At 43.8% G+C, this 69,635-nt stretch overlaps 7 protein-coding genes and 1 pseudogene across 9 annotated transcripts in view; 5 read left to right on the top strand and 3 right to left on the bottom strand.

Moving 5' to 3' along the window:
* The first annotated feature begins 780 nt into the window (after nt 1–780).
* On the top strand, nt 781–5,520 carry LOC133915225 (vesicle-associated membrane protein 721-like). Its single transcript, XM_062358304.1, has 5 exons — nt 781–1,148; nt 3,736–3,877; nt 3,955–4,075; nt 4,195–4,257; nt 4,912–5,520. Exons 1-5 carry the CDS (start codon nt 959–961, stop codon nt 5,056–5,058), a joined length of 663 nt encoding a protein of 220 aa, XP_062214288.1. The 5' UTR covers nt 781–958; the 3' UTR covers nt 5,059–5,520.
* A 1,575-nt stretch (nt 5,521–7,095) lies between these two features.
* On the bottom strand, nt 7,096–7,552 carry LOC133914074 (glycine-rich cell wall structural protein-like; annotated as a pseudogene).
* An 11,710-nt stretch (nt 7,553–19,262) lies between these two features.
* Nucleotides 19,263–21,800, bottom strand: LOC133915224 (probable prolyl 4-hydroxylase 6). Its single transcript, XM_062358302.1, has 7 exons — nt 21,405–21,800; nt 21,251–21,308; nt 21,040–21,144; nt 20,274–20,331; nt 20,023–20,198; nt 19,859–19,919; nt 19,263–19,685 (listed from the first exon to the last, which is right to left on the bottom strand). The coding sequence occupies exons 1-7, from the start codon at nt 21,521–21,523 to the stop codon at nt 19,378–19,380; spliced, it is 885 nt and encodes a 294-aa protein (XP_062214286.1). The 5' UTR covers nt 21,524–21,800; the 3' UTR covers nt 19,263–19,377.
* A 10,155-nt stretch (nt 21,801–31,955) lies between these two features.
* On the bottom strand, nt 31,956–36,501 carry LOC133915223 (hydroxyproline O-galactosyltransferase GALT6-like). The gene is made up of 7 exons (XM_062358301.1): nt 35,455–36,501; nt 35,129–35,361; nt 34,724–35,011; nt 34,515–34,643; nt 34,253–34,426; nt 32,969–33,076; nt 31,956–32,724 (listed from the first exon to the last, which is right to left on the bottom strand). Exons 1-7 carry the CDS (start codon nt 36,284–36,286, stop codon nt 32,518–32,520), a joined length of 1,971 nt encoding a protein of 656 aa, XP_062214285.1. The 5' UTR covers nt 36,287–36,501; the 3' UTR covers nt 31,956–32,517.
* Nucleotides 36,502–41,401: 4,900 nt separating this feature from the next.
* On the top strand, nt 41,402–43,648 carry LOC133915222 (uncharacterized). The gene is made up of 5 exons (XM_062358300.1): nt 41,402–41,575; nt 41,657–41,807; nt 41,902–42,024; nt 42,101–42,185; nt 43,229–43,648. Exons 1-5 carry the CDS (start codon nt 41,481–41,483, stop codon nt 43,396–43,398), a joined length of 624 nt encoding a protein of 207 aa, XP_062214284.1. The 5' UTR covers nt 41,402–41,480; the 3' UTR covers nt 43,399–43,648.
* A 6,220-nt stretch (nt 43,649–49,868) lies between these two features.
* LOC133915220 (non-specific lipid transfer protein GPI-anchored 14-like) lies at nt 49,869–52,185 on the top strand. Its single transcript, XM_062358299.1, has 3 exons — nt 49,869–50,342; nt 50,873–50,977; nt 51,676–52,185. The coding sequence occupies exons 1-3, from the start codon at nt 49,985–49,987 to the stop codon at nt 51,804–51,806; spliced, it is 594 nt and encodes a 197-aa protein (XP_062214283.1). The 5' UTR covers nt 49,869–49,984; the 3' UTR covers nt 51,807–52,185.
* A 1,337-nt stretch (nt 52,186–53,522) lies between these two features.
* Nucleotides 53,523–58,725, top strand: LOC133915219 (exocyst complex component EXO84B-like). Its single transcript, XM_062358298.1, has 7 exons — nt 53,523–53,898; nt 55,225–55,322; nt 55,830–56,871; nt 57,178–57,690; nt 57,815–58,003; nt 58,080–58,213; nt 58,402–58,725. Exons 1-7 carry the CDS (start codon nt 53,710–53,712, stop codon nt 58,562–58,564), a joined length of 2,328 nt encoding a protein of 775 aa, XP_062214282.1. The 5' UTR covers nt 53,523–53,709; the 3' UTR covers nt 58,565–58,725.
* Nucleotides 58,726–64,570: 5,845 nt separating this feature from the next.
* The window catches only part of LOC133915218 (squalene synthase 1-like), a 7,435-nt gene continuing 2,370 nt past the window's right edge, over nt 64,571–69,635 (top strand). For 2 of the 3 annotated variants that reach the window (XR_009909307.1, XM_062358296.1), the window contains exons 1-9: nt 64,573–64,944; nt 65,139–65,181; nt 65,325–65,414; nt 65,495–65,570; nt 66,115–66,184; nt 67,575–67,718; nt 67,830–67,934; nt 68,200–68,346; nt 69,350–69,425. Coding sequence is in view for 2 of the 3 variants with exons in the window: in XM_062358296.1 (XP_062214280.1) it covers nt 64,744–64,944; nt 65,139–65,181; nt 65,325–65,414; nt 65,495–65,570; nt 66,115–66,184; nt 67,575–67,718; nt 67,830–67,934; nt 68,200–68,346; nt 69,350–69,425 (952 nt within the window). In the remaining variant the exon portion in view is untranslated. Of the gene's footprint in view, nt 64,945–65,138; nt 65,210–65,324; nt 65,415–65,494; nt 65,571–66,114; nt 66,185–67,574; nt 67,719–67,829; nt 67,935–68,199; nt 68,347–69,349; nt 69,426–69,635 lie in introns of all 3 variants that reach the window. The other variant, XM_062358297.1, reaches the window with a different exon arrangement.

Raw genomic sequence — 69,635 nt, 5'->3', positions numbered from 1 at the left:
TCCAGCCAAATATTGCAACTATGGGATTTTAAGTGTTCAACAAAGAAGTCAATGTTTTTTCTCCAATCTGTTGCAAATGTTGTTTTCGACTACTGCATACACCATTTCAAATTGTTGCAAAACTATAGCATGGTAGATTTTCTTGTTTGGAACTTTTTATGTTAGTTTTTTAGGTGCATGTTTGCATACACGCTCAATTTATAATTTCTAGCAAACTTTTCTTCAGAGTTTGATTTATTTTCCCCCATGAGTGCAAATCACATTTGTTGTATACATTGGAACTCTTTTATTGCATACATTCATCAGAAATGCCGCACCTCTTTGGGTAAGAACATCCCCTCAAAAAGGAAGATTCTTCACATGGAGGGAACCAGGGTGGGGTGCTTGCCTGAGGATGGATTGAAAGGTGAGTGTTTGTGTTGCAGCGGTAGGCGGATGGTCCATGTTTTGGCTAATTAATCGTACGGCGGGAACCCTCTGCTTAACGAGAACAAGTGACGATAAAGCGTCTAGGAAATGGTGATCATATCAGATGTCCAGGCGCTAGCAGCTCCAAGAAAAGAAAAGAAGAAGCTCACAATTGAAACCATTTCCTCTTCATTAGCTCCCAAACATTAACTTCACTATTTTGTTCAACACAAACAAGTGTGACTGAGATAAAAAGCAAAAGACATTGTGAACTAAGTAACAAGCAATGTTGAACAAGCAAGCCATGATCTTACTGTTAATATAAAATTCTTGTGGGTTTATCTGCAAAACTCCACCAACCAAATTTGATTTCCTTTCATTTTCCACCGCAACCATTTCCCCTCCTTCTACTCCATCAAGGACGAGCGAAACTGACCTTTCCCCCTCCCCCGCATCCCACCTCGCCGAGATCTAGCCCTAGGGTTTCGCCAGCGGCGAGCTAAGCTACACTACCGGGGGAAGAGGCGTGTGAGAGAGGGAGGAGGCCGCCATGGGGCAGCAGTCGCTGATCTACGCGTTCGTGGCCCGCGGCACGGTCATACTGGCCGAGTACACGGAGTTCACCGGCAACTTCACCACCATCGCCTCCCAGTGCCTCATGAAGCTCCCCGCCAGCAACAACAAGTTCACCTACAACTGCGACGGACACACGTTCAACTACCTTGTGGAAGATGGATTCAGTGAGTTCCTCGCCCATCCTGTTCGGTCCTTGCTTTTACCCGTGCGATTCGTTGCGGATTTGATCCGATCTGTGTGGAACCGATATGGTGCGTGCTCGATTTGTCTGCCAGGATGCAGATCTTGTGGATTTCTTAGATATGCGATTAGGTCGTTTTGATTGGAATCTATGATCGGGTTGTTTGGTGACGTGTTGTACTGTGCAGTTCGTGTTGTGTGTGAAATATGCTCGCAGTTGCGCGCTACTTAGTTACTTAGTTAAGCTCTTAGCTGCAGGGCATTGTTTGAGACTTGAGTTTGACCATACTTCACGAGATGTGGGGGTAATGTGGTATGTGGTGAATCCTTGCTTGTTTTGCCTCGCGTTTTGCGAGTTATGTATGCCATAGAGGGTTTTAGTGTTGTTTTTTTAGGTATGCAGGCTACTTGCACTAGCCGATGGCAGCAGTAAAAAAATACCAGTCCACGGTGCTGCCTGTAGATATGCCAACTATTTTTAGTACATATATTTGGTGGTGACCGCTGTGTGCTTGGCTCCTTGCTACTGATGCTTGGATGCACATTTTTGTCACGTGGCTATAGGCTGATGTTTCTGTGTAAGTAATTCATCCTGATCTAAGAAGTAACATAAATGCATGTGAATGATGATTACTTTGTTACTCTAGTATGATGTAATGCTAAGTTTCCATGGTTGAAATGCTTTATTGTGATTTACTTTGTTTAGAGAAGTTGTTGTCATCAGTGACGACTTCAACAGATGCCTAGGATTCAGTTAAAATTTTAGCTAATCCTAAAAAAATCTGAGGTGGGGGGGGGGGCAATAAAACAAGGGGTAAGTGATTTTGCTATGGTGTGAAACATGAAGGCAGTCTATTATGCTAAACATTGATTGTTCGTTGTGTGGGTACCCCTGTATTTTTGTCTTTCCATTTGTCTTTTGATGAGCATTTCCCCCTGACAACTCATACTTTAGCCACGTAACCTTCAGGTCTGAGGGTCAGGTCGTGAGCAGTTTCAATGTGAATTGAATGGGGTAGATGATTCCCTCTGAGTGCATTGAATGGAGTGGTTGATCATTTCTAATCTTCAAAGCAACCTCATCTTTTTCTGTTGAACAATGCTATTTGTTATAATGGAATAACAGCTTAGATTTATGCTAATTGTTATAACAGAATCATGGTTTGTTAAGGTGTCGCTTAAGCGTCGAGGCAGTGTAGGGGTGACACCAAGCCTCGCCTCGACTTGCGAGAGGGAGAAGGCCGCAAAATTGAGAGAATAAGCCGCCACAATCCCCATCCCCGTAGTCGTGGATCCCATGTTGTTGGCGCTAAAGCCCAGGCAGCTGCCGGCGGATCTGCTAGATCACTACACGGTGTGCCAATCTGCCCTAGGTGGCGCTGGGAAGGACGTCAGGCGTCGTTGGGACGGAGGTGAGGTGGTGTAGTGGCGCATGGGAAGAAGCAGAGTCAAGCCATCTCTCAGTCCATTGAGCAGGAAGCATCGGCGGTGGCACTACACTGCGGAACTTGCTATTCTGTTCGGCTAGTAAATTTCAGGCTTTAGGTTTACTTCAATGTCTTGGGCCAAGTGGACTGATGGCAAGGCCCAGAACTCTAGGAGACTTAGGCACTACAGCCAACATGCAGTCACACCCAACAGCAGCCAATTAGGCTCTCGTACCCCCTCGTACAGCAGCAGTATGGCGTCGCTTAGGCGTCCGCCACATCGCATAGGCGTCCAAGCAATGCCCAAGTGCCATGCCTCACCTTACCGCCTTAACAACCATGAATGGTATACATGATAGGTGATGTGGAGTAAAAAGTTTTGAACCATTATATGTTGCTTGATACTTTCTTCATAAGCTAGTATCGTTGTTGCTTCATATGCTCAAATAATGTATCTTCTACTTTTCCTGTTTTGCATGACTCAAAACAGTGAGAAATAAAAAAGGTGCATGAAAAACTTTCCAATAAGGTCTGATGCCAGATTTTTACCAAGTAGCTGATTTTTGTACACAGTCTTCACTTCTGCAAACATGGTGCCATTAGCATTTTCTTTTCTGAAAATGTAGAAAGTTCTTGTGTGCCGCCTTGTTACACAGTCTTCACTTCCGCAAACACTCTTTACCCAAGAGAAGTCAATTATGTCACAATTTCTCGTCATTTCTCTACTATATAAAACACGAGTTGCTTCCCGCGTCACCTCTTCCTCTGCTCTCCTCCCATCTAATAAAAACCCCAAAAATTCGAATAATTTATCCACTTTTGCTATCCACTCTCGTCCTCCAGCCTCTCCACCTCGTTACCGGCTATAGATTTGGTATCCGTTTTACTAATAAAAATAAATGAAGAAATTAGGAGGAAAATTAGCGGATAGTCTCATCCTCTTTCTCGGATACCATATGAAATCAAACTACAGCATCGCTCTGCACATATTCGTTTGGCGGCGCTCCCATGGCGTATCCATATCTCCATACCGTGAGTTTGTGTTTGATGTTACCGCATCTAATGTTTGTGTTTTCGTTGCAATGCATGGGCACTTGGCTATTTAAATTGAAAAGCTAGTCTAATGTCATACTTTGTTCCGCAGCATATTGTGTGGTTGCTGTTGAATCAGTGGGGCGACAAGTTCCCATTGCTTTCTTGGATAGGGTTAAGGATGATTTCACAAAAAGATATGGTGGTGGAAAAGCTGCTACTGCTGCAGCTAACAGCCTCAACCGAGAGTTCGGGTATGTATTGCGGAGGTCTGAATCTCAGTACATACATTATGCTTCATCGGACTAATAACCTTTTCTACTTTCCGTAGATCAAAACTTAAGGAGCACATGCAGTATTGTGTGGACCACCCTGAAGAGATCAGCAAGCTGGCCAAAGTGAAGGCACAAGTTTCAGAAGTCAAGGGTGTTATGATGGAAAACATTGAAAAGGTACACCTTTTTCTTTGCAGATTAGCTCTAGCTGTATGAAGTACACCATTTTATATTGGGGGCCATCGTTGAAATCTTGAAGAATGTTCTGATTGCTTTTCTCTTCTTGTGTAATTCAGGTCCTCGATCGTGGAGAGAAGATTGAGCTGCTTGTCGACAAGACTGAGAATCTGCGCTCACAGGTCTTCATTCATTCCTTTATCTTACCCTGCACTGGTCTACTGGATATTGTATTGTCTTCCTTTTCGGAGCTGTTAACGTACATGTTACCTGGGAAGGCAGCGGATTTCCTTACTAGACTGCAAAATATCTCTAAGCAGCAAGTGTGTTGATAGGTCACTGCTGTTGCTATCCAGATATGCTTTGCTATGACACAAGTTTCATTGTAGGTCTATCGTTAGCACTCTGGATAAATTTACTAGCATAGACACTCCTGATATGCTCAAGTGATTAAATCATGAGCTTGTGGATTATTGTTTACATTAGGTAGCAAAATGCCACATAATATGTCAGTTTATAGACTGCTGCTCATGGGCTACTAGACACTTCTAAGGCTATGTCAAAGTACTGAAATGAATCTGTCAATGTACCGGATACCATCTTTTGCTACTTGCTAAGGTGATATGCAAGTGTAAATACAAAGTGCTGAAATAATCTGTCATCTTCCTAACGGTTAGGATGTGTAGTTCTATTATTGATACACTTTTTCTGTGTAGTTCTATTATTGATCAAGTGTAAATACAAAGTACCAAGTTTAAGCAGAAAGTTCCACAAACGTTCAATTTTGCTGCTATCTGATATGTCTATCCGATACTTCCAATTGTGTCGGTATGCAGGCACAAGATTTCAGGCAGCAAGGAACGAAGGTAAGGAGAAAGATGTGGCTACAGAACATGAAGATAAAGCTCATCGTGCTGGGCATCATCGTCGCGCTAATTCTGATCATAATCCTGTCCGTCTGCCACGGTTTTAAATGCAAGTAAGCGTGGGCCAGAAAGTCGAGACTGATATACATTCAACTGCCCCTAAAATACTGCTGCTTTGAGCTGAAGAAACATATGGTCTTTTGTTCTTTCTCTAGTGTGCTCTGGCCCGGTCATTGTGCACAAGTGTTTCACGTTGTCTTATTCTTGGATGGTGACTGCCTGACTGGGTTAAGCGGGTTGAACTGTCGTGTATTCTTGGTAGTAATTTCAGAATATAACACCCAATTCGTGTCTCGGCTCAAGATCACAATGACAGGTGGAGCCGTCCAGAGTCTACATATGAGTCAGGGTGTCAAATCCTGAAAGGCATGTTAATTTGGGTGTTATATTCCGAAATCTAGTATTCTCGGACGCTATGTATGTATAGCCTGGATATGAGTAGATTTACTGAACTGCCCCCGGAATGTTGTGCTTCATTGTTTGCTTTGCTGGATAAGGATGTGTCTGCATTTCGGGCGACCTCAGTTAGCGCAAAAATTCGTCTTGACAAACATGGATGTGGGATCAGATTTAACTGCCCAACAGTTTCAGGGTCTTGGCGTTTGGCTATATGGTTGTGTTACTGAACACATGTGCATTACCGAGGAGTATTTTTTTAAACGATTCAAGTTGCTATTCGACTCCAACCCAAGACTGCGATTAGAGCGACTACATCTGCGAGTAACAAATCGAAATTGCGCAGTAGGGTTTGCTTGTTGCATGGTTTTATCCGACGTCGTATGAGCAAGAAACGGAAGTCGTGAGGTCTGCGCTTAGTAAGGGTATTCTTAAGCGATTCTTTTCGTGGATGAGAACTTTTTTACAAAGAAATATTTGTTCCTTTTAACGTTTCAACGGTTTTATTTTACAGTTTTTGTTACGAATAGATTTTAAGGTTGTTCCTTTTGAGATGATATTATCTTTTCTTCTACTTTACAAATTTCTTTGAAAAAAAAACTGTTGAAAATAAAAAAATAAAGAGAATAAAAATAGGGAGGAAAATTAAGAATGGAACAAAATAAATGGAATATGGTTGAGGCGGTTTAACTCGAACGAACTCACTGGCTTGTTAGTTGAGCAGTTGCGTGGTGGTGCCAGCTTCTCGCAGAACAGCTAGAGGCTTTGAAGCCTTCAATAGCTGCAGCCTTGCGCCTGCAGGCAGCTGCTGCACCTCAGCCCATGCAGGCATGGGAGTAATAGCAGCATCCCGGCCGATGTGCGGGAGCGGGCCAGCGAATCTCGTCCTCCTCCCAGGCCAGAGGCACGGAATGAATGATGGCTCCGGGCGGTGGGCATGCGGTTCACCGCCTGGTCACGGCCAGCGCCGTGGCAGCTTTCTTCGCCGAGGTGAGCCGTGCCGTGCGCGCTGCTGCCGGAGCACAGCAAACGGCTCACTCACGCCATCCGGTTCCACACCGCCCGCCGGGGCGCCGGGCGCCGGCCGGTGGTCCGCTAACACCTGGCGCGGCGCAAGTGGCCACCGAGGATGCTGGAGCTCACTTGCAGCCGCATTTACATTACCCCCTCTCGCTGGTCGTTCTGCTGCTGCATCTGCGGCAAATTTATGACGAGGTCTCTTATCAGAGATAAGATAGTCTCTCTGTCAGAGCAGCAGTCATACTCCACTCAGCTCACAGCCTGCTGCAGCGTCGCCGTGTCCATGGCGCAAGAGCGTGATCCGTGACGGCCGCCGTTGTTTCGTTCAAGTTTTTCAATTAGAGGTGCGAACACGACGGGCGCGGGGCCTTTGACCATGGTCGCATGGAAGGATCATCCGGCGACCCACCGGGAAAATGTACGTACGCCCCGAACCGAAGCGATGAATGGCGATGAATGTGTAGCTCAGTGACTGAGGTGTCCGCGCTCGTACACACTCACACCAGTATATATATCCACACAACGTCTATCAAAAATTAGATACGCGGAGGTTAAAGGTTAACAAAATCACCGTATCTAGGCCAGGTCATGAACGTGACGCATGCAAATGCCATGCATGCATGCACCACGCGTGCGTACGTGCACTGCCCGACGTCCGACACACCGACTTGATGCAGCTCAAGGCGTGACGCCACCAGCACCCCCACCGCCGAAACCACCGGCGCCACCTCCGAGCCCACAGGCACCGCCACCGCCGCCGCCGCCGAAGCCGCCGAGGGGCCCGAACCCACCAACGCCGCCGAGCGGGCCGGCGCACCCGATGCCACCCCCGACGCCGTCGAGCGGGCCGGTGACGCCGCTGAAGACGCGGCCGCCGTTGTTGCCGAAGCCACCACCGTACCAGGCGCCGACGGCCGGGAAGCCCGGGAGGTCGCCCATGCCGCCCACGCCCACGAAGAGGTTCTTCTTGTCCGCCACGCCGGCGCCCGCGCCCGTGGCACCACCGTCGTTCTTGGTGGCCGACGCGGCCGGCGGTGGAGGAACCAGCGCCACCGGGCACGGTCCTGGCCGCCGCCACGGCATGCGCCAGCGCGACCCAGAGCACCACCACGAAAGCAATGCAGCGCTTGGCCATGTCTCACCGATCTATGCGACGTGTGTTGGCGAGAAGCGGAGTAGTGTTGTGGAGTAGAGCGGGATCATGGCGTGCTCGTTTAAATAGAGACGGAAGTGGAACCAGGAGGGAGATGGACAGGCGGGGGTGGTAAATGGGAGTAAGTGAGGGGTGTAAATGCGTGGAGTAAAATTTTTTCTGAGAAGTGGAGGCAGCTGGAAGGGGTGCAAACGGGATGAATATTTTTTTACCTTCGGATCATTTGAAAGGGTTCGAAATAAATATAAGATAATCGATATTTATGTTCAATATTGTTCAACACTATTTCTGATTCGATATCTAAAATATCCAAAGTATCTGAATGTCCAATATTGTTTTAGCTGAAGATTGTGATAGATTGGATCCTTCTGAGAAGTGGAGGCAGCCGCATGATATCCATGTCTGATACTGTTCATCAGCTGAAGTATAGGGGTGTAAATCACGGAGTAAAAAAATCTTCTGAGAAGTAGAGGCAGCCGCATAGGGATGTAAACGGGACTGATATTTTCCGATCATTCGATTATCTGAAAGGGTTTGAAGTAAATATGAGATGACTGATATCTATGTCTGATATTGTTGAATAATATTCATCTGTATCCGATTCGATATATAAAATATCTGAATATTAGGTGTTATGATAAAACCTATTATGATTTTACTTAAAAACATGATAATATATAGATAGATTGTCACATATTCGTAGACAGGTAATACTGAATGCTCTTATTTTCATATCTCACCGATCACTCTCTCACTATGCTCACTTTGATTGGACCCGTATACTGTTTAATGTGATGTATAGGGATACAAATGAAGTGATTTTTTTTTTACCTATCCAACCAACTGAAGGAACCCGAAGTAAATATGGGATGACCGATATCCGTTGATACTATTCGTGTCCAATCCCACTTCGGGAAAAAAACTAGAATAAGATATAGGAACAGCGATATCCGTCTGTACCTGATCCGCTCGCACCCCTACAAACGTGTTAAAAACCCTAGCACGTTGTGCAGCGCTGCAGGAATTTTCGGTGATGTGTTGTGCTCACGTTGGTTTCGTCTTGTGGTTGGTTTCATGTGACTAGCAACTACATGTATTTCACACACGTAAAAGCAAATAATAAAAAATTAAATATATTTTTGGAAGTAGAAATATGATTTAAATTTTTAGTGATCATCGGATCAAACCAGGTGAATGATAGAGATCGTATCTGTCATAACTCGTGTATTTTATAGAAGTATAAGAGTCTGTTTTTTTCAGTCGGAGATTGTGAAAAACAATATGTAGATTGTGGATTCTAAGAAAACGAATTGTACGATATGTATAAGTTAGTGAAAAGATATATTACTAATTTTTTATAATTTAAAGACTAAATTATTAAAAATTAAATGATACAATCTACCCATTTATTTCAATTTACATATTATGATCGCAAGTCATACCAACTGAAACAAGGCCTAAATACAACTAGCGACGAGAGCGCGAGCGAGAGACCTGTTCCGACTTGATGGCCTGGGTGGGCAAAATTAGGCCGTGAGTGGCCCAGATCTCACCTCGTCTCAGAGCCCAAGCTTTTCGTGCCAGCCTCTGCCGTTAGGCCCGAGACTGGTCGTTAGATTCTGGGCCACTTCAACTTGTTTCGGCCCTCTGATCAGGCCGACACCTTCCATTGCTGCAAGAATGAGATGACAACTTGTATTTTAATATTAAAGCTAAAAAAAGAATGAGATGGTTTCTGTAAGCAACCAACAAACAGCAGATGTGCTAAAAATCTCTACAAGCGCTAGCACAACAGAGCCTAACACTCTGCACTAGGCCAAAATTAGGATGCCATCGGAGAGCCTCCGGCAAGATTTCTTCGACACTTGGAAAAACCTACCTTGCTTTATACATCCGAAGATGTATAAAATCGATATTTATTACAATATTTTCACTACGATGTGTACTACATCTATCACATAGCTATAATTCAGCAACAAGATAAAAGAGATTTAAAAAGCAGATAATTATCATGAAGCATCTATATTTTATTACTAAACCTTCATCTCAACAAAGATGTCAAAAAAAGCAGCATGTAAAAAAATCTTTCTTGTAACAACTATAGTCTAAGGCAACAAAAGGAGAGATACATAATGACTTAAATTTGCGTGTGACTCCTCTGTTGCAAAGAGATACCTAATGAGTTTGGTGCGGATGCCATAGTTCGTGGATGATAGAGATAGACATATAAAACAGAAAATTGAACCCTATTAAAAAAAACCCGAGAAGCTGCGATGCTTAGCATCTCGATAATGGTTAGGGATTCCAGAGACAGAAGCCATAGAGAGAGATAGACATCGGAAAATGCAATTACATACGTCTTTATGCACACGTGACGCTTATCTTACCCGTCTATCTTTTTTTTTTATCTGATATTTATTTATCATTTAATTCTAGTTTACTTATCATATGATTTTTTTACCTATCTCTTCAACACAAGTCTTAATATAAATGAATAGTCATGATAAGTCTTGTATAAGCAAGGCTATGCGAAAATTTCATCTTCAAGTACATCAAAGCTTATCTCATGTGTTTCCTGAATCTTGTACGAGCAAGACTGTGCCAAAATTTCATCTTCAAATACATAAGAACTTATCTTATGTGTAAATCCCTCCTACTTAATATTCATAGTACTTCGATTCTTCTCATTCATTTCATGTTTTTTTTAACTCAACTTACAAAAGAGTGATATAAGATCATCTCCAATCATATTCTCTTTATTTCGTTCCCTTCTCGATTTCCTTCTCTGTACTCATTCTCTTTATTTTCTCTCATATATAACAGTTTCCTTTCGAAGTGAATCACGAAAGTAAAGTAGAGAGAATTCTGTATTGAAGAAAATGACTTTAAAAATTCCTTCATAACGAAAACCGTTAAAACGCTAAAGAGAAAAAAATTCTTTCACCACAAGAATTTAGACCGCGAAGGAAAACCATCAGCCATAGTCTAAGTCGTATGGGCACGTGAAAATTTCGGCTTCAGAGGCAGGGGCGAAGCCAGCGTCGGAGAGGGGGTGCAGGTCTCTTTACTATTCATCAGAGCTACAATAATTTACTGTTCATCAGGTTTGCTAATACTTTTGGACGGAGGGGTCATGAATGTGGCTCCGCCACTGTTCAGAGGTACGTCTGCCGCGCCTGGCGAAGTTCGATCCGGTCAGAGGCAGACGAGAGCTCACCACTCGACTATCTTCTTGAAACACCCACGTCTTTTTGAGAAGTCGGGGCCCACCTCGGCTCGGAGTCGAAGCTTGTGCCGGCCTCTGCGAGACTGGCGGTTAGTCCCAAGCCTATCACCACATCTAGCTGCAGAAGCCCAACCAAAAATCAATCTTGGGGGCACATCACGTCTGCCGCGTCTGGCAAAGCTGCATCCAGTCAGAGAGCTAGACGAGCACACCACTCAACCTCCTCCTTGAAAACCACGCATCTCTTTTAAAGCTCAATGCGTTCAAGCAGAACCAAAGATATGCGAACTTCAGTATAATATATACAGTACACAATGCCCAGAAAATGCGTTGTTTGAATGAAATGTCACTCAACTAGAGCTACAAGAGATTCTTTCCTGTTTCAACCAATCTGGAATTCGAGATCAGTGGAGATGGGATGGATAGTCTTTTAGCCCTAGCATATATGCACCGAGATTGAGCTTTCAGTTGATTCGGTGTAAGTGAAATACAGTATACAAAAGACAGTACATTGGCAGCTAGCTCGCCTCACTGTTCTTGGGATCAGAAAGAGTACGAGCAACAGGTCTATGCTGCGGCCGGGTATCTGGTGGCATACAAGAATAGGATGTATCTCTGTCCCCACTTTGCTCTGCATCTGTTACAGACTTGCAGTGAACAATGCAGTCCATACATACAATGCAGTACATCTTCAGTTCTAAGACACAAGATGACTGGTCAAAAAAAGAATAGGTTAGCCCCCACAAGTCTTCATCTTTTGGTTTCACAGAGAAACAGCTCTGACCACAGCATCTCCCCTTTCTCTCTCTCTAGTCTCCCTGTCTGCTTTAAAATTCAACCAAGGCCACTTTAGCTGTTCAGAGCTACTACTAAGTTACAAGAAAAGAAGTTAAAGAGATGAGGGACAACGGAGGGAGAGATAGGAAACAAAAGAAGAGAAAAAACATGCTTGCTACTTTGGCAGGCTGGGGTTTCTTCTCTTTCTCTTTACCCCTTCTCTCCCTTTGCCTTTTACCTTGCTCCTTTGTTTGTTTGTTGCATGTTAAAGCAAAAGGTTTATGTTTTGGGTTAAATCTAGAGTCAGGCAGAAGACAAGTCTCACAAGTAAGTTTGAAATTTATGTTTAGGGCACCAGCTACAAAGGATTTTCCACATCATATGGGAAGATAGTGATCAAAGCCTAGGGGAAAAAATTGTTCTTTCCAGACCCGTTATCCCTTTAGCAAATTTATGATATGCTGCCGCAGTTGATACAGTGACAATGCAAAAGAATGAGCACCTCAAAGAAAACAAAGTACTACTAATATGTATAAAGCAATTGCTGCCAAAAAAAAAAAGAGAGGAGCTCTTGCCCACATCCCTTTGCCTGCCAAGAATCTTTGATGCTTGTTTACTTCTGAGAGGGAAGCTTGACACTTACTACTCTCTTTACAAAAACCGCCACTAGTAGAATAGCCTTTGTTTCGCCAAAAAGCTAAAGTTTCCATGCTTAAAACCGTCTTAAATAGCAGTGCTTAGAAGACCTCCCCCTAGTTTACACCCCACATCCAAGCCAGACCCACCACAATGCAGTGTCCTCTTGTCTGTTCCTCTCCCTTCTTGCAATGCACCGTCTGTTTGCTCTGCTCCACACACACATGTTGCCTCTTCGGAAGCTTCCGCGCCGCCATCATGCTCGGCCCGGCGATCGTCCAGACTCGCCAGTTCCCCTAGAGAACGCAGAAGGAAATAAAATCAGATTAAAAGAGGAAGAAGCCTGAAGGAATAGAGAAGTTTGTGTTTCAGGTGATACACTGAAACCGTTAGACTTTCTGTTGTTTATCCTGATGAACCATGGTGGCATGCTTTGTTGACTGCTTTCATGCATCTAGACTAATGATTTCAAGTATGATATGTGCATCTATGTTACTTATTCGGGGAATAGGACTTATCTACATGCTTTTGCTGAATGATTAGCATATCATCATAGGGGAATGTGGGTGTGATGAGGAAAAGGAGTGCGTGACATCATTTGCTCATATCCACTTCTCTTTGTTTTCCCTACCTTTTATTAGTTAGTGCAGGTTTCATCAATTTTATTTCTTTCCTGTAACTATTAGTTTTGCCTTTTTTTTTTCCTTGGCCTATTCTACATGAAAATCTTGAAGAAAGCATGGCAAATGGAAGCATACAGTAAGCAAATGGATTTTATGTTTGGAAAAAAAATGGACATTTTTGTGGCTATTGCACAACGTATTGAACACACTGCAAAACATACACCTTAGACTACAAGTCAGCAGAAGCTGGTCAAACAGGAGCATTCCCTTCCCATAATGCAGCCTACACTAAGAATTTCTGAGAAAGTACCATGAGCGTTAGAATTCCACTATTTCAAACTGGGTGAAGAGCTATGCACTGCTAAAAAGATGACAACTGCTTTTCTGAAGTGGCAAATGCTCATGGCAAGGGAAGAAGATCAACTCAGAAACCAAATCATGCTTGCAATGCAGTAAACTGTAAATTAAAGTACCTGTTGTGGATAGGATCAGGACCATTAGGCACCCTCCTCTTGCTGTCCTGGAAGGGGTCATCAGCCTTGAAATCCTCCAAAGTCCTCTGCCCTCCATCGGCTCTTGACATCATCCTCCTCCCGCCGATCGCCGCGTCGCTCGCCGGCAGAGCCGGTTTCTTGCCGTCGTCCATGACCAGTGACATCAACACAAGAGCTCCAAACAAGAAGGCCAATGCCGCCGCCGCTGCCCGCCTCACGGACCGGGCCGGACTTCTCATTGCCGTGCAGCGTCTTGTTATTGCGTGGCCTCCTCCTTCCTCTCTTCTGTTGCCTCCCTTCAAGCACTTATGCTGCTGCTGCTGCTGCTCTTCTAAGAGCTACTTCTCATGGGGGTGGCACAAATGGGAAATGCAACGCACAATGTGACTGCATATTATAATGTAGGGAAGTAGCAGAGCAGCAGGATTTGTGTCAGTCGCTGTTGTGGTATTCTTGCTTCTTGTTTTGTTCTGGGTTTCTTTTGCTTTAGCTGATTCTGCTGTGCTTTTGAAGGACCTAATGGAGCGGGGAGAATAGAATCAAAGCAACTGAGCCATGCTGGCTTTTGCACTTTGCTTTTTGAGTTGTGTTGTTTTCTTTCCTTTCCCTTTTAATTCCTTGTTTGTTCTTGTGAAGAGAGGGAAAGACAGTGAACAAAAGAAAAGTTTTGAGAGGCACTGCTACTGATCCTTAAGGCTGTCCCTATTCTCCCTCAAGTACATTCATATTGGAAATAATCCAAGTTATATGTGTAAAAGAAATGGAAAGAATTCATCTTTGAGTAATTCTAGGAGAGGGCATGACACATGAGAGATTGCCCTGGTAAAGTGAGGTTCAAAAGCAGCTCCAAAGCGAGCAGCACCCAGAAGAAATAAACATCGCTTTCAGGTGATGTGTCACAATCCTTTTATTGGGTGAAACGAATTGGTGAGGTATTACTTACATAGAAATGTACCTTCCCAAACCAAAATTATGGTTCTGATTCTCTGATAAATTCCCTTTGAAATGGCATTCTGAACACACTCACTACAGTCCATTCATTTCAAATATTATCTGTATGAATGTAATCAGATTTGTTGGATTGCTTCATGCTGATGCCCCTACATATGGAATCAACTGACTGGCTAAATAATAATACTCTTCTGCAGGAGGCAGAGGTTCTTTGGCAGAGTAAGCCTGTGAGGCAGGAGACTGAGACCAAAGAGCTTCTATATTGTGGAAAGGGCCAAAGAAGTTGGTTATTTTTGAGACAGGCTGACAAGGTCGCTGTCCTTAAATCCACTGTGAAGCAAGACAACAAAATGGTAAAGCAGCAACAGACAGTTTTATGCCAGCATGACACTTGAGAGCTCTGCAGCAGTAAATCATAGATTACAGCATCTCCATTCGCGGTAAACACAGATATAAGTATATAGCCACAAAGATGACACACCAACCGTATAAAAAAATACGAAAATAATCCAAATTGTCATTGTGTAACCAGGCCTTATTTCACTGCCCAACAAGGTGAACTTTTGATCCACAGTTTTTGTAAGCCTTGCATCAGCAGAAGGAACCGCGGCTCCTCTTAAATCTAGATATTGTGTTTGTATATGTGTCAAATATGTGTACAAAGAGTTATTATTGTAAGAGATTAAAGATAGAGTTGTAGTCAGATTTTTATTTCCGGATTTATAAATATTGCACACCACCTGTGTAACCTCGTGATGACAACAGAATAACATATGTGGAGTAATATTCATAGTCATGCCCCGAGGGTCCGAGCCTTGTGAAAAAACATCGTGCTTTTATGTGTTGATTTTGCTTTTGGCTTTTCAATGTTGGTGTGCTTCTGTTAAAACCCAAACATATCGATTCAATTTCGTGGAACTTGCTCCTCGAGATCCTTTCGCGCCTTGGTTTTGGGAGAGGTTGGCGCGATACGTTGCGCAATCTTCTTGCAACAACGTCCACGCGGGTCTTACTGAATATGGAGCCGGGGGAGGCCATCCATCACCGGCGTGGTCTGCGCTGCGGCATGGCAATCCGCTCTCGCCGATGCTCTTCATCCTGGTCATGGGTGTGCTGTTCGCCAAGGCCAAGGCGAGGGATGGCAGGCAGCTGCAACCACTCTCCACTCGGCCAATCAACCGCAGGGTCTCGCTTTACGCGGAAGATGTGGTCTTGTTCATCAAGCCGGTGCCCGGCAACCTTGTGGTGATCCATGAGATTTTGTCACGATTTGGCGCGGTGTCCGGCCAGGCTGCCAACGAACATTCAAAAGTGCTCTACAACCTCGAGGATGTTGACGTCGCGCGCGTCGGCTCCATGCCATGCGCCATCGTCGACTTCCCATGCAAGTACTTGGGACTGCAATTGCTGGTGCGGAAGCTGACCAAAGCAGCCGCACTGCGGCCGATCACCGACAGGCTTGCGGATTAGCTGCCGGGGTGAAAGGCGTCCCTGCTGCACCTGGCAGGCCGGGCCGTCCTAGTAAAGACGGTGCTCACAGCTATTCCAATCTATTAGCTCATGGCGCTGTACGTCCCACGGTGAGTGATCAAGGCGATCGACAAGCGGTGGCGGGCGTTCTTGTGGAAGGGACGCGATCAATTGCATGACGGTCACTATCTCATTTCAGACCGAAGGAATTTAGACATTTCAGATTGCTCCAGAGAAGACTGCAAGCAAGCGGCATGGATTTCTTAGTCCACTGTCAAAATTAGCTCTGTCCAAACATTATTACTTAGAGAGGTGTTTTTTTTTTCTAAACTGCGTTTGCATAAGTGTTTAGACGAAGGATAATGTACTTAAGTATTGCTTATATTAGTGCTAAAAAGGTAGTTAACCATATTTAAGCACATATAGTCTTTATTTTTATTGAAAATTATAATTCTTATCTATTTATTTAACCGTCTATTTTCTTAAACATTTAACCATAAGCACTTAGCATTATTTATGCTCTTACCAGCCGGCTCTTTTGTGCGCATTCAAAAAGAAAAAGAATAAGCATCCTTAGGTTCAGAGTTTCAGACTCGCACCCCTAGCATAAAATTCAGATTGGAAAAAGAATCACCCCTAGAATCAATTTTTTGTCTTGATACGGAAATCAAACCAGACATGCACCTGTAGGTTGGAGTGTTGCAGCCGCCGACGCATCGCCAGCGGCAGGGAGCTCCGGCGAACGACGGCAGCGGTGGTGAGCGGAGGGGAAGAGTAGCAGCCGTTCCTGCAACCTGGCTGACACGCCGACAGGAAGGGCCCACGTGATGTGGGCCTCGATGTCAGCGGCGAAACACGTCCCTCGGGGCGAGCGGCAGCAGGAGTTCTCTTAACCGTTCGACCCAGATCGAGGTGGCATAGAAGCCTCAAGCATATTTGCACAGAGACCCCTCAAGTTACTTTGTATTACCTTCACAATGAACTCCATCACGGGCCTGCTTTGCCGCCGGCCATTGCTGAAGGAATGTTTGGAGATGAAAATGCTGAAGAAGCGTGTTGACTTCAAAAATCAACATACTATGTTGCAAATAATCAGATTGCTTTACTTTTGTAGAAGCGTACGATTAGTTTTTAAATGAACTAAAATAGATAATTCTTTAATTACGGTGAAGAATCGGCTTGTTTTACAAACAAGAACAACAAATGATAGCTATCCTAATCTTGCAAAAGCACGCAGCAGGTTTACAGTCAAACTAGCAAAGCATAACTACTTCACTTTAAACCTAGATGCGAAAAGTAGATGAAAAGAAAAGAACTAGTCTGTAGATTGATTTGTGTGTCTTCTGAATCGGCAGTTTCTCTATTTTGTAGGAACTTTCAGATGAACGCGAAATATAACTTGTAATTTTTTTTTAAAAAAAGATCAGACTCTCTGTTTTGCAGAATTTCACGACAACCAACGAACCCACATTAGATTAGCTTTCTAACTATTGCACGCGACAACGCTCGATAGCCACTATAGGATCTAGCGACCAACATGCTATATGGTTATTTTAATTTCCTTACTCTCGAAAGTACCGACGAACCTTAATCGACACGACATCCAAACCACTCGAAATCCAAGGGGACGTGCATGTGAAACCAAGTCCCTCAAGCCCAACGACAATCAATGTTTCTTTTTTTTTCCAGGACGCTTAACTTTCCCACGTGACGTGAAGTTCAGAGTAAAAAAATCTAAAAGCTAAACAGCATCAACGACCACTCTCTGGATGAACTATGTACCCACGAAGCCCAAGTAGGTGCGATCAGACCTGACCACGACCACGAAAAAGTTTAAGGGCTACTATCGGAGTGCCGAGTAAGGGGACATTCTGGCTAATGGACCCCATGAGAAATATGATGACTGATAGGGTTTTTTTTTTCTGAACCCTAGCCCGTCGAGCGATCAACCCTTGGCTCGCACGACTAACTCAAGGCTTACGCGTTCAGCCTCCTTGCGATATAATATAGTCTAGTGATCAGCTATTGGTGGTCGCGGGACGCTCATACCTAATTTGTCTAAATCACATTTATTAGTGTCCATTCAAGTGTTTTCCTTTCCAAAGCACCTCCTCCAGCGAACAAAGTCGTGGTCAGCGCAGATATGCAACACTCTGTCTCATAGCATTAATTGCTACGAAATGGGATGTTACGGACCGACTTGCGCCACACGATGGATGAGATAAGATCTGCAGAATGATCGAACAAATGGATGATTTTGCGGTAGACTCATGGAGCATAGGGGCCGGATGGCTTGGCAGACGAACTTACGACGCACGATAATGGGACATGCTGGACGACCAGGGGAGGCAGGTGCGACGATGTTCCATGAATGTAACGGATAAGTAGAGCTCTCAAGATAAGTCAGGTTCACCTGGTTCTTCATGATAATAATCTATGAGTAGAATATCTAATCAGATATGAATCTGGTAAATATGAACTATTTATAAGTTCTCCTTCTTTCTAGTATATAAAAAGAAGAGGACCTAGTTTATAAAGAGGGAAAGAGCATGAGACAAAAAAAACTCATCTGTAACTAGTTCACAAATATTGATAACAAAATACATAAAACGTATGACTGTTATTGAAGAACTGAACCTGAATAATCCAGGTGTTCTTTAGTTCATCACAAACATATGCACACCGCAAACACCGTTCACGTGTCTATTGATCGGTACAACTAAAATCAATTATCAGAAATTAACCTTAACAACCGGTCAAGGGGGAAGTAAAGAATCGGACATCAAGGCCCAACTCGCCAATACTGATAACATATAAGAAGTATGACATGACAGAGTTTATTAATATAGTTATAATTCTTGATTTTTGATCATATGACAGTGCACAAGTATTCTGATTAGGAGCTTGCACATTAATACGTTCAATAGCTTGATCAATAATTGCATTAGAATTTTCAGCACAAACAGAACTTCAAACCACTGGCTTATAAAAACTATGATCATCCTTAACATCTTCATTATAGCTAAACAAGTCAACACCTAAAAGGCTATCAAAACATATTGAAAATTGAAAAATAAAATAATTAGATTTTTCATGACATCTTCAATTCACCATCATAACTAAAGAATATATAGTTCCATACTTTTGACTGGAAGGGAATATAATTAGCCCTACTCTTACCTGATTAGCCTTACCTCTACCCGATTAATCTAATTTTAAAGCATAATTCCATACAAAAATTAGAGATTAGGATAGGATAGCCATGTTAATTAATGGGCCTGAGGCATGTGATTAGTATCTAATTCTAAAACATAGTTCTATAAAGAATCAGAGATTATAATAGTCATGTTAATTAATGAGTCCTAAAACATGTAATTAATAGGGTCTCTCTATTTGTTAGGGGAGCCAAGCCTTCCCCCCCCCCCCCCCCTCCCCCTCTCCGCCCCTGCGGCCAGTAACACATGAACAAACACACAGCAACGGCTGTAGAGTAGCACAAGTTTACGCAGCCCTAATACTGACCAAAATTTCGTTACTTTATATAAAGGTCAAACTACAGGTCGTATAAAAAGGAGTACTCCCATACTAACGGCCTAACACCCCACAGCACATTCAGATTGCAGGGCGATTTTAGGCATCACAGACCCCGCAACTTTTGCGGCAAAATCCGAGAGTATCCTTGGTGCCCACCATGTATGTTGGGTTCCTGTAACACTCCCCAATAGCAGCCCATCTAGGACAGAGCTCATTGTCGTCGGAACAAGGCACATCCGTCCTTACATTTGGAGGATTATCGAATGATCGGACATGAATCCATTTCGTGGCAGACCATTTCTCACCCTCAATTACAGGGCAGCTCCCATGAAGGCTAGCTGGATCAGTTGTTGCATTGACATGAAGACTGAAGAACAGTAGTGCGTCTCCTTTTTTTGGCTTCACTGCAAGAGACAGAGAGCACACCCTTGTTACAGGACAATGCAGATGCGAAAATGGGCTTGCCACTATTTAAGTAAACCACCATTTTTTATTTCGTTAAGAAAAGGTCATTGTCGATAGAGGTAGGTTACTAAAGAAAAATATTCCTTTTGACATGTAAGATGCTGAAGGACACCTGCCAGGCCGGATTTTGCACAATCTGACCAAGTTTCGTCCTTGTGTTGTAAATGGCCTCCCTGCAAGCAATATATGCACCAGATGACTATAAGTTCCTGACTGAGGAAATCTCTTTTAATGGACAAACAGTAAAATGTAGTAATCTCCGAACTTAGTGTATACCTCAGCATTTGGAAATACAGTCTCTCCACCCTTCTTGACATCTGTCAGATACATAAGCACAGTGGCAACCCGGTGACCACCACGCTTCACGTTGTTTTTGTCATGAAAATAATCAAAGTGGGCATCATACTTCTGACCAATTTCATAGCGCAGAACCTGAATTGACTCAGCATTTTCTGAACCAGAAATAGAGTAGACGTTAGGAAGTGTCCATCTAGCTCCGACAGGAAAATGAACCTAACGCAAATTACCTTCAGGAAGAAATGTCCAAGCAGCTACACGGTTCTCGATCGCAATGACAATTTCATCCTTGAATGGATCAACAAAAAGCACATCAGTGCTCTAATTTCAAGTTGTTTGACTCATAGGTTATGCTTATGCAAAATGCAGGAATCACCGGTTGAAGGAACAGTCATAAGGGCATAGAGACAAATGCATCTCTAGCTGTATACACCATGTTTAAATGGTCATTTCATAGATTGCACTAGACAAATGTATGACATGCCAATGCCAGAATGATCAATTCACTCAGATATAGCTACTTTGTTCTCTTTAAGGGAAGGGGCTTTGTCCATACTGAACTAATTCACCGGTTTTTGTATATACTAAGAGAAATAATACTCAGTTAACATCATTTAATCTCAAGGAAGAAGTGACAGGCCACAAACAAAGATTCCTTGCTCACTTGATCCATGAGCCAAATCTAGCAAAACCTTGAGCCATGAGCTAGATCTAGCAAACTTCCCCATAAACATAAGCAACTATTTCGTACACACTAAATCAGCAGTTCACTAGTACATTATTCACCGATAGCCAAAAACAAAGATTCCTTGCGCACTTTGTCCCTGAATGATCATCTATCATGCCAACGCATGTACTTTTTTTTTTGAACGAAACGCAGGTACATTTAGCAATGCCGAAGTGCAGAGAGCACGAAGGAATTAACACAATCACAAATGCAACAACAAATCAACTAGTGGCGCTGCGAAAGAAGAAAATCACGTCGCAGATTCTTACCAAGTGCTTCTCCAAGAAGGTGCCGGAGCTGGTGCGCACCTGGCTCATGACGCTCTTCCCGGAGTCGTTGTCCGCCACCATCGACTTCTCCATCCCCCCCTTGGCCTAATCCCACCACAAACCCAACAGAAACAAAAGGAACTCTGTGAGCGTCTCCTCACCACCACGAAGCCACAACGGCGGCGGCAGAACGAATCGATGAGCAACTCACCAGCTTGATGAGGTGGTCGCACTCCTCGTCCGAGAGGAAGCCGCTGTACAGGAACGCCCTGCGAGAGCGCAAAAGACGAGCCTCGCCTGTCAGACGCAGATCGCGAAACACCAAGAAACACGGAAGCAGAGACACCATGAGGGGACCACAGAACCTTGGGCGCCAGGAGAGCTGGGTGACGCGCGCCGGGTCGTAGAAGCCGCCGCCGTGGGAGGGAGCCGGGCAGAGCGCGAGGGCGGCGACGAGGAGGAGCAGGACGAGCGGCGGCGCCATGGATGGGGACGGGGAGAGGGTCGCTGCACGGCGGAGGTGGCGCGGTCATGAAGCGCGGCGTCGGTCGGTCTCTCGCTTTTATGAGTTTGCAACGACTCACGAGAGCTACGAGATGGTGTCGGTGTCGCGGCCTCCGGGATTGCGGTGCCGCGGCGGCGCCCACCGGAATGGGAATGGAATGGAAACACAGGAGGCGACGGGGTGAGTCGTATCCAGCCCAACAGGGAGCTTGCTGCCTGGGGAAGCGGAGGTTTCTGTGGGCGCGCTGCGCTCCCTGTCCCTCCTGGCTGCGGTTTTGACGTGTGCAAAGGAGTGCTGGAGTGGACTGGGTAGGTTCGGTCGGTTGGTTCGGTTCGGCGGTTTATTGGCCTTTTTTTTTGTCTCGGGGATTAATTTTGGTGAAATTTTACGAATTTTGAAGAAAACGAAATATGTAGTTTCGAATTCTTTTCACTGGTATATGAGACTTACGTAGCATAGTATGAAAAATAACGAAAATTATAAAAACAAAATTGAAATTCCGGTTGCCTCCTATCTGGTGCGTCACGAGGGCTCGTGTCGAGTGGGAGCATATTGTTACCAGATTCATCCATATGCGTGCGCGAACGGATGGATAGTCACCCGACAACAATTCGAAGCTACGAGTTGGCACGGTCCATGACACATGAGGTGATACGGGAATGGGATCCTCCAAAAGGGATTAAAATTTTGCTGAAATTCGAAAATTTGAGAACAAAATATATAATTTTGAAAAAAAATCACTGACACGTTCAAATTTCACGAATTTCGATTTTTTCTCTGGTGAAAAAAATTATAAAACGAAATTGAAATCCGTGGCTCCGACCTTTGGTTCGAGCGGAAGGTACAAACCTCCGTTTCGTGGTTTTCTTTATGCGAGCTCCCGTCTCAGCCTGTGTTTGTATCTCGATTTTTTTTTTCTGCATCTAACCGACGAAAAAGATCACGCTTGAATGCAGGGCGAAGTGTTAGAGATATATAGTTTGTTAAGGTTCGGCTAGCTTGAATGCGTGTATGTATACAGGTAGAATTGGAGTCCGGTTCAAATGCACATGGCTGCTAAGCCTGCTATCGGTTGTGATACGGCCAACTCTTTGTAACCTGATCGGGCTTGCATCGATATACGTACATCTGCCAGATATTCGGCTGGCTATATAATAAACTCCCGCGCCTCGAGAGAGGTGAGAAGGCTTCCTAGCCTAGCTAGCTTTCGCATGGTACCAGGAACTCTCCTCTAAAACTCATCTATGGCTGGCGACAACTCCATCTCTTCTGTGTCCGGGCTCGCCATGGCTTCTTCCCTCGGCCACCCGGGTGACCGAGAAGTTGACAAGGAGTAACTACCAGCTCTGGAGGGCGCAGGTGCTGCCGGCGGTGCGAGGCGCACTGCCGGAAGAGCTAGCTACTCGACGGCACCGACGTTGCTCCGCCCAGAGAAATCAGCGTGTCTGCCGCTGCTGGTTGTTCAGATGTGCTGGGCGACAAAACAGGAGCACCAGAAGCTGCGCCGGTCCAGGTGCTGGGCGACAAAATAGGAGCTTCAGGAGATGCTTCGATCAAGGTGCTGAACCCTGCCTTTGCGCAGTGGATCGCACGTGAAGTTCTGACACAGGTTGGTTACCATGAAGCCATCCGCGCAGGTTTGGAAAGCCACCGTAAATATGTTCTCACTACTACAAAATAATATCATTATAGATTTAAAATACTCTTTATTGCTGATATTATTATCGGCAGTAGGTAACAGATAGTGATAATCGGAAATGCAGTGATAATCGGGAACTATCACTGCTGGCTTCGTGAAACAACAGTGAAAGGGGTTATCAATGCTGGCTGAAAGATTCGGCCGGTAGTAATTTCTTAGTCATCATTGTCGGCTGGTGGTTTCAGCCGACAGTGTTTTTCAAGGTATCACTACCGGTTGAAAGCTTTAGCCAGCTGTGCTGTGCCTCCCCTTTTACTCCAGCCATGTCCTCTCTCTCTCTCCTCGATCTCTCCGTCTCTCTCCCACTCAATACATGTATACAATGAGACATATGTAATGTAAATCAATAATAAATGCATCTTCATTAATACATAGTAATTTATGTCACACATATATATATATATAATAATTCTCACAGGTCATCCCCCGAAAAGTCGATCGAGTTGAGCTAGTCCAGTATCTATCTACCTCTCCCGCGATGAGGATCGCATCTCCGCACGGACGACAATGGCGTGTGTATGTGCGGGGACGCGGGGGGGGGGGGGGGCGATGGTGGTGGAGCGGAGGACTCAGCCACGCCTAATCGACTGTAGCGTTGCCTAAGCTCCAGGCTCACCGGCGTGTCAAAAACATCAAAGTCTGATTCCTTAACACTAGTACGGTTTGAACATTCGGCCTCCTCTGCAGCACACTGATAAGCCACCCTCTCGTCCTCCTGCTCTTAGGCACTCTTACGGGACGCTGCTTCTTGCTCCCCCGCAGTGCACAGCTGACGGGTCAGCCTCTCATCCTCCTCCTCTTGGACGCACTGATGGGCCATAGCTTCTTGCTCCTCTTTTGCATTATCGTTGGAAGGCCATTCTGTTGAAGAGTGGTCCGACGGTACCAACTCCGAAATACACTTTCATTAATACATAGTAATTCATATCCTATATTAATGCATAGTAATTAATGCCCTTCATTAAAATGATATCATTTGACGATATATAAGCTGTCTAACCATCTGTTAGACTTCCTCCTTATCGTATACTCTGTACTAGAAGGTACAGTGTAATCTGAAGGTTTATCACTGGTCGACGCCACGATTGGTTCATGAAACTCGCTGTTTGGGTTGATAACATGTTCCATGAAGAACCCGGCAATCTGTTCTTGAAGGGCATTTATTTCTATAGGTTGTAACTCTTTTGTGCGTAGTTTGCAACGCTACGTTTGAAGAATCAAAAAAATTAGTCCTTGAATACGTATAGAAATTGAAAAAAATACATCAATATGTTATTTCATATCTCAAGATCATTGAACCTGACAACGTCTCCATCCGAGCTCAATCTGTGCATGAAAGTTAGAACATAAAACGTGCATAGATTCTTACCGAGTGGCTACCTTATACACTTCAAGATGAAATTATTCGTCAGTGGAATGAATTGAACCTTTTTATTAAAAAAAATGCAAGATATGTAAATTACGTGCGTACCGGAAAGTCGGTTTTTACATTATACTGCTTCCTGAATGAAAAGTGAATAAGACTCTTATTACGATATCTTGTGTACGCCTTGTACGTGAATATGAATATCAATTAAACTTAGATGCAATCGTCGAGACGATGAAATGATCGAGTTCACCTGTTTAACATGTTGATGAAGTTTTGGTAAGTCGTCTGAGCTCTCTTTTATTAGTCCAAGATAATGATCTTGCTCAAGTCTGGGTGGATGATAAGAAGGATCCGATAAAAGCTGCAGGAATATTATGTCCCATAGCAAATTAGAACTAGAATCAAGTTGTCCATAAAAGCAGAACGCCCTGGCGTGCAAGCACATACTTATAGATGTAAGGTAAGAGTATGAATTTCTTGTATTGGTGGTGAAACAGACACTTCAATGTGTAGTTCAAGGTGAAGTATGGACTCTCGTTACAAGCATCTGGTTCTCAAGCTCAAAATCGATGAATCCTACTTTACGATCAAATTATTGTCTACATGCGCGGATCTCCATTCTACGAAATAGAGAAGTTAGATATGCAATTTCAAGGTACAACATCATATAACGTGATTTATATGCATAAGTCACTTACGGAGTCTATGCTCTGACTATAATCACGTCGAGGACATCTTCCTTGTACAGTTCATACAAGTCCTTAAAATACACCCAGAAGGAGCCGTCCCCGTTGAGAAAATATTTATATGTGTATCTTACGAGGAACGCCTATAAACCCTACCTGGATTACTCTAAGTATCACAGATGTAATCGGCACATTTGAGTTGTAAGGTTTTTTCTATATCTGGTTTGACCAAAGGTCAAACCAGAAGTAGCTAGGAAGTCCTCAATGCTTGGAGTATCCTGAACGATTGTAGCTGATTTGCTCTTTGCTTGCTTCTTACTGATACGTTTGTAGTCACTCGATGGTTAGATTTGGCCATATACATGAAAAAATTCATGATATCTTCAGGAACAACAGGCTTCGGTGGAGGTGGTGGAGGATGGAAATGAGTCGTGACACTGGCGTCCACAAGCTTTTTAGTTTCCTCAGCAGCGAGTGAATAGAAATCCTTGGGTTGCGCCAACTTTTTAGATGCCATCAACTTCTTAGATGATGTCGTATGCTTGGATGTTGCAGAACCTGATCTTGTTTTTCGAGCTGATGGCTGCTTTGTTGATAGTGCTAACTTCTTGAGCGATGAACTTCTTTGAGACGATGGCTGAGGAGGTGGACTTGTTTTGGGAAATGGCTGAGGAGAGGGAGATCTTTGAGGCGACGGCGGCTCGGGGCGTAGTGGAGAGTAGAGATTCTCGGTAGCTGTTCCTGGTGAAAACACTATGTAGTCCTTTTCCCACGAGATGAATATGTGCTCGTTCTCTTCTATAGTGTTCGCCCCCTCCTCTGCGGGGTAGTCCACTTCAACATGACGGTACTGGTCAACTACCTCGTCTAGTTCAACCACGGCGTAGCCCTCCATTATTGGATGTTCGTGCAAATGTTCATGGGAGTCGCGGGGATAAGTTATGTTGGAAGCCACCTTGATGATAATGTTTCTAGTACCAATGTGCAGTTCATACGGTATCCGTGTTGTGATGAGGTCCACAGGATAAGTGATGGGGTCAACTCCCGGAACTCTCGTGGACGTACAACTACTCTGACAAGCACCGGGGCTGGAGCGCACAACATTAGGAGATGCCCTGGGCTGTTCCTGATCGCTCACAATGGCAACCCGTTCACACGTGAGGGCTTATTGTACCGCTAGTGCTATATTTTCATCTGTATGTTTCCTCTTACGTTGTAGCGCTTGTTCAAATATTTGCATCCTCCTAACTTGTTCTGCATCTCGTTCTGCATCTCACTCTGCTTGGGATCTCTTTTGACTCTTGTAACTGTCGACGTCGCCTGTGAATCCATATTTCCAACTCATCACCTGAATGCCTCATGTGCGACCACCGTACTATTTTGTTTTACAGGGTCAAGGTGAGCTCATCCCTATCCTTGTCTGGCTTGAAAGAGCCTTGTGCAGACTGTTTGTGAGCTTTCACAAGCTTTTTTGTAAGAGTTTGCGTTACTTCCTGGTCTTTAGAGGTCGTAAAGCATAAGCTTCCATCAGACGAGTAAAAGGCACCCCTCCCAAGAAGGAAGCACGTTGATCGATCGCTCCAGCCCTCCGTCTCAGGCGTGACATATCTCTCTTGTAGTTGATCTAGCTGTTGCTGCCACTGCCGTTCTTTACTCACGTATCCACGATTGCCGACTTTGTGAGGGTAGAGGTTCTTCTTTGAGTTCGCTTTGTTCACTACACTCAACCTCTATGCTTCTTCCGATGACTTGTACTCTGTAAAGGCTAGCCAATGATCTTCCAGTTGCGGCCACTTGTGGAAATCTGGCTTTGTATCTTTCTGCACATATGTTCTATTCAATGCGCCCTTCCAGTTCTTAAATGAAATGCCCATGATCATTAGCGTCTTACGCTAAACTACTTATATATATGTCCTTTTTGGGAAGTCGATCTTCTCTAATATCTTGGGCCACAAGATGTCGTTCTTGATCGAATCAAGTACCACGTGCGAATCACCTCGTTCGCTAGTACACAATCTATAGGTGATGGACATGTGATCCTTAACAGCAATCCCACAGACCGACTTATATGACCTCAGAACTCTCTCAGGTGCAGTTGTCTCCCCTACTGGTGAACCTCCGTGATCATAAATCATCCCATAGGCATTTTTGAGAGACCTTGGATACGATGTCGCTCCTGGGATTGCTCATTGTCATGACCCTCTGGAGCATTAAGCATCTGCACATAAGCGAAAAAAACTATTAGAAACCTATCGATAATATGTAGAGCAGATGCATTAATCTACTTATGAATTATCTCATCGCCTCCACAGGCGTCTGCTTGTTCTAGGTTGAGGTAGTGGCTGGGGCTACCTTCTTCAATGTTTGGCGGCGGCACTACATCTCCTTTTGGCACCTGGGACAAATCGATGATTGGTGGTGCCATTTCTTACTAGAAGTTCTGCATACAATGACGACGAGTGATTGAGTAGTCTACATATAGAGAGCTAAGAAAGGAGGGAGATAGAGATGAAGCCGACGAGGGAGGGAGAGAGGTTGTCAAAAGAGTGAGATAACCATGAAGTAGTCGATAAATAGAATGCATACACATACAATATTGTAATTGAGACCACATTTAACCAAAAAAGTCACATCTAACATAGCAAAATAGGCATAAATGTACTGATAATTAACACATTGATCTTATAAATAATACTGTCGGTGTATCAGGAGCTGGGGGTCCCTGAGTCCTGAGGCCAGGCCAGCCGTCCGCCACGTGTCACCATCCCGCGAGGTTCCTCCTGCGAGGTGAGGAAAGTCTAAGTTCCGGGAGAAGGAGCTCGGGGCCACAGTCCCTGGTCCCCAAGCACCCCAGTTCCCCGATGACCCGCAGAATCTAAGTACCAGGAAGAAAGTGCTCGGAGAGGCGCTCGGTCGCTCCCGAGTACCATAGTCCCCCGACGATCAGAAGAGCTAAATTCCGGGAGAGAGTGCTCGGGGTTGCGGGCGGTGGCCCTCGAGCACTCGATTCCCTGATGATCCACACAAAGAGTGCTCGGGAGAGAGTGCTCGGGGCTGCACGCGGTAGCCCCCGAGCACTCGGTTCCCCGAAGGTTCGTATAAGAGTACTCGGGAGAGAGTGCTCGGGGAGGTGAACAGTACCCCCGAGCACCCGGTGCCCCGAGGACAAGGATAAGCATTCTCGGGAGAGAGTGCTCGGGGACGTGAACAGTACCCCCGAGCACTCGGTGCCCCGAAGACCCAGAAAGGCCCCCGAGGGGCCCACCGATGAGGTGTCAATCAGTCAGAGGTCCGAAGCCGCATTTAATGAGCGTGCGTGACCCGACATCGCCAACTGCTCCCGCCGCAGTGTCAGTTCCTGCCACGTTTTGGCAGAGAGGCGTGGGGCTATTAATTGCACGGGTCCCGTCCCGTGTCATCCGGTGTGTCTCGGGATAACATCGTCAGCATCAAGGTATTCCGCCTGCCGCCCTGCCGTGGCAGAGGAACAAGACAGGGCGGGCATGCCGGGTTGCTCTGCGGCTGCCCGGTAGGCCCTCTCCGTGGCGCCCGTTACCAGGGCGTTTATGGTGACAGGTGACCGGGTGTGCGGCGCTTTTTCCACCCTCCGATCACTTCATTCAGAAGATATGATGTCGCCTTTCCCAGTCATGGCGTCTTGGAACTTGTGCCCCCTCCTTCCCGTTCGGGGCATGTCGCAGCCGGCGAGTGCATAAAAGAGTCGGCACACAGAAGTGAACAGGAGAGGAAAAACCCCGCAAGCGTCGTACACAGAAGCCCCAAGAACCGAACCATAGATCAACCCAAGGCACAGTCCCTGCCAAAGAACAAGGAGCCTCACGCTATTAGTTAGAGTAATATTCTTGTAACCAGCAACATCCTTGAGGGACTTCATCAGGACAGTTATTACATCCATACAGGAGTAGGGTATTACGCCTCCGTGTGGTCCGAACCTGTCTAAACTCCGATGCATTTACTTCCCTTTGCACTAGGTCGATCATCCCCCATCCACCGGTCGTCGCATTTACTTTCACTCACATTTATTTCTCCGACGAACTTATTCAGGATCATCCTCCCGGCCGAATCTCTAAAAAGGGGTCTCTCGGGATCCCTACGACAGGAGTTAATCCTCCGACAAATACCATATTACATAGCAAAATAATGATGATTACAATCAGAACTAAAATTATGACATCTTTATACGTGAAATCACACTTCTTCTTATTTTTGAAGTTAAACAAATTTGGCTCAGTTTGGATGACATGACTGTTGTATGCCACAACAGCTTCATGTTTGGACTTATATCCTTTGTAACATACTCCTTTGAATCCATTAACTTGTGCGTGACATTCCTCCAAACTGGAGAATACTCCACTTTGCCGGCCATGATGGATAACATAACATGTCATAGCAGTCCTAAATTTCAGATAATAGACATAATTGATATACTGGGCAATGTTTTTCATACAAACTCATCATGACAATGCATTGATCAATACTAAATTAAGCATAGCATCAATATCTATAAATTAGGGTGTGTAAGAAGAAAAGCAAGAAAAAAAACAAAAATCACTCACCAGCATCATATGCAACCACTATCTAATAAAGAGTCTATTATTTGATTGATCCGCATCAGATTATAGAGATAATTATATATGACTGCAAGCTCGACTAAGATAGTAAAAAGAGGTGCAAGGTGCATGTGTAATAACCATCCCGATCGAGCTTTGCAGTCATATGTATAGTAAATAGTTCTCAAATTTCATCATTAGTAAAAAAGTAAAACAAGTATATATACAATGCAACTTTTAATACAACACATAACATGAGTTAAACTATACCAGGGCTAAACAACGTACCATATCACACCATCCAACAAACAATAACATTTGAGCTTAACTAAGAAAGTCAAGCTCCAATTGCTTGAAATGCAGAAAACAAATACATATTTCCCAAAGAATAATTAGGTTACCTAGCACAACTCCATGTCAGTAATTCTATATCTACATGCCATTCTCACTGCATTTTGAAACAAATAAAACATACAAAGCAATAAACTAGAGAAGAATCTTCACAACTTACTAAAAAAAGGAACCAATGTAAGCCCATAAGACCGTCAAATTTCTGCAAGGAAGCTAATATAATTTAGTTTTACTCGTTTCGTCTCCATTCTATTCAAGTTTGTATAATTAGTCCCTTCTAAATCACTAGGAACAAAAGCGAGAGATATCCATCAATTTAGGCAAAATATGAGTCAATTTAGGCATAACATGATAGCGGCACGATAGCCGGGCATCACAGCGGCACGATGGCCAGCATCACACAGAGAAGAAGGGAGGGGCATCACACGGCTCGGCCTGGAGCACCGGCTACGATGGCTCGGCCTGGAGGGGGATAGCTACTCACCACAGTTTCGGCGGTCATCGTCAAGGAGGAGGCGGCCAGAGTCGTGGAGGAGCGTGGGTCGAGGATGAGCACGAGCCAGGGAGGAAGCGACCGGAGTCGAGAGGAGCGCAGGTTGGGGAGGAGGATGGCGACGGCGCTGAGGAGGAGGACGACGACGTCGAGGAGGACAAGGACAGCGGGCTCGAGCTCGTAGTACTCCAGCGGCGTGGGCTCCGCAACGTTGGGAGACATTTAGTTGGAGGGAACATGAGGGAAGGAATTTTTTTTCTAAGTATCAGAGAGCGTAGGCGTCGAGCTATTTTATCGGGGAGGGTTTTCACTGCCAGCTCAATATGCTCACCGGTAGTGAAAGGGTACCTTCACTGCCGACTTAATAAATCCACTGACAGTGAAAGTAGTTTCATTACCGGCTCAATATATCCACCGGCAGTGAAACCTCTTTCACTATTGGTGCCGCATGGTGCAAAAAAATTATTTTAGTTTCATGCACGCGCACAGAGACTCAAACCCACGACCTACACCAAATAAGACCGAACAAACCGCTACGCTACTCAAGTGATTTCGATTTAGTTTGTAATATCTATATTTATTAACATTCTGTTGATCTAAAATCCTAATACATATTTATTTAAATTTGAACTTGCTATATTTCAAAATTAAGTTATGCATGTATCTAAATCTCCTAGTTCAATTTTCTAATTCAATAAAAAATACGTTCATACCTAAGTGAGGTGCAAAAAATTTGTATGCTCAATAATAAAGAGATTTTTCACCATCGCCACTACAAATTGAAGCTTCTATAACAAAAATGGAGTACATTATCCAAAATAGATTTGCATCTAGTATCACTTGCACGCGATCTGGTATCCTGTACTACCTTCGTCTCAAAATAGATAATGTTTTAATCTCTACTACAATATTCAAAATACATGAAATTTTACGATTTTGAGACAACTTTAGCCTAAGTTTTTCAATCTCACCATTTCGATTAAGTAATTTTCTTCCCAATGCAAATCTCATTTCCCACGCAATAAATGATATTAAAAGAGAATAATATATCATTTTATCGTTCACCTTAATACTTATGTACAACTCTAAAATATCATCTATTTTGAGACGAAGGAAGAATACTTCTACCTGATATCATTTCTACTCAGGAGTAAGAAGCAACCTGGCAACAAATAATGCAGAGATAACAATGTAAACGTATGAAATATGAAAGAAGAAGAAAAATGCGGATAAAACATTGCAAAATCCAAATCCATGAACTGCATATATGTGCAAAATAATTAGGAGCCATCGGCTTAAACTAAGTCATAGCTTATGAGTATGTTATTCTGTTAACGAGAAGTAGCATAGCAAAAATCTTGTACACCAGTACACCACCAAGATTGCTCATCTGTACCAACTAGGTTGTCCATGATTGCAACCACAGCTAATCATACCGAAAGCAAGGATAATTTAACTAAGCTTTCTACCCTTGACATTTACAAATGAAGTCCTAGAGCAGCTCTAATACTGCCCACAGAACTTCGTCTATATGTTGAGAGAAGAAGAGCGCCACAGGCTCACTCAGAAAAGGCGATACAGGCTGCTGTCCATTCCCCTTGTTTCCAGCTGAAACACAGCCCGGTTAGCTATAACAAAATTTGTTAAATTATGACCATCTGTTAGTCATCTGGGGGCTTAATTTATCATCACAGAATGTTTGTGAATCTTGGGGGGCTCCAGATCATCAACTCCTCAGCGAATAAGGATGGGAACTTCACCATAGAAACGTTCAAGTACCACAAAAACACCAGTTTCATTATTGCTATCTCATATTGCAACATTGTGCTTTTCCAGCCTGCAGCTTGCCCCACAAACATAACATCTGCCTCGGTGATTGGTAATGTGCAGTGTAATAATCATCTATGCACCCAAATTGACAAAATTTGACACTGTGGACATATTTCACAGGTCTGGTGTTGTTGAACCGCTCGACCCACATGCCCATGCTCACATCTTCCATTTTGAAAAGCTGCATAGCAAGGAAATGAAAATTAGACTCTGCCAGCGTCATTATGGCCTGATTATTTTCTTTCGAGCCCATGTTCAAGTAATCTTGTGGCAGGATAATCTATATGGTAGTTTGTTTATGGACTTCTGCAGGAAATATGATGATCAGACAGGTGTCCAATTATTCCTAATGTATGCAAATTGTTACCATATGGGCCACTTTTAGTGTCATAAAATGAAGGCCAAAAGTAATCGATTGATCTTACTCTTAATTTATGGTTCACAAATTCTAATAGAATGGAATCTGCGATATCAGAGGATATAACATATCCAGGACCATTTGCATAGATTGGATAATCCTCTTCTGGCCATTCCTGTAAAGTAGAGAAGATAAGCAAAGATTAGAAAATGCATGCATTTAATGTAAAATGTAGGAGCAGTACAAACTACGTGAAGGGGGAAGGGGAACTTGGTAGGAGAATGAAGTGGAAAAAAAATTAGAATACATGTCTCGTAGATCATCTATTTTTCCACTGACATACTGAGTCATGCACAATGAAGTGAGCTAGAGGATACTGCTTTGCTAAGTGTCTACATTGCATATCTGAAGGTTGGTATACTGGTACGAGTACGATCTAAAAGTGATTCTTTCTACAAGATCAAAGGTTGCACAATCACATTTCAGGGTAAGATATTTATTTTTGTACAGACTGATTCTACAAAGCAATAAAGCTAACTGTCTCAGTGTAATACCTATAGCAAAAAACGACTGCATCTGTTACTGCCGCGAAGACTAAATGTATGCAAGCTAATGTTTTATTTTCGTTATATTGAATGCAGAAATGATCAAATTAAGAAAACATTGCATAATTGTCATATAATTAGCATGTAGTGAGTATACGACCAGAAGCTACATATAGTAACAAAATCGATCTTTCAATGATGAAAAACATGCACACAGCACGCTGATGGGCGATCTCATTAACACAAATTCTATGTGTTTGCAAGACAAAATAGTTTCTTAATTTTAACAATGAAACAAGGTATTGAAAGAAGATCAAAAGCTGTAAACTGATATAAGTGATGTTCAGAAGATTCAAGGCTAAAACTTCCTCGGTGCATATTAAGACTAAAAATCAACACACAAGGTTACTCAGACCAAAAACCAGACAAATTAGAAGCCAATAGCATGTAGACATTTACAGGAAACAGCTTGACAGAGCTGCTTTTGTTCCATAGGGAACTATAATTAGTTAGGCAATTTTACTTATGGACCCAATTTAATAGTTAATCCAGCCAGTAATGGACAATATCAATTCATGTAGCATTGCCGCGCTCAGTTATATATGTTTTATGATTTACAGCAAACGAATCATTATCAGATTTCTTTAAACAGGTGAAAAATTCATTAAACTTTACATTAGCTAATGCTGGTTAATACCAGAAAGACCAAATAACCTGTATTTAACTGTTCATAACGAGGCAGCATTTTCAATCAATGAAAGAAAAAGGGAAAATGAGATCATTGTGGAATTAAATATTAAGTTTACCTCATAAGTAACAGCCCATTTCCCATTGCGCAATGGCTTGTGGTGATAATTCATGTTCCCTATATAGAGACTTTTGCCATTTCGAATTTTCTTCACTTCGCCCATTACTGGTTCAAGTCTAACAAAAGTATCATCATCACACTTCATTATATATCTGGCAGATACAACACGGACCTGAGAGGAGAAGTTCATCATAGTAAGGAAGTGTCATACAACGGCTTCATAGTAGCAAATTTTGAAAATAGAAAGCTCTTAGACATACCCCATACTCGCATATGGCAATCGTCTTCATAACAACTAAATCATAGCTATCCATGAATGGCACAACAACAATGTCTCCAAAAAACTCAGCCTCCTTTTTTAGCTCCATATTAACTTCCTTTCTTCCGTGCTGCAGAAAAGAAAATTGATCAGCTCAAGTTGGACTTCCTAAGCAATCAAAAGACATCAATTTTAGTCTTCAAGATTCACCAGGGCAACAAAAAACCGGGCCACAACATTCGAGGACTTCTGAGCAGCAGACATCCATGTCTTTCTCACAGCCATACGCTCAGCAAAATGGTTGCCCGCTGACAGGATACCAATGAAAATCTCAACGGGTTCATCTGGAAGGGGAGGGGCCTGCCATTCGGGCAGCATCTCTAGGTGTTTCTGTGGAGAAAAACTAGGATGTGTAGTGGGCAAAGTCCCTGCAAACACTGATTGCACATCAAGGTCCCCATTCAATGATAAGCCAGTGGCATCCTCGAGCACAAACCCCTGTCCGCACCACCAGAGACAAAAGTTAAGAACAGTATCAACCTTACACAGCAATGCACCACAATTAACAGTGCATTCCATTCCCCATCATTGCATAAACATTTGAGCGCCACTTACAGTGCGGTATGGAAATGATGTCACATGCCACCCATCAACATTGACATGGTAACCCTCCAATCCTGCAGTGAGAGTAAGAACAAACAGGCGGTCCTCCACGAATGGGTATGGCCAATCAACCGAGACCGTCTTTGTGCGCCCAATGAGCCGGTTCAGCCACCATGATGTCTTTGACTCCTCCGACCGCCCTTCATCATCGCGAATCCACTTCTCACACTTCACCATCCCATCCACTGCAGAACAATTCAAGCAAAATTAAATCATTGAGCAAATGTAATTGACAGCTTAAAATACTTCATGTAATTGACAGGGTGGAGGGTGCAGACCAGTCTCCTCGTCGGCATGGGACCTCCATCCCTCGCAGCGGAGCGAAGTGCCCCACTGCATGCGGTAGCAGGTGTTCTGCTCGATCACAGGCTTGCCGCTCCAGTCGCCGCGAAGGCGGGGGTTGAAGTGGAGGATCCTGGGCGGATCCTCCCCGTCCACCGTCTTGAGCCCCTGCAGCTCCATCATGAACTGCGACACCATGATCTGCTCGTCCCCCTCCTTCAGCAGCGTGATCTTAGGATCCCGCTCCGCGTGCGCCGCGCGCGGTGTCGCGGCCACCGTGATATAAGAACCCAGCGTCAGCCCGCACGGCAACTCCACCGCCTGCCCCCTCTCCCGGAACTCGTCGCCGCTGAGGACGATCGAGTGCGGGCACTTGCCCCTCTCCTCCTCGTCGGACGAATCCTGCGAGGACGTTAGAGGCGTCGCGAGAGTCTGCAGGTCAGAGAACACGCGGGCTCCGGCGACCGCGGCCTCGGCGGCGACCTTGCGGAGCGAGCCGGACCGGGTGGAGTTGAGGTGGCGGAGCTCGAGGCCGGAGACGATCCCCGACAACCGGCGCGGCCGTCTCTGCGCCCCATCCGCCGAGAGGGTCTCCCGGTGGGGGCGCTTCGAGGGCCGCGCCGGCGCGGTGAGCTCCCCATCCCCCGCGCCGTCCAGGTGGAGCGGCCGCGACGACGCCTTGGAGGACGCCCCCGCGCCGGGCAAGGACGTGGACACGAGGGGCGACTCGAGGAGCAGCACGAACAGCGTGTAGGAGAGGAAGAGTGCCACGAACCCCTGGATCGCGCGGCGGTGGCAGGACGCGCCGCCCGCCGGTGGCCTCCGCATTGCGCCGGGAGCCGCGGCAGGACGCGCCGGCCGCGCAACGTAAACCCTAACTCTAGACGGCGGAGGGAGCGAGAGAGAGACCGCGCGCGCGGTGGCGATGGGTGGGGTGCGAATCCGCGCCCGCGCGGAGGAAGCGAAGCAGCGGCGGAGGCGGCCGGGCGAACGAATGGGAAGAAAAGGCTGTGGTTATCTTGGACGGACGAGTTATACTCGTTGGTTTAATTCTAATCAGCGGTTTCGATCAAATAAACCCGCTTAATTTACTCATTAATCCCTCTCGACGGACGTGATTTGGAGCTTCCGCTAATTTAAATAGTTAGAATAAACCAGTGGCGAATTTGTGGTCGGCGTGATCGTGGCGGGGCAGGGCTGGGCCGGGTAGGCTCGGTGCATGGTGCTCTGTGACCTGTGGCGCGGGCGTGAGTAGCGTGAGGAAGGGGTGCTCGTGAGGGCTGGTCCATGAGCCGGGTCCTTGTAGGTCTCTTCACGCTTCAGGTGGGATGGAGGGATCCACGTGGATTAAAGCGGCGCGTGCCGGCCGTGACTGCTGCTTCGCGTGAGCGAGGGATCACGTGTGGTGGGGCACTGTGTTGACCAATGGATTTTCGAGGCGAGCGCTCAAGATTAAAAAAATTGAAATCGAACAAACAAAATTGCATACTTATCATCTTGAAACAGACATGCGACGAATAATAGTACTCTCCAGTCATAAATACATATTTATCATTTTAAATAAGACACGATCTTTAATATTAAATATATTTATAAAATTATTGAATTTATAATGTTATGTATAGGATTTTGAAGTTTCTATGTTACATATATTAAAAGCTATTATTAGTTAAAATTTTAAAAATTTGACAAAGCTTTGTTTCAAAATCATATATATATATATATATATACACATATCAGAGAGAGTATGTGATAGGCAAACGATATTGAAATATGCTCCGGTTGTTTGGGTTAAACTACTGGCCTGACACGTTCTATTGGATTTGCATTGTTTGCATGCTGACAATATGATTTGGCGTTTTGTTTTAGTCCGGTCGAGCCATCGGGTTTTTTTTTTTTTTTTTGTGGTCTCCAAGTGTAGTTTGGCTCATCCTCTGACATTGTGCGCACGTCTGCAGTTTAACGCGTACTTTTGTGCTGACAATTTCTCACTCCCAGTATTTAGCAAGCTCCTAAACCATGTAAAAAAGAAAAGACATCAATGAGTGATAAAAATATAATGAAAGGAATCATTCCGGCCTGTACCGTGGGATCCACACAACCATAATACAAGAATACCACAATGAACAACAATTTTCATCAGAAGGGGGGGGGGGGTGTAAAAAGCTCCTTACACCCTAAAAAGACAATGAAAAAAATAGTAAAGACACCCCGAGTATTTCATTAAGCTAAATCTCTTGAACCATTTTTAGCAGTATTGTTTCCAATTGTTGCCTCTCTTTGTCTGTCTATCATTTGGGTTCTTACTAGAGTAAAATGAATATTACTCCATCTGTTTAAAAATATAAGATGTATTTGTTTTGAAAGGATCAAATTTTATAAATTTTGACAGACAATTAGTCAAATTATATAGATATTTAGTATATAAATTTAATTTTAAATGATTTGTATTTTAAAGTGTTTTTAATATAATATTAATTTTATAGTAATTTATAACTTATGATAAGAGAAATTAACGTTAAAAATTATTTTTATGATTTTTTCAAAACACAATTCGTGTTAGATTCTTGAATCGAGGGAGTGCTACTTATAATGGTTTAAAACATTCATATTTTCCCCAAAAATGGTGTTCACTGTTGTGCCCTATCTGATGCAGTGGTGGTCCGGGCTGGGCAGCAGACTTCAACTGGTCCAGACCTCGTAAAGAAGGCGATCGGTCAATTTGTCCGGAACGTTTGGTCCATCGAGTTCAGAATTGTCTGCTATATTCCTAGCCCAGTTGACGCCAAAGTGCAGAAGGAACGGACTCTGCAGTCTGCGTCCAACAGGAAAAATTCAAACGGCACATCAAATCATCTCCAGTTTCATCTTCCAACTCCGTACGAAACCCACCTGCGTTGAGATTTTTCCACGCGGGAACAGGAAATGCGTTGATTTGGAAGGAAAAACGCCCCCATTTTTTCCATGTGAGTGCAGGAAATGTGGAGCCGAGAGAAACATAGCAGATAGCAGGGTCGAACCCTTCACTCCAGTCACGCGTTGCGTGTGCTGCATTGCATGAGGGAATATTTGGCGGTTTTGACCTGCTTTTTTGTTTCTTCCTCACTGACAAAAATGTGCAGAGTTAATGTGCTATTTTCCGTACATGAGTCGCCTCGAAAACTTCGTGATCGGTTTCTAATAAAGATTCAAGTTGATATCTAATAGACAGTTTTAGATCAATATTTAGTTTATTTTTTAAACTTAATTAGGTATGAGTGAATCTCTAATTTATTTATTTTTGATTTAATTAGATGGTAGTGAATCTCTGGTTTATTTTTTAAATTTTTAGCTCGTCTCTTTGATAAAAATTGTGCAACATTTAATGCGCTATACCGTACATGAGCTGCTTCAAAAATCTGGCACGGTGCCAACATTTTCTTTTGGAACTAGTAAGTACTACACTCTAACATCCCTTCGCCTAGAGGTGGGACTTGGGCCGGGTCGGGCCGGCCCGATCCGACCTCTTCGGGCTTCGGGCTTTTCGGACCATGTTAGGATGGCCCGATAAACTATTCGGGTCGGGTTGGGCTAGCCTAATCCTGTTTCAGCTAGGTTCAAATCCGGTCTGAATGCACGATGGGTCTTATCGGGCCGGGCTGGCACGGGTCCAGTACCACCACACTCCACCGCGTGTGAGGACGCAAACCCATTTTTACCGGGCCAGACCGCCCATTGGACCCATATCAAAGCCCGGCTCAGCCCATTAGTGCTCGGGTCGAGTCGGGCTTAAACTTCACCGGGCCGTGCTGGGCTCGGACCGGCCCAAAAAATACGGCTCAAACTCCCAGCTCTACCTTCGCCCATGTATGCCCGATCATTCCAAAAAATTTAGATGTCACAAATGGATAGTTTAATATTATATATAATTTTCTATAGTATTTTTTTTTACCGGATTCTCCTGTCCCAATGTCTTCTTTAGAGATCTTTTAACGAGATGCAAACCCGGTTTTGAATCCAAATCGGTAAAGACGCGCCATTGCGTCTTCCGAATGAGCTACGTGCTTGCTAATTTTATATAGTATTAGTCTAGTTGCACATGATTTGTTATACTTGTGCATAAACACCACTCGTTTTCTAACTCCGCCACTCTACCCAAGGTCTGGAACGGTGATGCGGCCATGGTGGGATGGCCATAGAGATGCCGAAAGCCCGAAAGCAACTTTTCTCTTCTCCATACCTGGCTCACTGGTAGCCAACGAGGCCAGCACCATCAAGAAAGCACCTCCTTTTCTTTTCTTTTTTTTGGCAGTCTGCCGAGTCTCCTCTCTCCCCGCAAATATCACCTCCCATTCCCCATCTCGCCCCCATATTCCTCTGCCCCTTTGCACAGCATTCAGCGCTGTAATCGGCTGGTGTTTCGTGGTTCTTTCCTGGACCGAATCCGAATGGATCTTTGTCGATCCCTGGCTGCTAATGAAAACATTTGATTTAAGCTGGTGTTTTGTGTGTGAATAACTGCGGCGACCACGGTATCTACACAGTTGCAATCCGCACCGTTTGGCGGCCAAACCTACTCTTTTTTCATCCCAGTAAATTCGTCATTTATTTACCGTATCAAAACAGGTATTTGGATGAGCTTATTTTTTGGAAACAAATAGGAGGAGACCATATTATATTAATATAATAGAAAGTTCCGATAAACCAAAGTACAGATAAAAAACACCCCAACCTTGGGGATAGGGTCCAACCAAAACAAAAGCCTAATCTTTCCTAATTAGATCATCTCCAATCATATTCTCTTTATTTTATATCTTCCTAATTCCTCTCCCTGATTTCATTCTTTTTATTTTCTCGATCTCCAATAGCTTCTATTCGAAGAGAATCTTAAAGAAAAAGTAGAGATAATTACATCTTAAAAAGGAATGATCTTGAGATTCCATTCGTAACAAGAATCATGAAGGTAAACTGTTGGAGCGCTGAAAGAAACTTTATGAAAAAATTCTAGACTCTAACATAAAACCGTTAAAGATGTTCTTAGACGCCCTGGCGCACTCCCGCAAAGACCCAGGTTTAGGCTTTATCCATGATTCTCTGAGAAAGCAGGGTCAGCAGCTGCGCATTATGTTGAAACACCATCATGTTCCGCTCTTTTTTGATAATTCCCCGCATACCAACCTGATTAGCGTGTTGGGGCTATTGGCCAGCGACGTCCAACATTCGTGCGTTAAACCCAATTGCGGGCAGCATTCTGGGTGTAGAGCCAAAGTCTACCAGCCGTCCAAAGCCTATTCTAATTAGTCAACCAAGTAAAGAATTTGCACTTTGGCGTCCGGCTTTACTGAACGGGGAATTGTAGTTCACAACAAACGATCCGATTAATTGCATTTTACCATACCGTTTGGCGGCCAAATCTACTCTCATCACAGTAAATTTGTCGTATATTTACCGAATTAAAGAAGTATTTGGATCAGCTTAGACCATTGGTGGAAGATTTGATGATTTAAAAATCACCAAACTGCTCATTAGACTATCCCAACTATATTCTTTTTATTTCCTTCTCTTCCCGATTCTTCTCATCGTTCTCATTCACTTTATTTTCTCTCATCTACGACGGTTTCACTTCGAAAGAATTCGTAAGGAAAAGAAGAGAATCTCGTCTTAAAGAGAATGATCTTATGAATCTTTTTGTGACGAAAACCGTATAGAAAATTGTTGGAATGTTAAAAAAAACAAAAATTCCTTCACTAAATAATTTTCGACCCTGATAGGAATCGATTGGGATGGTCTGTTCGCCTAATTGCACTCTGAACTCAACTGCAACAAGTCTGCAAGCGTTTTCCAAACCAAAACTATATTTTCTCCGGAGGCCCACTCCAACAGAGAAGAAGTGCTTATGGTACAACAGCCCAACAATGGCCTGTTTGCAGGCCCATCCAACCTCCACAAAGCACACCAATGCATCTCTCCGTCCGGCACATCATCTCCGACGGGCCGACGCCGTCGCCGCACACACTCGTCGCACAGAGAAGCCGCCGCGGGGATGCCGTCTACGCCGCGACCGCTCGCCGCACCATGCGGCCGCGGCCGCCTCGTCCTGCTAATCCTCGCGCTGCTTCTCTCCACCGCCGAGCGCAGGTCCGCCCCTCCCGCCCTACCTCGATCCGCACCGCTTCCCGATCCTGCCGTCCCCTGACCGCTCCGTGCGTTCCCATGCAGCGTGGAGGAGGAGGAGGCGGCGAGAGCGCTTAGCGTCGGAGTAGAGCTGGTGGGCGAGACGATGCCGCTGCGCCACGGCCGGCGAGTCTACAGGATCGACGGGCTGCGGCCGTCCGCGTGGTACGAAGTCAAGATCTCCTACCCGGCCTCCGTACGATCCAACCCTTTCCGCTAGAAAAGCAGGAATCATCGTTTTCACCATTGCAGCAACTTCCTGTTCTTGACGTCATTGTTTGCGCATGTAGATACCGTCGAGTTTTTCTATTCGGATCGTGGACGATACTGATGCAGCGGAGGATTGGGGGAGCAAGAACAGGAGGCTGCTTAACACAGAGAAGATAATTTTCAAGGCTGAGAGCAGCAACCCGGTTAGCGTTGATCAGCCATCAACTATTCGTTGCTTGCCTGCAGAATCTGAGAACGGTTTTTAACGTCTGTATGTAGGTTTATGTTCTTGTCACTGTGGAGCCTGAGGGCGTAGTTGCGAAGCCAAACGTGCCGGAGAGAGAACTTGCGCTCTTTAACATTGGTACGGTATTACTGTTTCAATATAATCCATTTTGATTTTCTTCGATGATATTAAGATCGGATTAGTTAAACATATTGAGAATTTTGGTTAGTCTATGTACTCCATTTTACTGCCTAAAGATAGTATTGGGTGAATCAGGTTCTATAATTTGGCATTCCTATGCAATCCCGTAGAATGAACATGTGCTTTGAGTAGCCTCATGTATTATCTAACTTGGTTTATCAGTCCTCAATGCTTGTTATTACAAATGGTTATCTAGCAACTGAAGCTAGGTAAAGATTAGTTCTAATAGACTTGATGTTTGATGCATGCCTTCAAATCTGAAAGGCCAAACATGTTACTAGCCAGCTGAGAAAAGGGAAAGCTTTCATAAACTAACCTAATACTAGCCAACAGCTCCGCCGTTTTGTTTCTGGACTTCATTATTCCCTTTATATGAATTCCTTTGCATGGGCTCATTGGCCCTACTGATGGATACCTTATGAACGAATGGTTGGGTGTTGTTCCAATTAATTTGGCTTGAACTTCTGCTGTTCCAGTTTAAGAAAATACCAAGCATTCACTTGCCTTGCAGTATTCACATTTCATTTACTCTTAGTTTAAAGATTCTGCATCTTCCCATCCATAGTGGACCTCAAGCTGTTTACAAGTTTGCTTTATTTCGTCTCAAGGACTTGCTTTTCTCTTGCACGGTGTAGCTATCAATAAGAACAGCTGAACAGGTTCTTGCCCCGTGCAATATACACAGCCCTTGCCATGGTTGTAGGTTCATACTTAACTTTCAGATTAGCATCAACCAGTGAGCTTATGCTGCATCTGTCTGGTGGATTATTGTGTTGCACATACTCGGTGATTTCTGTCTATAAATTATCTTCTGTCCTCTTTGTGAATGCCTTACTTTAGAGTCCTATAATAAGAGCTTCCTTTAAACAAGCGGCGTACTTGCTTCTGTTGCAATCGCCTGCACTGTTGTACAGGCTTTTATGACGCAACCACCTAAGTAACGCTTTTGATCAAACCATGGATATTTGATTTTTGTGCAGTTTGCGATGAACTTATGCTTGGGATCCCACATTTTGCCTGGTGGGTTGGAATTGGAGCACTACTTTGCATTGTGTTGGCGTCACTGGCACCACTTGTTCTCCCGCTGCACAGGCTTCTTAACTATGAAGCCGCAGAATTGAGCAAAGCGGATGCTGCTAAGATGTCATGACAGACAAATTGGGGGTGCACGGCATGAATGTTCAGTTTTGCAGAGTAGGCAAGTGTATAGGCATCCCTATTCTTTTCCCTTTCAGGTGATGCAAGCGTCTGACAGTGATTGTTGTACCCCTAGAGTTTAGTGCTGTACACATCCACTTCTATGCTGTAGTGATGGATTAATGGTTCGACCTCAGTTTATGTTGTTATTTTTACATGTCTGTATCATTGTTTTGATAAAACCTGATACTTTCAAGTTTCAATCCTTTTCTTGCAGTTGCAGCTACTTTGACCATGGTAGTGGTGGATTAATGGTTCGACCTCAGTTTGTGTCGATATTTTTACATGTTTCTATAACTGTTGTGATAAATCGGGATACTGTTAAAGTTTCATGTTTTCAGAACTATAGCTGTTTAGTAAAATCGATTATCTAAATACTTATTTAAAGTATGGATATTTATTCACCAACTGTGTGTATTAAAGAGAAGATACAAGATTTTACATAATTCAGACCTCTCTTATGATAATAGTTCTATGTCTTGTGCTGCATTGATTTATCTCAATAGAAGAAAATTATAATAGGATGTGTCTAGATCTACTTATGTCAATTTCAGTGAATTCTCTCGTATTCTAATCCTAAAGATCTTATCCGTTAATCTAATTGTAGTTTGAATATGATGTAGATCTCAATGATTTGTTTCTGCTTCTATCCCGCATATATATTATACTTGTGTCCATCTCTTCTCCTCTTCTACCCCATCTTATGTAGTCGGGTTAGGGAGGTGTTACTACTATAGAAACCACAATCAGCGTCGGTTCAGAACAAACATCAGTGTCGGTGTTTGAATAGGTAATGCGCAATTGACAGTGAGAATATAGGGTTATCACTACCAGTTGCGGAAATCATCAGTGGTATCCTAGTATCACATTCAACTAGAGTTATAAACCGACAACAATATCACCAATGTTTCATTGTTGGTTTGAGCCAAAAACCGGTAGTGATATCACAATTGTCACTGTCAATTCGAGCTACAAACCACTAGTGATTCACTACCGGTTTGACACACGAACCGTTAGTGATGTCACAACTATCGCTGTCGGTTTTAGTCACAAACCGATAATGATAATTAAAAAAAAACACATATGATTCACATATCACATATGATTTCATCATTTATTTATATAAAAATTGAAAAGTATACACTAATATGTAAATTTAATTAATAATTATCAAATCCTCATCAGGACATTTCCTTGCCGTTGCAGCTATTTTGACCAGAGGTATGATGGCTGGAGTAAGATGGCCCTTAATTATTAATTATTATTTATCAAGTTCTCATCAGCTAGTCTCAACAACTAAGATTATACATAGTCAGGAATTCCATCATACTCTAACTCACCTAGTTAGGAATAATTATTGGCAAAAGTGTTCTTCCTAGTCAGAAATCATCTCTGACTGAATGAAACTTTTTCTATCGAAAACTTCCTACAATTGAATAAAGTTCTATTCGTAAATCTTTAATTATTAATTATCAAATTCTCATCAAGACCTTTTCTTGCGGTTGCAGCTATATTGACAAGGGGTACGATGGCTGGAGTATGATAAAATCTGACAGTATTTGGTGTTTGATCTTGAGTCGAAGTTGGATTGGTTAACGCTACATCGATGAACATCAAGAAGAAATAATACTAGCTATGAAATCATGTTCATCTCATCTAAATCTAGCTCGTGGCTTGTCATGTACATGGATACGCGGGCCGATGGGCCACTGGGCTAGGAGGAGAGTGGCAGTCATTGGGTGGGCTCTGGGCCAATGCATCTCCCGGTGGGAAACACTACAAGGGGAAAGCGCTAGCAACAGAGAGGTATCGAAGAAATCAGAACACGGAGTCTTCTTCCCCAGCTCCTCTTCTATCTCCTTCCTAGATCCTCTCTGCTCATGCTAGGACCCTCCGATTCTACCACTAGAACCTTCTAGTTTCTTCTAGATTTGTATCCCTGTATTGAGTACTCTCCATATGAGAGAAATTTGTATCTATTGCTATACTTGTTGAGTGATTGGGATATGGAGGTTTGTAACATGGTTGCTACTTCAGCTACTGTAACAAACACATAAGAACCTGTAAAAATATAGTGCTCGTTAGGGACGAGAGCCAGGTTATTTTCATCGTTCGTTCGTTCGTCAATTAACCATTGGAACACGATTTGCAAGTACTACTACTCTTTAACAAGATTTTTAAAATTCTGCCAAAACTATGTGCTCGATGAACCCATCCAATAATGCGTCTGATAGATTAAAGAAACCGTTACGCGAGAGATCCATAAGATATTGAGTTACTATAAATCGTGGCACCATGGACCAAGCATGAATGATCCATTTTAATGCGCCGGTGGCAACTTCACCATTCAAGAAGAGACAACCGGACTGTTGCCAGGATCGTCGCAACACGGCGAGCACTCAAGGAGAAAAGAAGTCGTACCGGCTCGCCTGACACGAAAGCGAACAGCGCCCCACAAACATAAACACCAACCATCCGGCCGCGCAAACCCACACGAGGTACGCCTCGCGCGCCAACCGCGAACCACCCTCGCATGAGTCGCAGCGACGTGCATGCGCAGCGCCGGAACGCCCATCATCTCCCGCGCGACGACGGCGTCGGGCGTGGAAGCGCTCACAGCCACATGTAAGCAAGCAGTGTTACCGGACATCCGTGTCTATTTTTTTCCTGAATTAGACACATCAAATTCGAATCGAATTGCAATATCTGTGTCGAATTTTAAATTATATTTCGCGTGTCCAATTTTTTTTTGAATTAGATACTCAAATTAAATCGAAATCTGACACCCGTATTCGTATCAAGCAACACTGCATACAAACGCTTCATGGTAGGAGTCCGAGTCTCGAAGAGGAGTGTTGTTCCGTGTCCCCTCTCTGCTCCTGCAAAATTCAGCTTACGAGGGAAGCGGGCGAGAAGAAGCTTCTCAGTTCAATTCGAGCTCCAGTAATCCTAGCTAATTTCTCGTGTGCTGCTGTAGGTTTCCACGATCATATGGTTTGGCACCACTTCAGCTTTTTCTATAGAAATTAATATTGAAGCAGAAGCTGTATCAAAAAGATCTTATGTCGGACCATAACAAGCAGCGTTAACTACGCTTGTTAGCAATGAGTGATCATTTGAAGGTAGAATTCTGTCGTGATTTCATTAGAATATCCTCAGTGGTCAAGTAGAATTACCTCGTGATTTGAAGTGAGGATTGCAAATTTGCAACCGTAGAGGCTGGGTAAACTATTAACAAAACCTCGTTGTCCTAGGCGAGTAAGGACGGAACCGTTGCGAATTTGGTTGCTCGCAGCCAGCGGCGATCTCCTTCTGATCGTCTCGTCGTACCCACGCTTGCGTTCTTGCTTTCAGTGCAGTTGCACATTCAATGCAGTTGCACATTCAGTGCAGCGATACGTACGTTCAATACAGCTTCCATAGCTCGAGCCAAACCAGGTACAGCCTATAGTATCCATTTTGGCTAATGGCTTGAGGTCGAGGGCGTCCAGTTTGATTGGGCTATGCAACCACTTTGGTCTTAGTTTATTTACACATGAGAGGTCGACTGCACGTTGTTATTTAAGTGATGTGTGTTAGATTATACGGTGAGAATCCGGAAGGATCCGATTATGCTCGACGTTGGGTTGATTGAGCTGCGTAACCGAATAAACATGTTCAGTTTAATTACTGGCGGCTACTTAATTAGTTTCTGTCTTTAAAAAATGTGTGCATTCCGATGATTCATATCGCTGTACGTGTGTCAAGATCAACTCTGGTAACATCGATTATTGGGCACTCGTCAAGTCATGAAAAATTCCATTAGAATGTTGATATATATCGTGTGTGCGTGTGTTTTGAAAACACCATGTAATCACCTCCATGTTCCATATGTTAGCACGTAAATGTGTGTGGTTTCTTAATATTGTGAGCTCTTGTTCTTCTCACGTATTTAGGATGTGATTGGTTGTCTCTGTTGAGTTATATTTGTTAAAAAATATTTGGTTGGTTGTATCTATTTGAACAGAATAAGTTAAGTTTCTATTTGGTTGTGCGAATCTGATGCCACATGAGCGATAATAAAGTTGAGATTATGATTATTTGCTCTCATAAAGATGATTTTATGATACTAATAAGTGGACCAGGTTGGAACAGTAGATGCGGACAAGAAAACATGTTTTTTTCCTGAGATTATATGCATCAACCGGGTCTAAATCCTCCTATGCAGACAACCAATTAGTCTCTTAGGTTCTTCTGTCGATCATGTATAGAGCCTGTTTAGTAGAGCTCACTTGATCTAAATTCTTTGTGGGAAATTATTCTGTGATCGAAAGTGATTCTTTAAGATAAATTTAATAGAAGAAGTGATTCTATTAGAGAAGTAAATTAGAGAAAGTTGATTTTTCAGCTCTCAATACCTAATTTATTTTAAAAAAATCATCTCTACATAATCACTCTATAAAATAAAAACTTTAAACTGTCGAGCTCCAACTAATAACACTCTCCAAGTTAGTCCGAGAGATATACCAAACATACCCATAATATTGCGAGATGTAGAGCGTGGACAACGTGTCGTGATCGGCATTTGCACACATCACTTATTAGCAACGCTGTCTACAGCATTCTCACAGCAACCGAGCAACAGGGCAGAACGTGCGGTCAATCGATCGAGCAAGTTGCAGATTTCGGCGAAAGTTCAAAGCCGGGACATGCACCGTACGCCCGTCACCGTGGAATTGAATTCGGCCGGGGAATGGCAGCCAAGCATGGCTGGGGAGAGGGAATCGTATCAAAATCAGAGGATGAACAATATATGATATTAAATTTCCTGAACTGGTAGATTTGGAACATACGTAACAGACTAAGTGCTACAGTACCTCTATTAACAGTAAAATCATTACAGTTTGCTACAGTAAAATGCTATAGTAAATAATAGTACACCACTATTTATCCAGACTTATATTACTGTATATTTCGATAACTCTGTAAAGTAATATCAGAGGATGCGCGTCCGGGGAGGGTGAGAACTAGCTATAGCGGCTCTAGGTAGCTACCCTCTACCACACACGCGTATTGTATACGTCACGAGTTGCACGCACCTGAAACGTAGGAGCAGCAGCGGGAGCTGCCCATCAATCCTAGCCGGACGGACGGATGGGAAGATGGCTGCCATTAAGGAGAAACTAAGCAGTTCGTGATAATCAAGTCGTAAAACTACACCAAAATTAAATGATTGGTCGTCCGTCTATGCATGCGTGACCAGCAAACAGGCGGTACTCGAACACAGTGGTTCACCAACAGCTAGCCAGCGACGGCGAGAAGCCTGCAGTACTACCACCCTACCACCGTATAGAATTCCAGGTGGCGAGCTCGTACGAAATGGTGTACCGTCTCCCGTTCGGCCATTCCCATTCGTGAGCCAGGCTACCTGGCTCAGGTAGCTAGAGCATTGACCACACCGCACAGCAACAGCTTACGAGGCAATCCTCCGTCCACGGAGGACGTGTATAGTAATTGAAATGTACAGTAATATAAGTCTGGTAATCATGATACTATCTATTATTTATAGAAGTACTGTAGCAAGTAATTTGGTGCTCATTTCAGATGTAACGGTTCAGAAGTCCTAATATCACGGCACGCAACGCCCTCTCCCTGCTTCTATCTATTTTGATCATCTGTTTTCTCATCTAATATTTATCTGTTTATTAATTTTTTATTTATTATATAATTTTACTTATTTTTTAACATAAATCACAATATAAATAAATATTTCTAATAAAACATGTCCGCATGCCAAAAGGAATTTTCGTGTTCTAACTGAACTAACGAAACAACCGTATCCGACCGGAGTCAGGCTCGAAGTACAGCACTCCCACGAGCCGCGCGCACAAGCACGCAATCCCGCCAACTAACTTTAATCAATCGCAAGCGTACAGCCACACACCTCACTCGGCCACGCCACTCCCATCCACGATTCTACTCGCAAGCTCTCGCTGCTATAAAAATAATTTAGTATGATATATATATATATATATATATATATATAATGTTATTTTGTCTGTGCAAAAATTATTATAAACAATTTTAAATAAGAATCATATGTAATAACGACGAGACTCTTTCAAATATGGTGAAATATTTTTATTACAGACAGTTCCTATTGAAAATTGTTTATATTAGTATTATCGACGGCTTGTATTTAGAACCGTCTATAATAAGCTCTACTATATTCGAACCGTCTATATTGTTCTTATATTATAGACAGTTCAGAATTTAAAGTTGATTGCACAAATCTTTATACAGATGATTCAAAATTCGTCTATATAAATTTGATTCGTACCAACTTTTTTCAATAGATGGTTAAAAAATGTACATTTAAATATTATAATTATTTGTACAAATAAATTTTCTATAGTGTCTAGCTGCCCGCGCGCGCCCGCGCGATCCCTATATATCCAGCCCCAAGCACACACCCCAACCGTATCACACACACAAGCACACGTACGCAGCACAACACCAGCTCGATCGATCGATCACTTTGGCTCGTGTCAGATCGCATCATGGCGTTCTTCTCAAACGGTGGTGGCGGCGCGTCGTTTCGGACGGCGGCGGCGATGATGGCCCTGGTGATGGCCGGGGTGGCGAGCGGTGACTTCGCGGCGGACCGGGCGGAGTGCGCGGACAAGCTGATGGGTCTGGCGACGTGCCTGACGTTCGTGGAGGCGAAGGCGACGGCGCGCGCCCCCACGCCGGACTGCTGCGCGGGGCTGAAGCAGGTGGTGACGGCGAGCAAGAAGTGCATGTGCGTGCTGGTCAGGGACCGCGACGAGCCCGCGCTGGGGGTCCAGTTCAACGTCACCCGCGCCATGGACCTCCCCTCCATCTGCAACGTCCCCGCAACCTTCTCCGACTGCCCAAGTACGTAACAACACGAGCTGCCAGTACATCTCCAGCGAATGAATCTGCCTCACCATGTAGGTACTAACTGAGTATCTGCGCGTTATAATTAAAACACAAATAGTGAACGTAACAACATCAAGTCTAAACTTAAGGTATAAGATATGATATGACATAAGAGATGCACTGAACTAGCTGCATTCGCCCGTCCGCGTGCACAGTTGCGAGAGAAGCTAGAACAGCTCTTGGAAGGTGCTGATGACACAGCACACACCAGGTGTGCGACTGCACTTGCATATTGGTTTTGCTGGCCCTCCATAATAGATAAGCTGCTCTCCTAGCCCTGTCGATCGACTTTCCTATCAACACTAAAATTCAGGTAGTAAATTGAAGTAAGAAAAAAAGCCGTAACATTGCAACTTACCCACAGCCTTTTATGGCTATAGCTAGCTGACTCGAGAACTCCTTGTAATGTTATGGTATACTGCATGGTTGCCTGCATGTTGGACTTATGTGTGGGTGCTGCCTTTGGTTCGGATGACACCCTGCAGAGATACTGAACATGTCGCCCGACTCCCCGGAGGCGCAGATTTTCAAGGAATACGCGAAGCGGCATGAGTCCCAGAACGGCACCACCGTACCTGCTGCTGCAATCGGTAACTGATCTCATTCTTCAGCTAGCATACGCTTCGCTTCCTCTTATCTCTTGCAAGCATGTCCTGAACTTTGACCCGTGGTCTTGTCTTGATGTCCAGTGAAATACAACTCTACGTGTATTTATCACATATCTCTTCCATCTATTTATCATATCTGATATTTATATGTCTATTGATTTTTTTAATTTTTTTAATATATTTTTTTAATACGAATCTCAACACTAAAGGCTACTAAAAATTTCCAATGCCGCTGTATTATTATGTTGAGAAAGCTATAGAAAACGCTGCACCAGTAGTGTGCATTCAAGCCTGAGGTGACATGATAGATCAATAACATCCGTGGTCCGTCCAACCGTAGCGTACGTGTGTACATACGATCTGGAACACACGCACGTCAGCAGCCATAAACAGTTCTCATACAGATGTAATGTGCTTGTCCTGAAAAAAAATGAGCTGGAGTACAGATGAAAGAAGCTAGAGAGCGTACTGAAAGCATGCAGTTCGAATGTTCAGAAGACGTGGCTGCATATGCAGTTTTCGGCATCACCAAGTCCGAACTTTCTCGTGAAATTCCTGCCTTCCTGCAAGTAATCGTGTTGCGCTAGCAATTGCACGAAATGACTGGCCTGTGCACTCTCTGCAAGAATGTTTGGGCTGCGTCGTACGCTTTTTCCTCACACGTCTTGGCTGCGTCGCAGGTGGCGCCGGCGGGAAGAGCACGACGGCGCCGTCGACGGGCGAGGCCGGCGGCGCAGGGAGGCAGCGCGGCACGCTCGTCTTCCGCCTCGCGTCGGCGCTACTCGCCACAGTTTCCGTTCTCGCATGGTGATCGCGTGCCGACAGAGGAGGTATGCGGAGGTATGTGAAAGCCAGCGAAGATGAAGAGATGAGCAGAAGACATGCGTACTCTTTTTTTCTAGCTTTTTGAGCTGTGAGATGTTTGTGCTGACTCTGCACCAGCAACAGCCAACAGCTCTGTACTCCCAGCTGTTGGGCTGCCTTCCAGCCTAGGATTTAAATGTGGTGAGCAGAGATGTCGAGCTGTCTGTCTGAAGGTCTGAACCTGATCGATTGGTACGGTGTAAGATTGGTTTCAAGTTTTTAGTTAATCTTCTTCGTCTTTTTTATTTTTTTTTCTTGTGTAAGAAACCTACAGCGGGGTATGTAATACAACTTTCCTTGATGCTAAAGAATCTTCAATTTTGTCATTTTGGAATGGAAAACCTTCTAGGCTAGTTGGTTGAGTGAACTGGAACGTGATATTACTGAATAAAAACGCAAGAACCTTGTAACTCATCACAATAGCAAAATGTTTCTCCAAATTTGAACCGGTTTAATGAAAAAAAAGGCTAAAGTATACCCAATTGAGTAATACCATGGTTCAATACCGTTACAAATTCAAGAATTGTCATGCTCAGTTGGTTAGGATATTAGTGGGGGATCCTGCCTATCCAGGTGTCGAGTCTGACACATGCGATCATCTTTATATTGAAATAATTCTAAGTAAAAAAATAGTAAAGTACATGTTGGTACGCTCCGCTCAGTGATAAAGCATATATCTAGGCTATATAAGATTAAATCTCTAATCTCATTTAGATATATGTTATGACATATCAAGATAGATATGTGTGCCTACTTAGATATACATGTAAGTGATCTACTTGTACTGTAAAAAAAAACCTTACAAATTCGGTACCAATAGACTTATTAATGACCAATAAGCTCTTCTATAACCATTTAAACGTCCAACCAAAATGCGATTCTACAAAATAAATAATCTCAGCATACTCTGTGCCATGCAATTGTTTATAGCTCATTTGATGGAGTGAGAGAAGACAGAATAACCGCATGGAAGCGATATTCAGAATAAATCTCTACACCAATTGCAAGAAGCTACTCATATACGATAATTGCAAAATCTCAACCAAACACTGCAAAGACTAGTGGCTCGTTCGGATCAATACCAATGTTCATCTTATCAAATATTAGCTTGGCCAGCCTAAATTGATCATTCCTCGGATGTGCGTCAACTTTTAGCTGGCCGCAACCTGTCGTCGGCGTGAGCCAACTCCCACAAGTTAATTCATTGCTAACGCGTGAGTGAACTTGCGGCATGGAAATCAGCCGGCGATTCTTACGCGTGGATCTGTTACTAGCGCAAATGTTTTTTCTCAAGTTCCTACATTATTTTAAGGGCATAACAGTCATTTTTAAAATTTCGAAATTGATTCAAACAGGATTAAGGGCTTGTTTCTGTTTTCTGATTTTGTCAGAAACTAGAATCTCAAATAAACGGGTTTGTTAAAAAGTGTTTTCTGTAGAAGCTAGAAGGCTGTTTTGGAGGAAATGAACTAGAAACTGAGAAACTAGCTGAGATTAGTTTTTTTGAAAAATAGTATGCTGAGAAGTAAAAGATTATTGTAAAATTTAACCGATAAAATTTAAAAATAGTTTTTAAAAAATCAAAACACAATTTTTTAAGGGTATAGAAGCAAAAGCACAAATAAATATGACTAAGATAAAACCTTCTGAAAAAAAACACGAGTCTCCAATCCTTCTGTCCCGAAAATCTCAACACATGCAAATCGAGACACCGAAATGGCCGAAAGCCAGGAGCGCCAGAGTCGAACGCCAACCGAGCGAGAAACCCACTTCTAGAAGCTTCTAGATCTCCCGGAAGGAGGCGGGGAGGGGAGTAGGCCTGGGCCCTGGTGTAGGGTTTCTCTTTGCTGATGGCGTCCGCCAAGTCGTCGAGGTCGCGGCCCGCCGGCCACTCCGGCGTGTTCCCGGTGAACGCGGCGGCCGGCGCCGGGGGCGGCGACGGCGGGGTGCAGCTCGCGGATAAGCTCAAGATATTCAAGACCGGCAATTTCGACCCTGACGCCTACGTGCAGTCCAAGTGCCGGACCATGAACGAGAAGGTGAGGAGTTCATCGCGCGTGTGGTGGTGGAAAGATCGCTTCTTCCTTTGCTCGAAAGTGTGAGGAATGCGGGGCTGGGTGTTTCACTACGCATCTGGGGTAGGGAAGTGCGAATTGGGCGTCATTACGGTTGCGTTATAGTTTTGGTGCGTTCATGCGAGGATGACTCGTTTTGGTTTCGCTTAGATAATACGCAATTTTCTAACAAAATTATGATTTCATTGCATAGACGAAATGAGTTATTCTAAGTTTGGAGGATAGATTTTTGATTTTGCGCATTCTGCTGGAGCATGGAGGAGGTACGGTACTGGAGCAGATAAATATTATTGTAGTGTTCTATGTGGGCACAAGTAGAATTTACTCTCGAGTTAAATTGTCGCGGCACTGTCAATTAAGTTCATCATGTGCAGGTTCAAGTGAAACTTTTGACCTGCAGCTTTTCTAAGAGTAATTTTCAAGTTGATCATGTATAGGTTCATTTGTTTTCAGGTGATGTAATCTGAGAGGCTCTTATCTAGAGGCTGCTGTTGCACTTGGCTATTGAAATTTAATAGTTTACCGTGTTGAGTTTGGTGCTAGATGGACCCAAAAAAAAATTCCTTTTGCTTTCTGGATTTGATTGGGTAGTACTTATGTGGCTATAAAGCATTCAATAAATAGATATTTGCATGCAAAGTTCAACTGTTTTATTTGGAAGTAGGGGGTTTCTGTCAATATATGGCTAAGCCTTGAAAACAACTGTTTTTTAAAGTTCTCTGTTCATCCATAAGGATGTCTTAACTGGGTTCGCATTTTAGCAATAAGCCAATAAGCGAGATCAACCGTCACCAGTTTAATGAACAATCTTGAAGTCTGGGGACATCACGTTTTTAATCGAGCACACTGTTGTAGTGTATTTTTTCTGAGCAACTTTTCAACATTTTTTTTCAAAAACACAAGTAAAACCATCTGCACTTACTCGAAACTGGTTCACATCCCCAAAAGGAAACCCTATATCTGTCGTTAGAGCAACATACGCACGCTCACACAGAGACCAAATCTTTTTCTGTTGTAGGAGTAATGCATGGATAGTTCTCTACACGAACTGCAGTATGTTTTAAGTATTTAACTAGGTCAAATTTGACTATATATTTGTGCTTAAGGTCTCCTTACTTTTGCAATCCATTTCATACACATGACTTTTTACGCAAGCTCAGTCTTTTGAAAGGTGGTGCTTTCTTTGTGCTTGATATTTCTAAGCATATTGTGTTCAAAGTACTTCTGTGTTAAAAATAAGCAAAATGCTTGGTTAAATGTAACAGGACTGACATTCAAATTTTATGACAGGAAATAAGACACTTGTGTTCTTATCTACAAGATTTAAAGAAGGCTTCTGCTGAAGAGATGCGAAGAAGCGTTTATGCAAATTATGCTGCATTCATCAGGTGTGGAACCAAGTGCAACCTTAACCTAAACGATTCATATAGCACATTTTATATCTGAAACACGCAAGTTCATACTTGCATGTACTAGTAGCTCTCTGCTGCTCGTTTATTTCTTTTACCACCTTCAGAACATGGATGTTCAGCCTTTTCGGTTAATAATTGTTCTCGGTAATTTGAGTTAGTTTTTGGTAATAACCACGGTTTAGCCAATAATTGATAACAAAAGGCTGACAGCCAATTTGCCTATTGTCTTCAGCACCAGGAATTTCTGGCGGTTTTCTTAGTAGCGGTAAGCCAATACTTCTGCTGTTTCGAGTGAATGCTACAGTGCTGCACCCTTATTCTTTGTGGTGACTTCCTATACAGAATCATTAAATTTGTGGCGTGCAAACAGTAAAAACTGCATTTTTCACATAACTGTTTTTTAGTTTATTTCTTGTGCTCTTCCTCTCTTCTATCCAATTCATGACTCCGGATACATTTCTGAAAACTAGTCTCCTGGTACAGAACATCGAAGGAGATATCAAACCTTGAAGGGGAGCTAGTATCTATTAGAAATTTGCTAAGTACGCAGTCAGCTCTAATTCATGGTCTATCCGAGGGAGTTCAGATCGATTCCTTGACTACAAGGCCTGAAGGTTCTGAAGAACAGAACATATCCACGGTTGAAGACCAGGAGCCATCAGAGTTACAGAAATGGTGCACAGATTTCCCTGACTTGCTTGATGTTTTGCTAGCCGAAAGAAGAGTGGATGAATCACTGGATGCCCTGGATAAAGCAGAACGAATTGCTTCTGATGCAAAACAGAAGGGGACTCTAGCCACAGCTGACATTCTGGCTTTAAAGAGGGTTGTATCTGAAAATCGTCAAAAGTTGTCAGATCAACTAGCTGAAGCTGCTTGCCAGTCTTCTACTCGTGGTGTTGAACTTCGCGCTGCAGCTTCTGCTCTCAAGAGACTCGGCGATGGACCTCGTGCTCATAGTTTGTTGCTCAGTGCACACGATCAAAGGCTTAAATTAAACATGCAAACAGTGCATCCATCTAGCACGTCATATGGTGGGGCATACACTGCGTCTCTCGCGCAGCAAGTTTTTTCAGTTATAGCTCAGGCTCTCAGTGACTCTGTTGAAGTCTTTGGTGATGAATCATCGTACGCATCTGAACTGGTTACATGGACTACTAAGCAAGCAATGTCATTTGCGCTACTTGTAAAGAGGCATGCTTTAGCCTCTTGTGCAGTTGGTGGCGGCTTAAGATCTGCTGCAGAATGTGTTCAGATAGCACTTGGTTATTCGGACTTGCTGGAAGCTCGTGGTCTGTCACTTTCAGCAGTTCTGATGAAGCAATTCACACCCTCTGTTGAGCAAGCATTAGATTCCAATTTGAGGAGAATTGATGAGAGCACTGCTGCTTTAGCTGCAGCTGATGACTGGGTACTCACCTATCCTCCAACTGGTATACGTCCATTTGCTAGATCATCTGCTGGTAATCTGGCACTCCAGCCCAAGCTCTCAAGCAGTGCTCACCGTTTCAATTCAATGGTTCAGGTAATGTTCTGTTCCTTGAGCACAAAAAAGAAATGTTTCCAGCAATTGCAATCGGGATCTCTTTGTTATTTATCTTCCCTTTTCCTCAATTATTTTAAAATTTATAGGTTCCTTTTTGTTTTTCCCTCGATTAACTCTGAGGTGTGGACTTCAGGAGACATATGCCAATTGATCTTTTTAGAGATATACTATTAATTGGTTATTGTACACTTTTGTATGCAACATGTATAGTATATTTCCTTTTTACTTTGAGAGTCAATACATGTCTTCATTTAGTGTATATTTACTTTTTAGTTTGACATGCAGGATTTCTTTGAGGATGTTGAACCACTGGTTAGTTTACAGCTAGGTGATTCCACGATGGACGGGCTTCTGAAAATATTCAATTCATATGTAAATTTGCTCATAAGTGCTCTACCAGGGTCTGTGGATGATGAAGTGAATTTGGAAGGTTTAGGGAATAAGATTGTTAGAATGGCAGAGACGGAGCAGCAGCAGTTAGCTTTGTTAGCTAATGCATCTTTACTAGCCGAGGAGTTGCTACCTAGAGCAGCTATGAAGCTGTACTCTATGAACCCAGCTAGCATGGATTGTATGCGTAAAAGAGTTCTTGACAAACAAAATCGTGCGGGCGAGCAACGAGAATGGAAAAGGAAGCTGCACCGTACACTGGACAAACTGAGAGATAGTTTCTGCAGACAGCATGCTCTTGATCTTATATTTACGGAAGAAGGTGACACCCATCTGAGCGCAGAAATGTACATCAATATGGATCATACTGTTGAAGAGCCAGAATGGGTTCCGTCTCTGATTTTCCAGGTACTTCCAATTTTGTTGACATGTGATGACAGGTCATGGAAATTGACCTGTCGCATGTTGCACCTTGCAAATTTTCCCATAAAACTCTCGTCTTTTGCAGCATCTAATTTGCAGTTCATTGCAGGAACTATATGCAAAATTAAATAAGATGGCAAGCATTGCTGCAGACATGTTTGTTGGGAGGGAAAGGTTTACCACATTGCTACTGATGCGACTTACAGAGACAGTCATACTGTGGCTCTCAGAAGACCAGAGCTTTTGGGAAGAGATAGAAGAGGGACCGAGGGTTCTGGGTCCCCTTGGACTTCAGCAGGCAAGCTCCCCTTTTTTTTAAAAAAAAAATCTTATATGCCACCGCTTCATATTCCAAACTTTGCCTTCCTTTTCAGTTCTACCTGGATATGCAATTTGTCATACTTTTTGGGCAAGGGCGTTTCTTATCTCGGCATGTGCATCAAGTCATATTGGATATCATTGATAGAGCGATGGCAGCGTTTTCTGCTACTGGAATGAACCCTGATAGGTATTTTTACCATTTTATCTTTCATGAATTCATCCTTCTTGTGGTTAATAAATTCTTTTCAGTCGACTAAACTTAGTAGAAAGTTAGGCAGCATTGCGTTGTAAAATGCTCGTACCTGCTTGCAAGGCCACGGTACCTTCAAAACTGAATGACTGAATCTAATTAACATGCTCGCTTAATGTCTGCAGTGTCCTTCCAAGCGACGACTGGTTCATCGACGTTGCTCACGAAACTATCAGTAGGATCAGTGGGAAGGCTCGAGTTGCCAATGGGGAGAGGGAGGTGAACAGCCCGACGGCCTCCGTTTCAGCACAATCTATGTCGTCGGTTAGATCTCGCGGCAGCTACTAGTGCGCAGTGCAGGCTAGACATGCAGGTCCTTGTGTAAATGATGTAGTGTACTTGGTTCTTTGTCTGTATTTTTTTCCTTCTCTGTATCAGATTGTTGTATCTGGATATGTTGTGCTAGTGTATATATGGTTGAGTGGTTGTCTGGCCTGGGAGAAATCCTTTGATCATTGTCCGAGAGAGCTGAGGTTTGCGTTTGGTTAGCACCGGTGCCCAATCCATCACGCGATCGGCGAGCAATGCAAGACCTCTCACGACTGACCAGGTCTCCACCAAATCAGAGCCCCCGGTCCACACACGTCATACCTTACTCCGTCGTCGCTGGCGATGGTTGCCAATCCCAGCCACCACGGAGCACTTGGTTTGCGATCCGACGGCCTGCATCAAGCCATCACCGTACTCGTTGCCACTCGAGGAGACGCTATAATCTGAAAGCGTGCGCCCCAAGAGTATCTAGACGATCACCATGGGAACGAGATCGTGTGGGCACGTGTGAGTGATATCTTACGGAGGCATAACTTCTCTATTTTTACTCTGATTTTAATAATTTTTTTTGCTAAAATTTATCTAAAATCGAGATCTACTCATCTGTCATATTGTGATATATATTAAGACCCATTTGGCTTTTCATTTGATGTTATTTGATTCTTCTCTAATATAGCTAGTTGTTGATCATAGCTGTAATTGCAGAAGCACATGATTTTTACGAGTTATGCGCGAGGAGTGTCAAGAGCGAGGAGGATCCCAACTACAATTAAGAATTCGAAGAAAACTCCGGAGAAGGCAAGTCATATCTCATTGATCATACTGAACCTATGAACTCTAAATAATCTACATGATCAACTAAAACTGAATTTATTATCGCATGTGCTATGTATTGTGCTTTAATAAACTACTTGTAATAGTTAATCCAATTAAATACATGTCATATCTTGAATATTATCATCCAGAAATACGTATCACCCCTTACCTATTGTTATCTATATTAACGATGAACGACGCCTTGATATCTAGCATGCATGGGATTGAATACGTCGAGACGTCGCTTTAAAATGCATCTCTGCGGAGATGACGATTTATTGTTATCAATTTTAACTCATATATCATGGATCCTTGATGATTGTGAAATTCTTGATGGCGTGTGGGATATGGAGGTTAGTGTATAATAATGGGTGAAAACTGTTTTGGCGGAGGCAGGCGGAGTAGTACTCTGAATGAGGATGCTCCTAAGGGCTTAAGTCACCTCTATGATATTCATTGTCAGAAGATACCTACTTCGATCGTTTAAGGACCAAGTCAATTGTCTTGACATGCTTAGCCATCCCCGTGCAACCATGCGTCCTGAATGGGCAAGACTTGACTTTCCTTTTATCGGACTGAGTTGGGCATAATATTAGGACGTTGAGAGCAGCGAGAGGCCAAGTGCCCATCTGTCCCTTTATCTCAAGGTTTCTAGAACCGTCCTAGGCTTAAAAAGGTGGCTGACCTTCAGTACATGGCCTCTGGGGCTTGAGGTATCTTGTAGAAAAGCTCGGTAGAAAATGTGTTTGGAGGGTCTCGGTATGATTCGTTACTTCTCTTGCAACGGTTGGAGGCTGAGCATACCACATGGGTAAAGCTGTACAACCTCTGTAGAGTGTAAATCTATTCGAAGAGTCGTGTCCACGGTCATGGACATGCGAAGTATTACCCTATTTGACTAGACTCCGGGTGCGTGTGTCTTGATGAGTGAGTGTGTGAACTAGATGTCCGTGTAATGAGGTTTCTGGCTCAATCCGCCAGAAGCTATGTAGTATTAGAGGTACACCGAATATGATTATAGGGACTGCGAAATGAGGTGCAACCCCTCCCAAGACCGAAACCCCCTCAGATATAGCTTGTTACTTGGTTTTGAATCCTTTAAACAATGTTAAAGTCTGTAGTAGATGATATAATTGAATACCTGCATAAAAACTGCTTTACGCTTAAAACTAAACCGTAAAACCTTATTCTTGAACCACCCCTTTATGCATCTATCAACACTTTGAATTAGTATAGGGCTTGCTGAGTACCTTTCTGTACTCACTCTTGCCAGGGCCGGCCCTGAGGGAGGGCGAGAGGGGCGGCCGCCCCGGGCCCCCAAAACCCAGAGGCTCTATATGTATATGTATATTGTGTATATCGGTCCAAAAGCAAACTGAAAAAATTAAGTCTGGACGATTTATATTTAATAATGGGCCCCATTTTTAATCTCGCCCCGAGCCACCGAAATGTCAGGGTCGGCCTTGACTCTTGCTGATATCCAGATGAAGAAGCCAATGCCAACTTCGCTGGAGGTGAAGGCAAGGATGAAGTATAGTCTAAAGAGTCGCATTCGCACCCTGCCTGTTTGTGGCTTGGGCTTTTTCCTTTCGCTGTGTTTGTTGGCTGTTAAGCCAGGATTGTAATATACAGTATATGATATAACCTTTTGTACTCTAAACCTTAGTAATTATGTACTAAGTTTGACTGTAATACTATAACTATTTTACTATACGTATAAGCTACTTGATCCAGACACTGATACATAAGGTACAGGAGATCCTGGGATTGGGGTCTTACACCATCCATTGGATTATCCTTGTAGCACTGATGCTCACACCGCCAACCCCATGCCATTTCCTCATCGGATTTGTTGCCAGCGTGTCACGCCGCCACGACCATGCGCGCATGACGGTGAGCTGGCCGGGTCAAGCTCCAAGTTCCTTGGCCAACTCCATGATTTCACTATCATAGATAGCTTGGGATCGAGGTGACAGTGAGCACTTCAGAACCTCGACCAAGCTCCTCGATGGTGACGGTAGGAGCAGAGCAGCAGCTTGAGGCGGGCCTGGTGGCGATGGCACATGGCCATCTCGTCAACATGCTTGGTGATGATAGCTGCAGGAGCGGTGGGCGGCCATGGGATCTTGGCACAGCAGGGGCTCGATGAACCACAACAGGGACAATGCAGCAAGGCCTCCGGCCAGCTTCCTTCCTCCTTCCTTGGGCAACAACAGTAAGGGGCTCAGCGTACCAGCACAGAATGGTGGTAGCAGCAGGGCCAACGCCATGGTACTCAGCAAGGCGGCCAATAGGATCAATGGCTACACTTGGTGGCCAGCATGTGCAGCAGGCTCTATGTGGCTCGGGGCTACAGAAGATGATGAGAGGTCATCTAACATCTGGGTCCCATCGCCATGTGTGAGCCACGTAGGACAAAACTACCATAAAAAATAGCCAATGAGGTAAATTGCACTGGTTTGAATAGTTAGAGGAGGTGGGATATCTGGTTTTGCGGTGGGGGAGGGGCAGACTTGAGCAATAGTTGAGGGACGCAAAATGAACTTTTTTTTCTTTGCTTGCACATGATACGTGGAAAGTCGAGGAGGGCTTGCCACCATGTGACCCTTTTAAGCGGGCTGTGGCAAAGGATATCATGGTGTTTTATACTTCACAGAGGCCCATGACGACTTCCATGCGAGGCCGATGCATTCGACTAAGGGTGCCGCCAACAGGGGTGGTAACGGGTCGGTAGAGCACCGCACTCGATCTGAAACCCAGCCCTGAAATTATAACCGGGTGCAAAATTAACCCACCTCTGCCCCTGGTGAGAACTCGAGACCCGACGGGGGAATCTGAAACCCAACTAACTTATCTCATCTCGGGTGCTTCTCGGCTTTGCTGTCACCACCACCGCTAGGTCCATCAATCCTTCCATGTCCTCCATGCATCGCCTGCCCTTCTCACTTTGCGCGCTGCCTACGCGTGGATCCAGAGACGACGACAAGGATGACGTGGATCTGGAGACGCACGAGCAGAGGGAGGGTCGGCTTGGAGCGGGCGAGCATGGTGGGGTCTCAGGTTGAAGGCCAACCTGGAGTGGGCGAGCATAGCACGGAGGAGGTCAGCCCTGAGTGGCTAAGCGGGGTGGAGGATGCGGCGGTGGGCTGCTCAAGTGTGGATTACTGGGCCAAGTTAGGCCTTGTGCGGAACCCACAGGCGTAGAAGGTGCCCTGGCCTTGGACTTGTCTGGAATCGGGGCCCTGACCTGATGGCCGCCCGAGTTGAATTTGACATCCGAACCCACCCCGTCAAGTATGAAACCCGCAGGACCCCGATTCGGCCACTCCCACCCGTAGCCACCAAGAAGGTAAGCCATTCATGAGGGTGAGTTTTAGAGCCCCTTTGCAACCATTGGAGTCGTTGTAGATAAGCTCGGGGAGATCTTGAGCCTGCGATTGTGGTAAAGAGCAAGATGGCTAAAAGATCCGAGAAGAAGAGATGTACATGAAGGTAGGTATTCTAATAGGAATTCAACTCTTGTGTTAAGCTTTACGGTGTGATTGGTATCTACACGGATGGATGTTGGCTCTATGGATATGTATAATCTCACTGAGATACGTGTTTAGTTGCTTACATACACTTCTAGCTAGGCTCGACGGATGCAAATGTACATCCGAAGCTTGACCTGGCAAATACAAGCTCCTGCATCCGCTCATGAGCCTGCATCTGTTCATTCAAATGCGTTCATTTTTCAGTGTCACAAAATCATTTTCACGCAAACAACTAATCACAATCTCAACTCTTGCATCCACTCATACGACCTCACATTTAACCAATCAAACAGAAAGTCAGCTCAACTTATTCAAACAGATACAACTAACTAAACACTATTTTTTAAATAAATATAACTCAACTGAATCTGCTTTCTCTCAACTTACATATATTATATGTACAAACAAAACCTATACAACATCAAATCACACCCTTAATGAATAAAGCTCTTTCATCATAAAAAAACCCGGTGCCGCCATGTCGCGACGGAAGTTGGAATAGGATAGAGATCCTTTGTCGCTTCGTTGGGCTAGTGAATGGTCTCTGGTTCACTCGGAGTTCTTTTAGTCCCGTCTTAAAAAAATCAATTTTATTGTCCAAATACTCCTGCTCTCGGATTCCTGGCACTCGAGAAGTGCTCTAGTAGGGGTAGGATAGGACGTATAGGCCAAAAAATAAAAAGATAGAAAGAAAATCACCAACAAGTGATAACTACATGTATAAGTGTACGTTTGTTTAGACGTCCTAGTATACGTACCTACGTGGGTGTGAGTTTGTATAGACATACGTATACGTTTGTTTAGACGTGTGGGTACGTGAGTGCGACTTGTACTCTAAACAAAAGTTTAGGTACACGGTCCACACGTAAGCAGCCCGTCACACTTCCGTCAGTCCGTGCCCAGCTTTCACCCTGATGAATCAGATCCTCTGACTTCACCGACGGGTGAAGTCAGGTGACTTCAAACCTCCATGGACCGTTGGATCCGTGGACCGTTGGATCGTGGATGGATAGATCAGATGTACTGCTACAGTGTAACGGGAACAGTAAAATCGATATAGTAAATTAACGGAACTGTTACTACAGTAATTGACGTCAGGAAACTGTTCATCTACTCACAATTTACTGTTCCCTCGTGACTTCATACCTGAAATCAGTGGATCCGGATCCTCACCCCGATCCCGATGCTCTCCACGCCGTTGGGCCCTCCAACTTGATGACTGTATGATCCCTCCCCATGTAGCCCGCGCGTCGCATTCGCATCCGCATCACACCCCCGGACCCTCAGGGGCCCACGTGGACGTCATGACCTCCTCCTCCCGAGACCCACATCCACGCCAGCTCACCGGCTGGCGCATGGGCCCGCAACATCTATGGACCCCAGCCATCATACAGGAGGGCACCACGCGGCTGAGCAGCTCGTTCACGGCACAGCCGTGCGCCCGCTACCTAGCCCGGGCGAGACGATGCTAACATCCAACGGAGGGAGACCATCCCAATCATATTTTCTTTATTTGATTCTTCTTTCCATTTTTTTATTTTTATTTTATCTTTAATAGTTTCTCTTTAAAAAGATTTATAGAAAGGAATGAGAATCACGGAGCAAAGAGAAGGGATGTGAAAATCTTTTTATAATGAGAACTAAAAGGAAAATCGTTGGAGCCGGACAGCGCACACATCTCATCCTCCCATCGCGTCGCGTCCCGTCCCAGGGGGAGGCACTAGAAATAATCGGAGACCTCCCCCGCACGCACGCACGCACGCGAGCAGCACCAGCACCAGCACCGCTGTGAGATCGGGTCGGTGGATCGGAGGAGGAGGAGAGCAGGAGGTGGGTTGGATCGGAGGAATGCGGGTGCGTGCGGCCATGGGGGCGCTCTCGCGGCCGGAGGAGGTGTTGGCGCTGGTGAAGCTGCGGGTGGCGGCGGGGCAGATCAAGCGCCAGATCCCGCCGGAGGAGCACTGGGCCTTCGCGTACTCCATGCTCCAGAAGGTCTCCCGCAGCTTCGCCCTCGTCATCCAGCAGCTCGGCCCCGAACTCCGCAATGCGGTCGGTACTACCGAATTACCGATTCCTTCCTCCTCCCACCCAAATTCGTTTCCATCACTCGAATCCGAAGCTATTTGGATCTAAGGCGCGGCGCATGTGATTTGTTCGCTGTTTTTTTTTTCATTCTTCCCCGCGTTGGTGTATGAGTGTGGGTTTTCGAGGAATTTCTGACGGCCGTTGTTGCGATCGCGCAGGTGTGCATCTTCTACCTCGTGCTCCGCGCCCTCGACACCGTTGGTTAGCAATCGCCTATCATTGGCTACTGGTATTTGTATTTAGTTCAAGTGGCGATGATTATGAAATATTTTGAGTTGGAGTGTGATTATGTGCTTATTGTTTGCCGTTCTGATAGCAATAAACTCTGTTTAATGGAACTGCAGAGGATGACACTAGCATCCCAGCTGAGGTGAAGGTGCCCATACTCCAGGAATTCAACCATCACATCTACAACCGCGACTGGCGCTATTCGTGTACGTGTGACCTCTATCGAATGGAGCCTGCTGTGTTCTTAAAAGTAATGCTGATTGGTATGGTGTTGCTGGCCTCGCAGGTGGAACAAATCACTACAAAGTGCTGATGGATAAGTTTCACCACGTATCCACTGCTTTCCTGGAGCTTGGTCAAGGGTAATTTCTGTTCTGATTTTTCCTTCAGACTTTTTGCTATCCTGTACTTTGGTAATTTGACAACTTGAAGCTAAGTATAGATTTATTTTTTGTCGAAGTCGTAGGGACTAGGGACGTGTCAATTGTTCAGTCAGCAATTACACAAGAAACACTTACTTTACTAAACAAGTTGTCTGCATGCGTAAATATGGAGCTTTCACTTGGTGGTACTGCCTAACTTTGAAATCGTTGTCTCATGATCAGGCTGCAAGGATGAAACAAAGTACTGATAGTTACGCATGCAGACAACTTGTTTGAGGATAATGTTTGTCCTTTAACAAGCAAGTACACAGTTTCCTAAATTAAATGCATTGCACAGTGATGTATTGTCCAATACTGATGCTATATATGAAGTTACCATTTCGGAACTAGGTTTGTTAACATTGTCATGGTGATACTAATGCATATGCAACAATTGAAGTTTTCTCTCCTCCATTTGATTCTTTTTTTCTCAGATATTGCTTTTAAACAACCTTGTGGTAAACAACTATCTTTTGTTTTTCAGTTATCAAAAGGCAATTGAAGAAGTCACTAGGCGAATGGGAGCGGGAATGGCGAAATTTATATGCAAGGAGGTCTGTTAATATATATCTATCAAAATATCCAAGCCTAGTCACTGTCACTGTACTAAATATAAATGAATACATTATACTATGATTTAATGCTAATAAAATGTTGATATGTCATGTAGCACTGTAGCATTTTATAATATTTGATGCTTGTCAAGCACCATTGTGAATTTCATGCATAGTTATCAAGTCGTAAAGTCGAGTCGAGTCACCATAGGGTCGACTTGTCGACTTTGTCGACTAGTCGGTCGACTAGTCGCGACTAGTCCACGACTAGTCTGGAGGTGGACTCTGGAGTCTGGACTCTGGACTCTGGACCGTGTATTTGCAAGCCTCACATGTCACAATATAACAACAATTGCAAGACTTTTAGACAGCAGATAAAGATAAACATTAGGGGAATAGGAGTTTAGGACAGCATCACAGGCTCACAGCACACAGCAGAATGCAGAATTGCAGATTAACGTAAGCATTGTTGTGACGGTTTAGCTGCTTTGGGTTATAATTTCTGAATTGGACTGGTGGGCTGGTAGCAACAAATGTGGGCTGAAAAAATGGGCCAAGGATAGCCCAATCGATCTCCAGTCGAACGCCCAGTCGCAGCTAGTCGCCACCTAGTCGCCGCAAGTCGCCGCCTAGTCGACCGGTCGCTCGACTACCCCTCCAAGTCGAGTCGAGGCCCTCTAGTCGAGCATGGGTACCGACTTGTCGAATAATCGACGATTAGTCGCGACTAATCGTTCGACTTAATAACAATGATTTCATGAACAAAAAAAAAAACCGGAAGTATGCCTCATATCTAGGAGATCTAGTGAGTAGAGAGTAGCGTACTTAACTAAACAGTAATTCAAATGGTTTGCTGGCATTCACTTAATGACCATAGGACGACAGGTTGTGACAGATAGCAGTTGTTCCACGTTTCTCTGGCTACTGTTTGACATGCAGCTCCAGTTTTTAGCTGTCATATCAATGTGTTGTCTTTTGGTCACTTCTCTGTATGAAACAAGTTTTCAGGCTCTGGCTTTTGAACGTGTAGCTATCACTCCAACTGTGATGCATATTAAGCCACAAAATAATTTGCGTGTCACAACGAAACTTTTTCCATGATAGCTTGTGTCCATCAATGAACCTGAAAAATGATTATCTGGATCTGCAGTTTATAATTAAAAATTATCTGCTATCATATTTTCATGGTATGCGCTCATCTGTGCATAAAAAGTGGTTTGATATGTTTTGCCTGCATTGAATGAAAAAACTGGAAGAAACCGAGATTTTTTGGGCAACAATCATTACAAGGAAGGAATCATGTACTGGTTTTATGCCTTGAATTTGTATATATGTTTTAATTCGATTTAGTATTGTTCTGAACTAAGATGAAGTATCTTTCTTTATGTAGGTTGAAACTGTTGGTGACTATGATGAATATTGTCACTATGTAGCAGGACTAGTCGGCTATGGACTTTCCAGGCTCTTTCATGCTGCTGGGACGGAAGATCTGGCTCCAGATTCACTGTCAAATTCAATGGGTTTATTTCTGCAGGTATGTTAATAGGAGTTATTGCACTAACTCTGTATTTTCACCCTAAGTGCGAAAAGTTTTTTTTTGTGTGTGTTTGTGCCTTGCTAACAAGTATTTGAACTCAAATTGCAGAAAACTAATATAATTAGGGATTACTTGGAGGACATAAATGAGATACCGAAGTCTCGTATGTTCTGGCCTCGAGAGATATGGAGTAAATATGCTGATAAACTTGAGGTATACAACGCGGTCACTATAATTTATTCCTATTGAGTAGATTCATGTATGTTCCAAATGACCAAATGATCTCACATCCAGGGATTTTCCAAGATGTGAGTTATTTGTTCAATCTTTCTAGTGAACTTATGATTGCTGGATGTTGATATTAATTGAAATATTAAATCCAACAATCAATAATCAAATGTAACCTGCCTCAGTCAAGCTTATTATGCAGCTTGAACTGTTTTCTCTCCATAATAATGCATGTTTTCTATGAAAGCAGGATTTTAAATATGAGGAAAATTCAGAAAAGGCAGTACAGTGCTTGAACGATATGGTGACTAATGCTCTGATTCATGCTGAAGACTGCCTTCAGTACATGTCAGCTTTGAAGGATAATGCCATTTTCCGTTTTTGCGCAATACCCCAGGTACATTGCACATCTTGTCATATGTCTAACACAACATTATAATTTAACATGGCATTTTAAAGACTTCACTGTCTATTGAGGACATAATTTTTCAAATATATACTTGTGATGCATTTATAAATCTAACTCCATCATTTTATCTCTTTCTGTAACCTGCACATAAACCCCTTTTCTAAACAGTATAATTAGATGATGTGCCTGTACCTCTGTAGAAAATTATGTTAAACTTTGCTGGTATCAGTGGAACTACCTTCTAGCTCAGAGTAGCTGAGGGCCTGAGGCCAAGAAATGGTTCTAACTTGAGATTTGTAACGCTACCCTCTTTTGTCAGACAAATCAAACCTAGATTGGTTTCTTGTATTAGGTGGGATTTCTGGTAGTTGAACATCTAGGTGGGATTCTAGATGAAATTGGAGCCAGATTGTTTCACTGTAGGTATACCGATCCATATCATAACATGACTTTTGAGCATTTGTGCAATTTCTTTCAAGAATTAATGTTATCCAGCATTTCCTTGTGCTAGCTCAGAAGTATAATAATCATCAACGTTGTCTGAGGGTGTGAGGTCATAATCTTAGGAGTGAGCTATTCCCAGTGCGCATAGTTATCCTTCGGAACTGTTATGCTATCTTTCTCCTAGAGACACTCAAAACCTTTGTGTCCCATCCACCGAAAGTAGTTGCTGCTCGGAATAATCTTTTATGAGTAAAAGAAAGCGCCTTTGATCATGTTTGTTTCAGGGCTGAGGGAACTGTTAAATTTTAGATTGAATGTATTTGAAATATGGTATTTTGCTTAGTTGTTGTACTGTCTTCATATTTGTGGGGATTGGAGAAAGCTGGATAACATTCCTGGTTACTTGACTCGCGGAGGCTATGATTAGTCCTGTCTGTTTTGTTCAAGTTTTTTTCTTTATTTTTGCATGTTATATGATTAGTGCTTCAATACATTCTTGAAACAACTTCCTTTTGGGTAATATTAAGTTGTTATTTTTTCTTTTCGGATAATGGCGATTGGAACCTGTGCTCTTTGCTACAATAACGTGAATGTCTTCAGAGGAGTTGTGAAGATGAGACGTGGTAAGATACTTCCACAAGACATGTTAAATCTCCGCAAGACTTCCCTCTTTGTTTATCATTCAAATAACGGATTCCTTTTTTCTTTATTCAATCTGTCTTACCTTCCTTATATGTCAAATATTTCAATCTATGTATTATTTCAATTGTCTTTACCTCACGGAGAATGTCTGTTTGTTCTCCGTTATGTTGTGTCACCTGGTCACACTGTGC

Source organism: Phragmites australis, chromosome 4 (genome assembly GCF_958298935.1).
Source record: "Phragmites australis chromosome 4, lpPhrAust1.1, whole genome shotgun sequence".
Lineage (NCBI taxonomy): Eukaryota > Viridiplantae > Streptophyta > Magnoliopsida > Poales > Poaceae > Phragmites > Phragmites australis.
Note: the sequence above shows the minus strand (reverse complement) of the source record. Positions and strands in the feature narration are given on the sequence as shown.

Coding starts and splice junctions, on each gene's coding strand:
- LOC133915225 (XM_062358304.1), top strand. CDS start 959: ATGGGGCAGCAGTCGCTGATCTACGCGTTCGTGGCCCGCGGCACGGTC. Junction 4,076..4,194: donor TGATGGAAAACATTGAAAAG/GTACACCTTTTT, acceptor TGTGTAATTCAG/GTCCTCGATCGTGGAGAGAA. Junction 4,258..4,911: donor CTGAGAATCTGCGCTCACAG/GTCTTCATTCAT, acceptor GTCGGTATGCAG/GCACAAGATTTCAGGCAGCA.
- LOC133915224 (XM_062358302.1), bottom strand. CDS start 21,523: ATGGCGCCGCCGCTCGTCCTGCTCCTCCTCGTCGCCGCCCTCGCGCTC. Junction 21,309..21,404: donor CAGCTCTCCTGGCGCCCAAG/GTTCTGTGGTCC, acceptor GCGCTCTCGCAG/GGCGTTCCTGTACAGCGGCT. Junction 19,920..20,022: donor CTGTATTTCCAAATGCTGAG/GTATACACTAAG, acceptor TATTGCTTGCAG/GGAGGCCATTTACAACACAA.
- LOC133915223 (XM_062358301.1), bottom strand. CDS start 36,286: ATGCGGAGGCCACCGGCGGGCGGCGCGTCCTGCCACCGCCGCGCGATC. Junction 35,012..35,128: donor CATCATTTCCATACCGCACT/GTAAGTGGCGCT, acceptor TGGTGCGGACAG/GGGTTTGTGCTCGAGGATGC. Junction 32,725..32,968: donor TTGTGAACCATAAATTAAGA/GTAAGATCAATC, acceptor CTTGCTATGCAG/CTTTTCAAAATGGAAGATGT.
- LOC133915222 (XM_062358300.1), top strand. CDS start 41,481: ATGCCGTCTACGCCGCGACCGCTCGCCGCACCATGCGGCCGCGGCCGC. Junction 41,808..41,901: donor AGATCTCCTACCCGGCCTCC/GTACGATCCAAC, acceptor TTGCGCATGTAG/ATACCGTCGAGTTTTTCTAT. Junction 42,186..43,228: donor ACTTGCGCTCTTTAACATTG/GTACGGTATTAC, acceptor ATTTTTGTGCAG/TTTGCGATGAACTTATGCTT.
- LOC133915220 (XM_062358299.1), top strand. CDS start 49,985: ATGGCGTTCTTCTCAAACGGTGGTGGCGGCGCGTCGTTTCGGACGGCG. Junction 50,343..50,872: donor AACCTTCTCCGACTGCCCAA/GTACGTAACAAC, acceptor GACACCCTGCAG/AGATACTGAACATGTCGCCC. Junction 50,978..51,675: donor CGTACCTGCTGCTGCAATCG/GTAACTGATCTC, acceptor GCTGCGTCGCAG/GTGGCGCCGGCGGGAAGAGC.
- LOC133915219 (XM_062358298.1), top strand. CDS start 53,710: ATGGCGTCCGCCAAGTCGTCGAGGTCGCGGCCCGCCGGCCACTCCGGC. Junction 56,872..57,177: donor GTTTCAATTCAATGGTTCAG/GTAATGTTCTGT, acceptor TTTGACATGCAG/GATTTCTTTGAGGATGTTGA. Junction 58,214..58,401: donor ACTGGAATGAACCCTGATAG/GTATTTTTACCA, acceptor TAATGTCTGCAG/TGTCCTTCCAAGCGACGACT.